At 40.0% G+C, this 51,307-nt stretch overlaps 2 protein-coding genes across 3 annotated transcripts; both read left to right on the top strand.

The window, feature by feature from the left end:
• Positions 1 to 1,771: 1,771 nt before the first annotated feature.
• LOC121141942 (cell surface glycoprotein CD200 receptor 2-like) lies at positions 1,772 to 17,541 on the top strand. Of its 2 annotated transcripts, none has more exons than XM_040750773.1 (5): positions 1,772 to 1,875; positions 8,461 to 8,526; positions 9,256 to 9,573; positions 9,682 to 9,930; positions 16,114 to 17,541. In XM_040750773.1, the coding sequence occupies exons 1-5, from the start codon at positions 1,812 to 1,814 to the stop codon at positions 16,224 to 16,226; spliced, it is 810 nt and encodes a 269-aa protein (XP_040606707.1). In that variant the 5' UTR covers positions 1,772 to 1,811; the 3' UTR covers positions 16,227 to 17,541. The 2 variants fall into 2 exon arrangements, with proteins under 2 accessions (XP_040606707.1, XP_040606706.1); XM_040750772.1 differs by lacking the exon at positions 16,114 to 17,541 and adding an exon at positions 15,545 to 15,663.
• Positions 17,542 to 25,652: 8,111 nt separating this feature from the next.
• LOC101830441 (cell surface glycoprotein CD200 receptor 2) lies at positions 25,653 to 39,172 on the top strand. The gene is made up of 5 exons (XM_040750323.1): positions 25,653 to 25,773; positions 31,114 to 31,428; positions 31,540 to 31,788; positions 38,220 to 38,334; positions 38,683 to 39,172. The coding sequence occupies exons 1-5, from the start codon at positions 25,710 to 25,712 to the stop codon at positions 38,687 to 38,689; spliced, it is 750 nt and encodes a 249-aa protein (XP_040606257.1). The 5' UTR covers positions 25,653 to 25,709; the 3' UTR covers positions 38,690 to 39,172.
• Positions 39,173 to 51,307: the final 12,135 nt, after the last annotated feature.

The raw sequence follows: 51,307 nt of genomic DNA, 5'->3' as shown, positions 1-51,307 counted from the left end.
TATTCAAACTCAACAACCCTGCAGCCCTACTCCCCACAGATACCCCTTGCTTTTCACACATGAGCCATTTCCTACTGATCCAGCTTGCAGTTCCTCTGTTGTTGGGCACAAGGTCTCTGTGACCCTATATAGCAGCCTTTTCTTTCTTGAAGCCGTAAGTGAGTGAGTAACTATGTAAGTAAGCAAGCAAGGAAGTAAGTAACTAAGTTGAGTAAGTGAGTAAGAGTCTTTTGGCTCTCCAGATGTCTTTGTGCTGTGGTTTGTCATCACAGGACTCTAAATTTCTAATGCAGGAAGCAAGGATCTGGCCCTTGCCTGTGTCTGGGGACCTGCTGGTATTCCTTGTTGTTTCTTAACTTGTAGAAGAACCACATCTCTGTTTTTGCTTTTGTCTTCACATGAATGTTTCTGTATATGCATGTATAAGCCCATTCTTCTTTTCATATAAATACCAGTTACACTGGACTAGGGCTCAACATTTCCCTAGTTAAATTTTAACTAATTACTGATGAAATGACTTTAAAAAGAAGACCACAGCTGACCTGACAAGGGTTAGCTCTTAAATCCCAGACTGATGGCTAGAAATCCAGCATGGGACTGATCAAGACCCCCTGAACATGGGTGTCAGTGAGGAGGCCTAGGTAATCTATTGGGCCTTGGGCAGTAGATCAGTATTTATCCCGGATATACAAATGGACTTTGGGTGCCCATCCTACAATGAGAGAGGCACTCTCACCCTGGGTTCTCAGGGGAGGATCTAGGCCTTGCCGTGGATGAAATGACAGACTATGGACACCCCCACAGAGGGCCTCACCCTCCCTGGGAAAATGAGGGGATGTTGGAAAGGTTGGTAGGAGGGTGTGGGTGGAGGGGAGGGAAAGGGAGAGGGACCTGGAATTGACATGTGAAGCAACCTTGTTTCTAATTTAAATTTAAGGTTAAAAAGAAAAATTTTTTAAAAAAAGAAAAAAAAACAGAAGACCACACCCTCAGGTATTGGTATATAATTTTAAGACAAAAAGGAGGGGCAGGCAGGCAGGCAAGTTAAGCCATAATGGGAAATATTTGTTTAAAGTCACACTTTCCTATGAATAATCACCTTTATTTTGTAGATACATATCCAAGAAAACAGGTGGCATTGCAACCAAAAAGTATGTGCAAATCAAGAATTCTCATAGAAGCTTTATACATTAGTCATCAGGGAAAACATCACAAAGAAACTGATGAATGAATTACGATGTATCCTTTGGTAAGTCCAAACCACTGTTCAGGGATGAACTCACTAAAGCATTTCGTTTATGTGGGGCTCAGTAATCGGTACAATAGGCAAATGGTGAGAGATGTTAGTGCCCTGTTTGTCCTTTGAGAATGAGAACAAAGCATGATGGGAACGTTGAGTAACCAAATGTTATCACCTTGGTTTGGAAATTTTGCAAATGCTTTTCCAAGTTCACATAGATGCACAGATTCATCAACTGTACACACAGTATTTGCTCATTTATATGATTTATTTTAAAAACTGCATTAAAATGGGAATTGTCATAAAAGAATCTTAATGTTTTAATATTGCAAGGGAATGAAAGAGTTAAGCTTTAGTTTCTTTATCATTCAGCAAACATCACCACACCTTTTCTCTGATGCATGCTTAGTCATCCAACAACACACAGAATGTAGATGAAGAAAGATAGGCAAAATGAGGAAGAAAAGTCACCCTTGAATCTGGTGAACTGAGCACAAACAAAGTTGACCTCGAGGGACAGATTCACTGAGTCCATCCAGGGCTTATGGTGATTTAACTAGAAACCACTCAGATGAATGCTCTGGGCAGGACTTGGGCTTTGGGGATGCTGATCTCCTTCAACAATTTTGTGTCTGGTAAGTGTGAGACTTTTAGGAAATGAAACCTTTCTTTTTTTTATTTTGAAGTAAATTATTTTTTTCATTTTTTATAATTTTATTTAATTTTTTACACATGTTACTTCCAAAGTTCCTTTAGGCTAACTGTGGCAATCCTCCTACCTCAACCCTCTGACTCCTGGGATTATACGCATCTACATTTCTCGCAGGCTAACAGGACAGCTTTAACACTCTACTTGTTATTCTAAAGCTGATTATTTTTAATAAGCAAGTTTTCTACAATATCCCACCAAAGAGATTATTCTATTAGCTGTTATAATGACTTTGAAGATGAGTTGGTGCCTGAAAAGAAATGTTATCCTAGATTTCTTGCTTTTCCTCTCTTTAATGTTGATACGTACCAGAGAGAGAGGGGACGGGGCAAATAACTCCAAGAAGAGAAGTGGGATTCAGAGTAAAATGTGGCACTGAAATTAGCTAGGAAGGGACACTCCATCATTATAAGGGAAAGAGAAAAAGTGGCCTGGAAGCAGGTCAATACATTGATTGGTGTTATAGATTACTGAGTCTTAAGCATTAAGTGAAGCTACTGGAGGTTACCAGTGGAAAGAGGGGGCAAGATAAGGAGTGGAGTCTGTGAAATAATCATCACAAAGATGGGACAGGCCAGCCGGCTGGCTGAGTGGTAAAATTCCAGTTGGACTTCTGCTTCACTAGGACCACAATTCCTAAGCAGGCTGATCAATGTGAAAGCTAATTGACTTTTCTTCCAATACAAAAATACCAGTGTATTTACCTCTATTTCAAAATGTATAAGATACAAGTCTGATATAAATTACCACATTAATAATCCATTTTTAACAATTAAGAAAGCATGTGAGGCCTTTATATGAAGTTAATTTAACCATATTCAAATTATTAAAAAATATACATGTATTTATTTAGTGTGTGTGTGTGTGTGTGTTACGTGTGTGTGTACCTTGACACACCTTTTATGTGGGGGTCACAGGACAACTGTATGAGTTGTTCTCTACGTGGATTCCAGGGTTTAAACTCAGGTCTTCAGGTGTGGCTGTACATACCTTGACCTTGTGAGCCGTCTTGCTGGCCTCTGACCTTCTTAAAGGTAGAGATCTGTATTGTGATCCAGCACATAATCAATTTTGATGAATGTATCTGGGTCATTTGAAATATACATATTATGTACATTGAAATTGTTTTATTAATTTCTTTTTAGTCACTTAATTTGATACTGTTATTGATATATTCTATGCCTACACTACTTTTTTCATAAATTTTTTATTATTTATTTTTAAATTTAAATTTAGATTAGAAACAAGGTTGCTTCACAAATCAGTTCCAGGTACCTCTCCCTTTCCCTCCCCTACTCCCGTGCCCTCCCTCCAACCCTCCCAATATTCCCTCATCTACCCAGGGAGGCTGATGCCCTCCATGGGGGTGTCCATAGTCTGTCATTTCATCCAGATCAGGGCCTAGATCCTCCCCCAAGAGTTCAAGGTGAGAGTGCATCTCACATTGTTGGATGGGAGTCCAAAGTCCATGTGTATACTCGGGATAAATACTGATCTACTGCCCAAGGCTCAATAGATTACCTAGGCCTCCTCACTGACACCCCCATTCAGGGGGTCTTGATCAGTCCCATGCTAGATTACCAGGCATCAGCCTGGGATTCAAGAGTTAACGCTTGTCATGTGAGCTGTTTCTGGGGGTTAAACCAGCCCAGTCTTAATCCCTTTGGTCATCAGCCCTCCCTCTCTGTTACTGGATTTCTTGAGTTCAGCTCAGTGCTTAGCGGTGGGAGTCTGCCTCTTCTTCCATCAGCCACTGAATGAAGGTTCTGTTTCCCAGACTCTCTGGCCATGGGATTGACCTACACTACTTTTTTAAAATTCTGATTAGTGGATCCACTTCTGAGGAAGAGTGTCAAAATCTCTCTCTATGATTGTGAAACTGTCCAAATGTCTCTTTAATTTAGTGAAGTTTTGCTTTATGTGGTTTGAAGCTTCATTATTAGGTTTGTACTTAATCATGACAATTAACATTGTACAAATTTTGAAATGACCATTAACACTTTTTGCTTTGAATAATTTTTCTATTATTAATATAGACTCGAGTGTCTCTCTTCCCTTCTCCTTCCTTCATCTCTCCTATGTTGTGTGAAATTAATATTTTGCCGTCAGAAGTTTGTGGTATAGTTATATGGTATTTTCCTTTATCACCAGTAATGCCTATAACTACCTATCAGAACGTGATTAAAAGAATGCCCCATGGTGAACAGTGCCTTGAAGAACTCTGAGGACGGCCCGAGGAAGATGGGCAGAGGGACTTTTACCTCAAGTGCATTCTGTTCCTTGGATTGTCTTGGTCATGATTTCATGCCTGTTGTGTTAAACATTTGCATTTAATTGATAAAACATGTTTATTCTTGTTGGATGTCAGATCATAACTATAGAATCCTATTTGGTGAACAGATTGCTGAGTTCTTTCCTCAGTGGGCCCTGACTCTGGATATGACCTTCTGCCTTGCTTTCTTGCTTTCCCAGATACAATCCATAGTATGTGCCAGGCAAATTGTATTTAAATTGGGCTGTCATGAGAAAATTTTTGAAAAGGGCTGGTTTGTCAATATTTATTATGTGCTTACAAGCAATTATTTACATGTTTTTATGAATTCCAACAACTTTTCTTTATTATTTTATATATTTTAAATTAGAAATAAGCTTGCTTCATATGTCAATCTTAGCTCCCTCTCTCTCCTCTCCTCCCCCGCTCCCCAACAATGCCCCCAAACTTCTGCTCAATTCTCACTCCACTCCCCAGGGAGGGTGAGGCCATACATGGTGGATCTCCAAAGTCTATTATATCATCAAGGGCAGAGCCTAGGCCCTTCCTCATGTATCCAGGCTGAGAGAGCATCCCTCTATGTGGAATAGGCTCCTAAAGTCCATTTGTATGCCAGTGATAAATACCCCACAGGTTCTCAAGGCCTCCTCACTGACACCCAAATTTAGGGGGTCTGGATCAGTCCCTAGCTTGCCTCTCAGTCATCAGCCTGGGGTCTATGAGCTCTTCCTTGTTCAGGTCAGCTGTTTTGATGGGTTTCATCAGCCCATTCTTGACCCCTTTGTTCATCACTCCTCCTCTACAACTGGTTTCCAGGAGTTCAGTTCAGTGTTTAGCTGTGGTGTCTGCTTCTGCTTCTTTCTTTATTCTGTATCTTTGGGGTCTTGATTATTATGTGTCAAGGGGATTTTTTGGGGGGGGTCCATTCTATTTGGTATTCTATAAGTTTCTTGTACCTTCATTGGCATGTCTGTCTTTTTTAGGTTGGACAAGTTTTCTTCTATTATTTTGTTGAATATGTTTTCTGGCCCTATAAGACCTTAAGTTTGGTCTTTTCATGGTGTCCCATATTTCCTGCATATTTTGTGTTAGGGATTTGTTGAACTTAAGATTTTCTTTGGTCAATGAATCTACTTATCCTAGTGTATCTTCAACACTTGAGATTCTCTCTTCCATCTCTTGCATTCTGTTGCTTATGCTTGCTTCTTTAGTACCTGACCATTTTCCCAGCTTTTCTATTTCCAGCATTCCTTCAGACTGTGTTTTTTTATTGTTTCTATTTCAGATTTAAGCCCTTTCACTGTTTGAATTGTTTCTTACATTTTTTTTGTCTTTTGCTCCATTTCTTGCATTTTGTATTGTTTTTTCCTTCCATCTCTTTAAGGGATTTTCTCATATCCTCTTTTAGGGCCTCTATCATTTCCAGGAAGTTGTTTTTCATGTCATTATTTTCTAGTCATTTGTGTTGGAGTGTTCCAGTCTTGTTGGTGTAGGGTCTCTAACTCTGATGGTGTCATATTGGTTTTTCTGTTGTTCCTTGTGTTTTTATATTATCTCCTTCCCATCTGTTCTTGCAATGGGTTCCAGAGGGTGCCTCTACCTCTACTGATGGGTGTGGGACCAGGGTTCCCTTCTGTTGTGTATTGGCATGTCCACTGTTCTGGTAGCTCTCCACTTCCTCTCGCGGGCGGAAAAATGGACTAGGATGCTGGGGTGCTTTGGATCCCACTGGGTTGGATGGGAGCCCCAGTGGTATACCCCAGGCATAGCAGTGTGGCCTGGAGACAAGCCCTGATAGTCTTAGTTACGTGGGTGGAGCAGGAGACTAGGATGCTAGGGTGAGTTTGCTCCTGCCTCTGGGATGGAAGCTGCTGTGGCAGTCCCTGAACACCAGCAACTGGTCTAGTCCAGGATCTGTGGGTGGAGCAGGAAACTATGGTATCTTAGCTCCCCGCCACCTCTGCCCCCATGGAAACTTCAGTGGCAGAGCACTCTGGAAATGATACCTGGTTTACCTGGACCCCTAGGTGGGGCAGGAATCTAGGGAGCTTGGCTCCTGCTGCTTAGATGGAAGACACAGAGGTAGACTTCAAGCACAGGCAGCCAGTCTAGTCCTCAATAGTAAGTATTTCTAAAGCATGTATCTTTTTTTTTTTTAAGTTTAAATTTAGATTAGAAACAAGGTTGCTTCACAAGTCAGTTCCAGGTCCCTCTCCCTTTCCCTCCCCCCTCCCGTACCCTTCCCCCAACCCCTCCAATACCCCCTCATTTCCCAGGGAGGGTGAGGCCCCCCATTGGGCATCCACATTCTGACATTTCATCCAGGGCAGGGCCCAGACCCTCCCCCCAAGAGTTCAGGGTGAGAGTGCATCTTTCATTGTTGGATGGGAGTCCAAAGTCCATTTGTATACCCAGGATAAATACTGATCTGCTGCCCAAGGCTCAATAGATTACCTAGGCCTCCTCACTGACACCCCCATTCAGGGGGTCTTGATCAGTCCCATGCTGGATTCCCAGGCATCAGCCTGTGATTCAAGAGTTAACCCTTGTCAGGTCAGCTGTTTCTGGGGTTAAACCAGCCCAGTCTTAATCCCTTTGGTCATCAGTCCTCCCTCTCTGTTACTGGCTTTCTTGAGTTCTGCTCAGTGCTTAGTGGTGGGAGTCTGCCTCTTCTTCCATCAGCCACTGAATGAAGTGTCTGTTTCCCAGACTCTCCGGCCATGGGATTGTAGGCTGGCACTCCCCAGATCCATGTCTAAAATCCATATATGAGAGAGTACATGACATGCTTCTCTTTTTGTGACTGTGTTACCTCACTCAGGATGGTTTCTTCTAGTGTCATCCATTTGCCTGCAAATCTCAGGATTCCATTGTTTTTGTCTGCTGAATAGTACTCCATTGTGTAAATGTACCACATTTTCTCTATCCACTCTTCGGTTGAGGGGCATCTAGTTGCTTCCAAGTGCGTGTATCTTCTTAATAGTAAGTCTTTCCAAGGCTTACATATTATCAGTTAAATGATCATATTTGGCATAGTTATCAATCTATCTTTTTAAAAGATTAGGTAGTAATTACCAAGCTGATAGTAATTACAATCAATATTAGGCCAATTCCAGCTAAGTCACTAATCCCTTCATTTAAATTTTCCATTTTCAAACCATCCATATTAGCATTATGCGTAATGTACCCTGCATTATGATATTCCTCATTCTTAATGTGGGAAATATTTTTTCTTTTCTATATTATTTAACTCTTCCTTAAAGGACTTCCCAGGTATCTCACCAAATCTGCTGACTACTCACTGTTTGTCCATGGCGTTGGGGGTCAACTCAAGCCCCTCTCACAATTTCCAAGCACAATCCTCCTTTAATGAGCCTGGGCAAATGACAGCTGGCTGATGTGAGTACTCATACAGAGAGGCCCACACAGCAGCTGCAGCAGAACTAGACTATGTAACTTCTCTCTTCATGTGGTCATGCAATTTGTTGGGGGCACCAAATGCAGTTTTGCCACACTGTCCATGTCTTAATATACTGTTATTTCATCCAACAATTGTAACTCAGCAAGTATTGACCTAATTTTGTAACAGCAGCCTAAGGTGGCAGGCAGCCTGGTGGGAATTCTATTCCTGCAGGCACTGGCTCTCTCACTGCTACTAAATTAGATATAACTAAATCTCTATCATTCTATTTATAAATAAGACTCAAGGTTCAAAAGTTGGGTTGAAAACCTGCTGGCTCAGAGAAACTGGTTCATAACCAGCTAAACCTCTCTCCTTGCTGGTGTCTCTAAAAAGCGTGAGCCCTTCCACTCTACCAAAGCAAACAAACAAAAAAACTGTGCATTCCAAACCTCTCCCTACTATTTGCTGTGTCTTTCTATGTCTCCAAGATGCCCTCTGATACTTCACTATTCCTGTCTGTCCAATAGATGCTAAGTCTCCGGAACCTAAATTAATTTTATTTAATCAATGCAAATGCACACTTGGTCTTCACAGTGTGACTGAATATCCCATTTAATTAAGTCAGCTCATGTGTTCTGCTTACCTAGCAAGTGGTTGGAAGAAGGAAAACAGTGCTACTCTACAAACAATTTGGCAGAATAAGGTTACTCATAAAGGAGAAATAATTTAATATATCATAAATCTATTTTAAAGATGTTGACATATGATGATATGACTTTTAATTACTATTTTATAATCACTTAAATATTTAAAACTCCTATTTAAATATTTTCTAGAGTCAAGATGTTCAGGTATGGATTGGAATCAAATGACACAGAAGAGCTCATTGCTTGAGCCAGAAGGTATTATATTTCTTTATCATGTGGCCTGTGCTGAGGGAATGAAGAGTTCACCTTGCTTAGAAATAGTAAACTAATGCCTTGGCTGCTACAGATTTAGAATAGAGGAAGAATCTGGCGATGTGATGGCTTTCATTTAAGAGACTGTCAACTGTTGCTTCTAAAGCTTTGCTGCCTTAGTGTAAGAAAGGCTATGGGATTAGCACCATCCCAGGTCTATGTTAAAGAACCCTTCATCATCTAATTAGATGACCGTTGTGTGGATGTGACATGTGAGGACCTGAGGACCCCAAAAGTAAGTAACATTGAAACAGTATAGTTGAGATAGTTAATACAATGTTTATCAGAAGCAAGCAAATTCTGCTCCTGTTAGGGTGATGGCATTATTGACTTTTTGTCACAGGTGACTGTAACAGATAATTTTGTTGAGTAATCACCACTCAGTAAACTTGTATCTGTCATGGAATCGTTAAGTCAGTGTATAGGCAGTGTGAGATTTTATGGTGCAAGATGTGTGTGTAGCCCATAGACTTTGAACTTTTACTTTAGAAGGTGAAAATGTATTTAATTCTAATAGAGTGAATACATAGAAAAAAGAAATATGAGAAAAATCTGATTTTTCTGCAAAACATGCATTAGCCAAGCAATGCTCTAGCATAACTTCATATATGCTGCTTATGTGGACAGACTTAAAACACAGGTTTCCTTTCCTCATTCTCTGTGTGTGTCCAGTTAGTGCTCCAGTGTCTGCACAGATGGGTACCAAGGCTCTGCTGTGCTGCACTCCTATTTCATGGACAAAAGTAGTATTAATAACATGGAAAATAGCCCTCAGAGGCCAACCTCCCTGCACAATATCCTACAAAGTAGAAACAAATGAGACCAGTAAAATCAACTGTACAGACAGGAGAATCACCTGGGCTTCCACACCTGACCAGAGTCCTGACCTTCAGATCAATACAGTGGCCCTCGGTCATGATGGATATTATTCATGTGAGGTAGTGTCATCTGAAGGGCATTTTCAAATGAGACACGACCTCCAAGTTCTAGGTAAGCAAGTTGTCACATTATGTGGTATTTCACCAGATTTTAAACAGATTCAAATGCCTTTGGAATTTGTGACAAGTGTGAATCTTTTTCCCCCTTGTATCTCCACAGTGCGCCCTGAAGTAACCCTGTTTCCAGGGGACAACAGAACTGCAGTTTGTGAGGCCATTGCAGGCAAGCCTGCTGCTCAGATCTTTTGGGCTCCAGCTGGGTATCATGTCACTAAGAATGAATCCCACAGCAATGGCTCTGTGACTGTCAGGAGCGCATACCATTGGGAACACAACACTGTGTCTGCGGTGGTCTGCTTTGTCTCCCATCCAACTGGCAACCAGACTCTGACCATAGAACTGAATCAAGGTCAGTACCACCCCCCGCAATGTTTTTAGGTTTTAGAGACAAGGTTTCTCTGTATTGCTTTGGAGGTTGTCCTGAAACTTGCTCTGTAGACCAGGTTGACCTCGAACTCACTGCCTGCCTCTGCCTCCTGAGTGCTGGGATTAAAGGCATGTGCCACCAATGCCTGATTTGTACTTTCCCCCCTTTTAAAAGGAGAAATAATTGATATTTAACTTATTCTTTCATGAAGGAGAAGTTTTCTAATTTCATCCCATTTGTAACAAATACTGTGGCCAAAATCCTCTTAGGGGAGGAAAGATGAAGTCAAGACAACTCAAGCAGGAACCATGGAGCTGCTTACTAGCTGTTCAGACCTATGCTAAGCTACATAACATGCCCAGGGAATGGTGTAATCTAGAGTGGATCTAGGCTGTGTGAACTAGACAGTTAAAGCTAACTAGGACAGTGACCCACTCCAGACATTACTAGCAAGTTTTCAGTTATCTATCACCTGCAGTTCTTATCAATTAGCTATAAATTCAGGATGTTTCCTTTATGTATCAGGCTCAGTGATTTGGCAGAATGGTTCACAGAACTGAGGATGCACTTTGCTTACTATTAGTGGTTTATTGTAAATACTGCAACAGGGGGACAGACAAATTGAAGAGACTCATATGGCTCTCTATGGAGGAAGGAGCATAGATATTCATGCTATCTCAAGGAATTCTGTTCTTCCAGTTTCACATACAGAATCCTTTCAAACTGTAGTGTTTAGGATTGCTATGACATTTTGTTACATAGTTATGATGGTTAATCATTGATCATTGGTGATTAACTCAATCTCTAGCCACTCTTCCTTCACAACAATTCAATGGTGGTGATGGTGGTCGTATCTGGCTCTAAGTTCTAATTTAGTTTTTTTCATGGCAGTCCCCACCGTGAAGCCCTCAAAGAGCTTCTAGGCCTCAATCATCTTCCTGGCATATCAAAGTTACTTTTTATTATGGTGACAATTTTTCTAGGAGCTGTTTTTCAGGGGATGGAGAACAGAGATCATCTATGTATTTCTTTTTTATTTTTAATTTTAAGGATTTTGTTTGTTTGTTTGAGATAGGATCTTAGTACCTAGTCCTGGCAGGTAACCACTATGCACACCAGGATGGCCTGGAATTCACAGAGACCCACCTGCCTCTGCCTCGACCTGCCTTTAATCCCACTGCTGGGAGTAAAGGTGTGAGCCAGTATACTGGTTTCTTATTTCTTAATACATCTCGAAAATCCACTTCTCTCATCCCAGTATAAGAAACTCCTCAAGAGTAAGAACTATGTTGTTCAGTTCTGCGTTTCTGAAATCTGACATGTCACCTGACATACACACCGGTAATTAGCTTCTGATCATCACAGATCTGATCTCCACCTTTCCTTTCTGTGTTCCCAAAAGGATTCAGGTTAATTCATTTTCAATTGCTCTCTTTCCTTGAAGTGTCCTCCCCTAACCTCTTTTATCTAGAAGGTCAGCAAGGTGCTATCCTAATCCCATCTCTTCCTGACCTGGAACTGGTGCTGAAGAACCATCCTGATTCTTCAGATGTTTAGAGCATATCATCCCTGCTTAACATTGTTGGCAATCTTGTAAGTCATTTAGAACAATCCGGACAACAACAACATCCACTGGAAGTATCATCAGACCCAATTTCAGGATGTACTGTGCAGGGAACTTGGCAAACCAGAATGGTACCAGCACAAAACCAGATACTTTGATTAATGGAACAGAATCAACACATGTGTGTATAGCCACCTGATTTTCCACAAAATCCCAGAAACTTTCACTGAATAGAGTGGCATTTTTAATAAATGGATATCTACATGTTGAAGAATGAAAGTTGATTCTTCTCTTTGCACGAAAATAAATCCAAATGGAGCAAGGATTTCATTGTTAGGGCTGTAACTCTGAAACTTGTAGAATAAAGAGCAGGAGGTACACTGAGTACAGTGCAGGGTATAGGTTCAGGTAAAGACATTTTACATAGGACTCTGGTTGCTTAGAAAATAAGATAAAAGACTCATCAAGTGGAGCTAAATGGGATTGAAGTTTCTGCACTGCAAAGGAAACTCTAAGGTGGCTGAAGAGGCAGCCTATGGAGTGGGAAAAATCTTTGCTAACTACTGAGTTGGTAGAAGATTTGTATTTAGAATATGTAAGTCATTTTAAAAACCCAAACACTAGGAAAACAAACAACCAAATTGAAAAATGAGGTATGGAACTGAGTAGAGAGGTCTCAGAAGAAGAAATGCAAATGGCCAAGAAATATTTAAAAACTATTTGCCATCCTTAGCCATCAGTGTAATGAAAATTAAAACTGCTTTGAGATTTTAATATTAATCCAACCATAATGACTAATATTAAAATAAAAGACAATGGATGTGGGAAGTGGGGAGCCTTTATGCATTGTTGGTGGGAGTACAATTGGTGCAGCCACTATGGAAATCAATGTTCTGTTTTCTCATAAAACTAGAAATAGATCACCATATGACCAAACACTTCCACTTCTGACAGAGTACCAAAGTACTCTGACTGCAGAGATATATGCCCATCCATGTTCATAGATGCTTTTGTCCTAATAGCTAGGACATGGACATAGTGTAGATGTCCATCAGCTGATGAATGAATAATGTACATGGGCAAATAATGGCATAAATATTATAGAGGCTGCTAACTGCTTCTGGTTGATTTCAGTTACAGGCAGAAACATGTACCTGGCATTTTAATTGTGGTCCAGAGCCTATGGATGGTTCACTCATAGGCTGTTATTCTATAAAATGGACATAGAATCACACTACCCTCTAAATTTGTATCATTCTATGCATAGATTACTCCAACTGTCATGACTCTGTAGAGAAGTTTATTTTTTAAGTGAAGAGTGGTTAAAGAAGAAACCCTCAACTGGTCAAGGAAGAAAAAGCAGAAAAAATTTGGTAACTTCAGAGTTCAGAAGAGATCAGAACAAACTTAGGTAGGGTCTGTAAACTCAGAAGCTCACAGCAATGTAGTTTGCTGCACAGTACCTGTACAAGATGAAGTCAGTCAAAATTCTAGCATGGAATGAAATGGAACTCCTGAATCCTGGCCCTGCCAAAGGAGGAACTGTGGATAGCTAAAGGTCCCTTGAGGAGAGATTCAGTTATCTTTAAGCGTGTTCCTCCTCATAGGCTCTAGCCCAGGAGTATTATCAGCAACATAAACAGAAACCCGTGGGTTAAAACACAAAGATGAAAAGTTGTTTGAGTAAGCAAGTTTGGTGTGGATCTGGTAGGAGTTAGGAGAAGGAGTTGTAGGAGAATATGATCAAAATATATGTGAGAAATTCTCAAAATAAAAAAACAATGCTTTTCAAAAGACTGAAATTTGCATGGGATGCACTTTAGACAGAGGACTCAGAGGATCTAGGCTAGATTTCACTGGAAAACTTCCTCCCTGAGGACTAACTTATAGTCTCTGGTAGTGCCACCTAGCTATGAAGCTTATGAACTATGACAATGACCAGCAAGGCTGGACCAACACCCATCTGAAAAGCAGGGTGTGGCAGTCTGTGTCCTACCACTATGGAGGTCACTGGGTAGTGTAGCCAGTTGAGAAGCTCCAGGTTCAGTGAGAGACTTTGTCTTGAAAACTACAGTGTCAAAGAGATTGAGGGGGACGCCCTATGTCGATCTCTGACTTCACTTGCATGCACACCCCTCAGGCACACACTTCATGGACCAGAAGTGACCAAGGTAGAGATGTGATCACTTTTACGTTTACTAAGTTTCATCATTGCTTCTGCTTCCTCTCTGGTCAAACACCTTACCCAAGCTCTGCTCTTCTCAGCCTCTTCCCTCCATCGTTGGTTTCTACACAGACACCAGAACATCTATTCATATATGTATATATATTTCTTTTTGTCCACCCACCTCTGATTATCTTTTCAAAGTTATTTTGGATGTAACAAAAAAGCTGGAAAAACTAAACAAGTTCCTGTACGTGCCTCACTCAGCTTTCCCGGACATTAATCCCTTTTTAAAGAATCTTATTTTTTAATTTAAATTTTACATATCTAACCCTGGATCCCCCTCCCTCCCCTCCTCCCACCTCCTCCTCCTCCCACCATTCTCTATCCACTCCTCAGGGTGAGTAAGTCATCCCTTTGTGAGTCAACAAAGTCCAGCACACCAAATTGACATTTGCCTCTTTCTGAGCAAAAGCAGAGGAAGAATGAATTGGGGGTAGGTAGAAAGGAGTTGGGGGGTAGGGAATGGGTGGAGAGAAGGGAGGGGAAAGTCAGAAGGTATGTAAAATAACAGTAAAAAATATTTAAAAATTTGTGTCTCCTCGCAATGACAGGAAAGTTTCACCTATGGAAACCCTCAATAGTGTTGCTGTCAAATCAAAACCTAAACAAGTAAACCACCACTAGATAAACAAAGATGATAGCGGTAAATATCATGGAGTCTCAATCCCTTGTGGTAATTTGAATGCAATTGGCCCCCACAATCTCATAAGGAGTAGCACTATTAGGAGGTGTGGCTATGTTGGAGTGGGTGCGGCTTGCTGGAGGAAGTGTGTCACTGTCATGGAGGACACTGAGGCTTCCCATGCTCAGGATATACCCAATGAGTCAGCTGATTTACTGTTATTTGCAAGATATAGGACTCTCAGCTCTAGTACCACATCTGCTTGCAAACAGCCATGCTCCCTACCATAATGATAATGGACTGAACCTCTGAAACGGTAAGCTAGCCACTCCAATTATTTTCTTTATGAACTGCCATGGTCATGTTGTCTTCACAGCAATGAAGACCCTAACTACAACACCTCTAGATTAAGAATTACAGTTGGGCCTGGAGGTGGTGGCTCACTCCTTTAATCCCAGCACTAAGGAGGCAGACTCAGGTGGATCTGTGTGAGTTCAAGACCAGCATGGTCTACAAAGCTACACAGAAAAATACTGTCTCAAAACAAACAAACAAACAAAAACCAAAAGACAAAAACAAAAGACAACCTACAGTTAACTAAGAGATGCTAAGAGGGGGAGAAGTAGTCTTCCCTCAGAGATGACCCCTAATTAGCTATCCAATACCTAGTCGTCAGTCCTGAAATCATGCACTTGCAAGCAACATGGGATGGACTCAGCAGGCTGCATTTGCATAATATGTATAAATAGACCACAATAACAATTTGGAAGAGGTTAGCAATTTGAGAGAGAATATTGTGAGGTGGGGCTAATGGAGGAGTTTGGAGGAAGAAAGGAACAGATGCAAATGATGCAATTATATGTTCATAAAAGTAAAGTAATATTTGCATGGGAACTTTTTTCTTATATAATGGGAAGTATTAACATTACTTAGCATGTATTTATTCACTTTAAAATATTTGTTAATGCTTACCAAGCACAAAGGCCAGACTTTATTTCTAAACCTGATCTGAAATAATGATAAATGAGTGGCATTTGAATTATAATTGACAACGTTTTCTGGTTATGGCATTCTCTAAAACTTTAGGAATACTGTGAGAAATTTTTAAAGTTGTTTGCTTTTAATTTCTTGATTAGAGTTACTCTGAACTGACCTGAATTTTTATCCTTGCCTGTAGTTAAAGGTGTCACCAGCCCTCTGCATTCCTTGCTGACCATTCTCTATGTGAAACTTTCCCTTTTGGTGATTGTTCTGCTTATCATAGGATTTGCTTTCTTCCAGAAGAGAAATTATGTCAGGTAGGAACAGAAAACTGAAATGCTAAGGCTCATTAGGAAGAAAACATTGCCATAAGTTTGAGTCCCAGTGGACTGGGAAAATATGTTAGATAGTCCTGTCATGGTTGTTCCCTCAGCTATCCTCAGAATCTGGATTTCTTAAAATAATTGAGCCCCCAGTTCTGACAAAAGTGTGTGCCTTGCTGCAGTTATGACTGAGGAAGGACCTAGCCTGGCCATCTCATTCAGGCTTCATTGGATGAAATGAAGTAGATGGCACTTTATGAATTCATTTACAAGTTTCTCTTTGTGGGTTTCTGTTCATTCCTGATTATTTGAATTTTATGCTGTTTATTTCTAGAAAATGAAAATCTGGATTCCCGAAGCCCATTAGTCTGATGACACAATACAAGAAAACAGCCATTTGCAATCTCCTCTCTTGTTGACATCCAGTATACCTGTTTCTGTTTTTTAGAAGCCGTGTGCCAGCTGGCAGCCATGCAGTATGAATGTACAGTCAAAAGTTTGGTGCTTACCACATACGTGTATGAATGGACATCTACTTTCTCCATTCCCCACTTTTCATGACAAAGAAGAAGAAGATGGCTTAGGAAAAGGTGAACAACAGTGCTGGCTGGATTTCCTTCAGCCACGTCCTCCATGAATGACTTCCATCAACTTCCTGTTCCTAGCACATTTTATGTGATCATAAATATTGCACTGTCAGGTATAAAGAAATCAACACCTTCAAGTCTGCCCTATCTGGTCTTGTTTCCTTACTTCCTTGCTACCAAGTAGCTGAACAGCTGTTTTTTTGAATAAATCATTGAATACATGGCTTGGAGGTATCTCTGCATTTTAGTAGAAGTTAAATGTTGAGAGCAGAGAAGGTATTGCCAGTATCATGGAGATAACATTCAATATCCCCTTACTGTTTAGAGTCCTAGTGTCTCAATTTCCTTTGCTGTCTGAATTGTAACTTACAGGGATTGGGATGGATCCCTGAGGGTAACAATGAGACACTGGTGGATCCTAGTAACTGTAAAGAAAGACCTTGTCTTCACTTGTCACAGATATTAGTCCTATAATAAAAATATATTTGTAGTTAAAAGAATTATTTCCTGGGTAGGTGGCAAGTGATTTGTGCTATTACTTTTAATTTTAGTAGAAATCAAAGGATAAAATGTATGTATGATGTTAAAGGATACCTGGACAGTAGCTTCGGGTGGTTCTGTAAAAGTTTTAGTCTTGTTCTTTTCACACTCTAATGAATTGATCAGGTCAGGACAGAGGATAAAGGGATGCTGATCTAAGCTGCTGTTTTATCCCACAACTCTGTCCTCAGGGTAGTTTCTATTTAGTGGTGACTATGGAAAGAGGAAGATAGTATATGGGATAATTTATGAGCCAGTCCTGGAGTAGTAAGCCCACCTGCTCAAATTCCATGACTACTACTCAGAACGAGGGTTGCTGCACACTTAAAAAATCTCTGCACACAATACAAAGCAGGAAGAGTGCTAATATCAATGTTAATGCCCACATTAAGAGTGGGAAATCACTATTTTTCCATGAGTGAATAAATTCATAACTGTCACTCAAACACGTGTAAGGTTTGAGTTCTCTTTATCTCCTCTTTCATTGTAAGCTCTTCATGTTTAAGTCAGGATGTGAATAGGGAAGAGATCTGTAACAGACTAGGAAACACAGGGGCAGATATTGCAAGTAGCTTGTGTCACTGTCTTTCCTCCGTGTTCAATTGTGGAAGACAATTCTCTGCATGGCTATATCTTCATCCCACCTCTCTCTCATGTTTTAGTAGATGCTAAAGGTCTTTCCATAAAAGTTCATGGCTCTGTTTATTCACATGAGATAGTTTTCTCTGGCCAATAAAAAGATACATAAATTTCAGTTTGTCATTTCTGAGTTTAGGTCTCAAAATGTCCTGAGTGTTTCCACTTTTCATTCTATGGGAGTATGGAAGGCCTAGCCTGGTGGAGGATTGTTGGGGAAGTCCTGTTATTTGCCTGTTATTTGTCAATAAAGTACTGTTGAGCCTATAGGAATCTAGATAGGTGGGGCTAGGAGTCCAGGAGGATTCTGGGAAGGGGGAACACAGGAGAGTTCGAGATGTAACCGCCATTGGGGTAGGAAGCCTGGAACCTCCCCGGTAAGAAACATACTTAGATTAACAATTATGGTGTAATTACTTAAGTCAGAGCTAGCCAGTTAGAAACAAGCAAGGCCAACAGCTTCATAATTAATATAGCCTCCTGTGTGTTTATTTGGGACTGATACGGCTCTAGAACCAGGCTGGCGCGGCAGAGCCCAGGCGACTGGCGGGGGATATACCAAAGCAGTTAGCAAAGAAAAAGCTTCTCTTAACAGAGGATGAGACTAGAACACAACCGATCCATGTCAGTCAAGCCTTTCATCTCTCGGTTGAGGCCAGGTCAAGGATCCAGTAGTCAGCTTTCCTTCAGTCTTTTAAGCAAGCTTAATCAACATCATTAGACATGAGCCAGTGCTGATCCCAGACAAATAAAGGGTCATTGCCATAGACTTCCTGTGGTTGCTTATCAGGTAGCACATTTCTTATCAGGTAGCACATTTGTGGCATTAAGTAACTCATATATTGCTCAAACCTAACTCCACGAAATGGAAAAGAAACCTCGCCCAATTCATTTTACCATGCCACATTTACCATGATACCCACACCATGCAAAGACACAACCAAGGAAGAGAAATACAGACTAATTTCTCTTATGAATATCGATGCAAAAATACTCAATAAAATACTGGCAAACCAAATCCATGAAAACATCAAAAAGACTAACACAATCAAGTAAACTTCATCCCAGGGATAGGTCAATACATGAAAATCAATAACTGTATTCCATAATGTAAAAAAACTGAAAGCAAAAAACTACATGACACTAGATACAGAAAAGGCCTTTGACAAAATCCAACACCCTTTCATTATAAATGTCCTCAATAGCCTGTTGGTGGTCGTATAAGACTTTAATCCCTGCACTTGGGATGCAGATCTCTGTGAGTTTGAGGTCAGCCTGATCTACAAAACAAGTTCCAGGACATCCAGAGTAGTTACTTAGAGAAACACTGTCTAAAAAACAAACAAAAAATGGAAGAGATAAAGGCAAGAAGGAAGGAAGGAAGGGAAAGAAAAGAAGTGCAGCCTATGGAATGGGAAAACATCTTCACCAAATCAACATCTGACAGATGTCTGGTTTCCAAAATATATAAAGTAAGTAGACAGCAACAAAGCAATAATGCAACAAAAAATGGGGTATAGATTGCCTGGTGTTGATGGTGCGTGCCTTTAATCCAAGCACTTGGGAAGCAGAGGCAGATGGATCTCTGTGAGTTTGAGGCCAGCCTAGTCTACAGATGAAATGCCAGGACAGGCTCCAAAGCTACACAGAGAACCCTGGTCATGGAAATCAACACCACCAACAACAAAACACAAAAATTGGGGTATAGCTCTAAACAGAATTCTCAATAGAGTAATCTTAAATGTTCAAGAAACGCTTGAGCATCCTTAGCCCTCAGTCACACAAAAAAGCAAACTGACTCTGAGATTTCATCTTACACCTGTCAGAATGGCTAAGATCAATAACACAAGTGACAGCTTATCCTGGAGAGGATGTGAAGCAAGGGGAACACTTCTCCATTGCTGCTGGGAGTGCAAAGTTGTACAGCCACAGTAGAAAACAATGTGCTGTATCCTCAGAAAATTAGGAATGGACCTACCTCAAGACCCAGTTATACCTCTCATAGGCATATCTCCAAAGGATGCTCTACTATACCACAAGGACATTTGCACAACTATGTTCATAGCAACTTTATTTGTAATACCCAGAAACTGGAAACAGTATGAATATCCATGAAATGAAGAATGGAGAAAGAAAATATGGTACATTTACACAATGGAGTATTACTCATCTGTTAAAAACAATGCCATCATGAAATTTGCCAGCAAATGAATGGAACTGGAAAAGATCATTCTGAATGAGGTAACCCAGACCCAGCAAGACAAGCATGATATGTATTAACTTACTGGTAGATATTAACTGTAAATTAAAGAATAACCATGTTATAATTATAGACCCCAAAAAGATAAGTAACAAGAAAGCCTCAAGGAGGGAGTGGGAGGCACATGTGAATCTCACTGTAAAGTGGAAATAGAATAGACATCACAGATGAATGGGGGAGAAGTCTGAATTGGGAGTAGGTATGGGAACAGGAGGGATCAGGAGGATGGAAGTAGAGAGTACTGGAGAAGACAGCTGGGATTGGGGGCACTGTTGAGATGAGCTAGAAACCTACTGTAATGCAAACTTCCTAGAGTCCATGAAGGTGGTTCTAGCTAAGACTCCTAGCAATGGAAGATATGGAGCCTGAATGGGTCATCTCCTGTAACCAGCCAAGACTTCCATTGGAGGGACTGGTACTCATACTCAGCTGTATACCCTTTGACTTACAATATGCCCTACCTACCATGTATTCTGGGACAAAGGAGGAGCAGAAAGTATGGGTATAGCCAACCAATGACTTGCTCAGCTTGAGACCCAAACTAGAAAGGGATCCTACCCCTCACACAGCCTGGAAGGCCAGAGCCCTGGGGCCAGGTAGCCAGAAACCTAGGATAGAACCAACTATGACTGGCAAAAAAGAAAAAAGTCAATGAAATGATTCCTAATGATATTCTACTATACCCACAGATTGTTGCCTAGCTCAATTGTAATCATAGAAGTTTCACCGAATAACTGATGAAAACCTTTGCAGACCCACAGCCAAATATTAGGCAGATCTCAGGGAATCCTGTGGAAGATAGGGAGGAAGGATTATGAGAGCCATAGGAACCAAAGACACCACAAGAAAAACTACAGAATCAACAAACCTGAGTTCATAGAGGCTGCCAACTGGAGAACTTGCATGGGACTGATTGACTGAAGCACTCTTCACATATATTACAATTGTGTAGCCTGATCTTCTTGTGACATTCCTAACAGAAGGAGCATGCTCTATCTCTGACTCTGTTACTGGCTTTTGGGACTCTTTCCTGTTACTGGGTTGCATCATCCAGCCTTAATAGGCGAGGAGGTGCCTAATCTCATTGCAACTTAATATGTCATGGCTGGCCAATATACTTGGGAGACCTGTACTCTCCTGAAGAGAAAGGAGAATTAGAAGTGTAGGAAAGAAGGATTTGGAGGAGAGGAGGTGGGGAAACTATTATTGAACTGGGAAAATTAATTCATTTAAGAATACATATCCTGGAGAGATTAGGGATACAAGGGGCATATCTTACCTTAGTAAAGGCAGTTTACAGCAAGCCTATAGTCATCCACCTAAACAGAGAAAAATTCAAAGCAATTCCACAAAAATGAAGAATTACACAGGATTCTCCACTCTCTCCATACGTATGCAATACAGTACTTGAATTCTAAGCTAAAGCAACAAGACTACTGAAGGAAATCAAGGGGATACAAACTGGAAAGGAAGAAGACAAACTTTTGCTATTTGCAGATGATATCATAGTATGTATTAGTGACCCCCAAAATTCTACTAGTGGACTCCTACAGCTGATAACACCCTCAGTGATGTGGCTAGATCCAATGTTAACTAAAAGAAGAGCTGAGTAGCACTCATATACACAAATGATAAATATCCTGAGAAAGAAATGAAGAAACAACACCATTCACAATAGTCAAAATTAATACAAAATATCTTGGGGCACTGTGCCCAAACAAGTGAAAGGCTTGTATGACAAAAATTCAATTCTTTAACAAAGAAATGGGAAAAGACACCAGAAGATGGAAAGATATCCCATGGTCATGTATCACTAAGTTTTAATTTTTTAACAAAGTATAAAAAGTCCATCCTACTAAAATAAATCTACAGATTCAATTAAATTCTTGACAGTTATTAAAAGGTCAATTCTCAGTGTCACATGGAAAAACAAAAAACCCAGAACAGCTAAAACAATCATGAACAATAACATAACTGCAGGAGATATCACCATTCCTGACTTCAAGTTGTACTATGAAGCTATAGTAATAAACATGGTGTGATATTAGGATTAAAACAGATGTAATAATCAATGGAATTGAATTGACAACCCAGACATAAAGCACATACCTACACATACCTGAGTTTTGATAAAGAAGCCAGAAAAACACACTGGAAGAAAGACAGCATTTTAAACAAATGGTTGGTCACACTAGATGTCTGCATGTAAAATGTGAGCAGATCCATATTGACCACCCTGCACAAAACTCAACTTCAAATGGATCAAAGATCCTAACATAAAACCAGATACACTAAACCTAACAGAAAGTGGGGAACAGCCTTGAACGTATTGACATGGGACATGATATAAACAGAACAGCAGTAGCACAGGCAATAAGAAAAAATTAATAAATGGGGCCTCAAGAAACTGAAAAATTTATGTAATGCAAAGGACACTATGGTCAAAGTGTTTTGCCAACTTCACATCTAATAGAGGATAATGGGTTAAAGACTTAACCAGAAAACTCCCAATATAGTATACTCAAATGTTCCAGAAATAGTTAAAGAAATAAATGTTCAACATCACTAGTTACTAGGGAAATGCAAATCACAACTACTTTGAGATTTCATCTTACACCTGTCAGAATGGCTAAGATAAATATTACTGATGCTGGCCAGGATATGGTAAGGGGAACACTCATCCACTGCAGGTGGGTGTGGGAACTTATATAACCACTATGAAATCAGTATGTTATTTCCCTCAGAAAGATGGGAATCGATCTCACTCAAGATCCAGCTATACTACTCTTGGGTATATACCCAAAGGATACTTCAGCCTATCTCGAGGACACTTGCTCATCTATGTTCATTGCTGCTGTATTCACAATAGCCAGAAATTGGAAACAACCAATGTGTTCCTTACAGTGAAGAATAGATTAGGAAAATGTAATACATTTACACAATGGAGTATTACTCAGCTGTTAAAAATAACATCATGAAATTTGCAGGCAAAAATGAATGGATCTAGAAAGAAATCATCCTGAATAAGCTAACCCAGATCCAGATATGTGGATATTGTCTGTTAATAAATGGTAACTAAGATATAAACTGTAGACCAAGAGAGGCTAGGAATATAGGAAAGGACTAGGGGAGTCAAGGATCTCCTTGGGAGGAGGAAATAGAATACATGTTATTGGTGGACTGGGGGCAGCAGGCAATGGGAACAGCAGGATCTGGCCAGGAGGGGCAAAGGACATGCAATTCAGGGAAAGATAACTAGAATGGAGGGACATTTGAGAGTGGAGTCTTCCTAAAATACATGAAGGCAATCCTAATGAAGTCTAAATAATGAGGAAGATGGAGTCTCAGATGACCATCTTTTGTCCCTAGACAAAGCTTCTGTTACTGGGAATGGGTTATATCTAATTGAGTTGTTGGCCAAAGGGGCCCAAGAAATTTCCCCAAACAATCCAGACTGTTGCAAAGACAATGGTTTGCTCTCCACTGACACCAAGGCCATATTGTTGAAGACAACACCTACAGAACTCATTGAACATGGAGAGTTTGAACTGGTGCCTGTACATAGCCTTCAACCCTACATTCTAGTATTTTTGGTATAGGAAGGTACTGTGCAGTGTAACAAAAGGGAAATGTAAGCACAAATCCAGACATAAAACTTTTGATCTGCAGGTTGTCCTGTATATAATATATGCTAGGGCAATGGTGGCACAAAGCTTGTAGCATAACCAATAAATGTCTGATATGACTTAAGTTCCACTCCACCAAATGGAACCCATTCCTGTCCAGGTGATGACGAACTAGTGACTAGATAGCTCAGAGACCCAGGGTAAAACCAAATACTACTGGTCTATGAAAAAAATTAATAAAAGGACCCTAATGATATTCTGCTCTACTCATAGATTAGTGCTTTATCCAGCCATCATTTGGGAAGCTTTCTCTAGCAGCAGATAGAAATAAATACAGAAGCCCACATCCAGACCTTACACTCAAACACACACACACACACACACACACACACACACACACACACACACACACACACACACACAGGGGTGGGGTTGGGGAAAAGCCTTAGAACACACAGCTTTAATTGGAATATCTCCATCAAATCTTCCCCCCTCTCCCAGTGATCTCTGATCCATGATGTTTAGAAAGTGGAAAGAGTGTAAGTGTCAGAGGGGATAGAGGACACCAGATAAACAGCTTTCTAAATGAGCTAAGCAAAGCTCATGTGACCTTACAGAGACTGAAGCAGCAAGCCTAAGACTACAGGGCTCTGCACCAGCTCTTCTGTGTGTATAGCATCACTTTCAGTTTAATATTTTTATGGGAGTCTTGAGATGTGAACAAGAAGGTCTCTGATTCTTGGGCCTTCTCAGACTTTTCCTTAGGTTGATTTCCTTGTTCAGGCTCAGTGTGATGGTTTTTGTGTTATCTTACTCTGTTTTATTTTGGTATGTCTCGTGGTTATACCTTAGAAGCCTGTTATTTTCTCATGAGAGGCAGAAAGGGAGTGGATGTGGATGGGAGTGGAGGTGGGGAGGAACTGGGAGGAGTAGAGGGAAGAGAACCTGAAATCAGGATATACTGTATGAGAAAAAGAATCTGTTTTTAATAAAAGGGGGAATACTATCCTACAGATAGCCATGCCCGGGTCTTGTGAGGTTATTCAAACTCAACAACCCTGCATCCCTACTCCCCACCAGTACCCCTTGTTTTTCACACATGAGACATCCCCTACTGATCTAGTTTGCAGAAGGACTCCTCCTCTTGTTGGGCAGAAGGACTCTGTGACCCTGCATAACAACTTTCTCTTTCTTGAAGCTGTAAGTAAGTGAGTAAGAGTCTTTTGGCTCTCCAAGTGTCTTTGTGCTATGGTTTGTCATCACAGGACTCTAAATTTTCTAATGCAGGAAGCAAGGATCTGGTCCTTGCCTGTTTCCTAGCTTCTGGGGGCCTGCTGATAATCCTTTTGTTTCTTAACTTGTAGAAGAAACACATCTCTGTCTTTGCCTTTGTCTTCACATGAATGTTTCTGTATGTATATGCATGTATATGCCCATTCTTCTTTTCATATAAATACCAGTTACACTGGACTAAGGCCAATCCTTTCCCAAACCTGCATAGTTTAATTTTAACTAATTACTGATGAAATGACTTTATTTAAAAATAAGACCACATTTTCATGTATAGGTACATAATTTTAAGATAAAAAGGAGTGGCAGGCAGGTATTTTAACTCATAACGAGAAGTATTTGTTTAAAATCACACTATCCTATGATTCATCGCCTTTATTTGCAGGTATATATCCAAGAAAATAGGTGCCATTGCAACCAAAAAGTATGTGCAAATCAAGAATTCTCATAGAACCTTTATATATTACTCATCAAAGAAAGCAATTCAAATTCACAGAGAAACTGATGAATGAATTATCATGTATCCTTTGGTAAGTCCAAATCATTGTTCAGGGATGAACTCACTAAAGCATTTCATCTATGTGGGGCTCAGTAATCGGTACAATAGGCAAATGGTGAGAGATGTTAGTGCCCTGTTTGTCCTTCGAGAAAGAGAGCAAAACATGACGGGAACTTTGAGTAACAAAATATTATCATCTTGGTTTGGAAATTTTGCAAATGCTTTTCCAAGTTCACATAGATATACAGATTCCTCAGCTGTACACACAGTGTTTGCTCATTTTCTAGTATATGATTTATTCTTTAAAAGCTGCATTAAAATGGGAATTGTCATAAAAGAATCTTAATGTTTTAATATGGCAAGGGAATGAAAGAGTTAAGCTTTGGCATTTTTCTTTATCACTCAGCAAACATCCCCCACACCTTTTCTCTGATGCATGTTTAGTCATCCAACAGCACACAGAATGTAGATGAAGAAAGATAGGCAAAATGAGGAAGGAAAGTCACCCTTGAATTTGGTGAACTGAGCACAAACAAAGTTGACCTCGAGGGACAGATTCACTGAGTCCATCCAGGGCTTATGGTGATTTAACTAGAAACCACTCAGATGAATGCTCTGGGCAGGACCTCGGCTTTGGGGATACTGATCTCCATCACCATTTTGGTGTCTGGTAAGTGTGAGATTTTTAGGAAATGAAACCTTTCTTTAGGCTAACTGTGACAATCCTCCTGTTTTAACCTTCTGACTCCTGGGATTACAGGCATCTTTCTTTGTTGCAGGCTAACAGGACAGCTTTAACACTCTACATGTTTCTCTAAAGCTGATTATTTTTAATATGCATGTTTTCTACAAATATCCTACCAAAGAGATTATTATATTAGTTATTATCATGATTTTGAAGATGACTTACTGCCTGAAAAGAAATGTTATCCTAGATTTCTTGCTTTTCCTCTCTTTAATGTTGACATGTACCAGAGGGCGCAGGGTGTGTGAAATCTCCAAGAAGAGAAGTGGGATCCAGAGTAAAGTAAAGGCACTGAAATTAGCTAGGAAGGGACAGTCCATCATTATAAGGGAAAGAGAAAAAGTGGCCTGGAAGCAGGTCAATATATTGATTGATGTCATAGATTACTGAGTCTTAAGCATTAAGTAAAACTACTGGAAGTTACCAGTGGAAAGAGGGGGCAAGATAAGGAGTGGAGTCTGTGAAATAATCATCACAAAGATGGGATAGGTGAGCCTGCTAGCTGAGTGGTAAAGCTCTAGTCTGAATTCTGCTTCACCAGAACCACAGTTCCTAAGCAGACTAATCAATATGAAGGTAAATTGACTTTTCTACCAATACAAAAATACCAGTGTATTTCCTTCTACTTCAAAATGTGTAAGATACAAGTTCGACATAAATTACCATATTAATAATCCTTTTAATCCAATTAAGAAAGCATGAGAGGTCTTTATATAAAATTGTATATATATAATTATATATAAAATTAATTTAATCTTTAAAAAATTTTTAAAGTATATATGTATTTAATGTATGTGCCTTGCTCTCATGCCCGTGTGTGTGTGTGTGTGTGTGTGTGTTGTGTGTGTGTGTTGTGTGTGTGTGTGTGAATGTGTTCATTACACAGTATTTGTGTGGGGGTCAAAGGACAACTTGTAGGAATTGTTCTTACCTTTCACTATATGGGTTCTAGAGTTCGTACTCAGATCCTCAGGCTTGGCTGTACACCTTTACCTGCTGAGACATCTTTGTATGGATTGGTACTGTGATCCAGCACATAATCAACTTTGATTAACATACTTAAAACACTTAAAAATATGTAGCATTAGATTGGAACTGTTTTATAAAAGCAACTTTGGTCAATATAATTGATACTCTTGTAATATATTCTATATCTATGCTCCTTTTAAAAGTTCTTGTTGAAGCCGGGTGTTGGTGGCACATGCCTTTAATCCTAGCACTCGGGCAGGCGGATCTCTGTGATTCAAGGCCAGCCTGGTCTACAGAGTGAGTTCCAGGACAGCCTCCAAAACCATACAGAAAAACCCTGTCTCAAAAAAACAAAACACAACAAAAAAGTTCTTGCTGTTCTTTTCATTTCTGAGGAAGATGTACCAAAGTCTCCATCTATGACTGTGAAATCATCTACATGTCTCTTTAGTTAAATTTTGCTTTATGTCATTTGAAGCTCTGTTATTAGGCATATACCTTATCATCACGATTAATATTATATAGTTTTAAAAGTTTCTAGTAAGATTCTTTTGCTTTTTAAGAATTTTTCTGTTATTAATATAGACTCTAGACTCTTTGTGCCCGTCTCCCCCCTCCATTTCCCTCCCCTCATATGTTTCTCTTTGTATAAGTTTAGGCAGTTGTGTCATTCAAGATTTTGACTGTTTCATATATGCTCTCAAATTTCTTGTCATAGAATTCTTTGTAGCAATCCCCACTACTCTTTTAATGTCCTTTGGAATTCAAGTAATGTCACTTCTGTTATTTGATGTTAGTAACACATGTCTTCTGATTTTTCCTCCTTAGTTTGGCTAGTTGATTTATTTTCATAACTAGTTTGGTTGGTTAATTATCAGGATATATATTGATCCCTTTAAAGAATCAGCTTTAGTTTTGTTGATTTTCTCCATTCTCTTCTGTTCAATAATTTTGACTCTAATTTTTCTTCTGCTTATTTTGGGTTTGGTTTGCTCTTCTTTCTGTAGTTTCTGGAAGTTGGAGTTTAAATGATATATTTTTAGATAATTTTTCTTATCTAATAATAATAGTTTGACTAAAACTTTCCTTATAAGCATTGGTTTATAGTATTCTATAAGTACTGATAATTTATATTCTTACTTATTTCAAAATATTAAAAAATTTTTCTTAAGATTTCTTCTTTCATACCGAACATAACAACTCTGTCACCAGCTCAGTATAATTTATGTCTCTACAGATGACTTCCTATAGTAGAAGAATACACATTTTTCCAAGCTCATATGGAGCTTTCATGAACATGAGTATATCCTGAGCCATGACACACGTTACAATTTTTAAATTTATTTTATGTGATGGGTATGCTGCATGTATATGTGCACCACTTACATGCCTGCAACCCTCAGAAGACAGAAGAAGACATTAGGTCCCCTGGAATTGGAGTCACAGATAGTTGTGAGCCACCATGTGGCTACTGGGAGTCAACCTAAGTCTTCTGAAAGAGCAGCCAGTGCTGTGAACCACTCTGATCCATCTCTCCAGCCCAACATATTAACACATTTAAAAGAATGGAATCATATTGTGACTACTCTTTGACTATAAATGAATTAAACTAGAAATCAATAATAGCAAATGGACCCACAATTATTTTGGAGATGATGTCATATCATTTTTTAAACAATAATATAGTGAAAGAAAAAAATCTTAGAGTAAGTTCAGCTCAGATAAGAATGCTCACACTGACTAATGCCATGCCTGGGACATGATTAGGATATGGGGAAAGGGAAAGGGTCCTTTGTAAAATACTGTTGGTTAGATGAGTTGTCTTCTAAATAAGAAATGATTAATTAATTCTTTGTAAATGTGATTTTAAGACAATTATATATTCTCATCCCCGGATGTCATAATATCTGATATTTTACAGTGATTTTTGTTGAGTAATTTTAGTCAAGGTTAATGGTTATCTGTTGTCTTGAATAAGACTTTGTTAAGAAAGAAGGCTTTTACTCTATATGAACATATAACATATATTTTCTTTTTAAATATTTTCTAGATTCAAGTTGTCCAAATAAGGGACAGTATCAGAAGTCACAGGGCTATCAGCAGCCGGAACAATGTGATGAAAAACAGCAGGAGCTACTTCCAGTAAAGAGTAATATTCTTGCTCATGTAGAGGTTATCACTGAGGAAATGGAGAGTGGGTCTTGGCTAGAAATGTAGCTGATACCCTGGCTGTCTTATTCCAGCCTTACTGTTAGTAGAAGCAACTAGTAGTCCAAGTGCTATTCTGTGACAGGTCCTGAGTAACTGGACGGCTAGTTGTTTCCCTAACAAGATGCATCCTTGTTTTCCTATAAGCCTTTGCAAACTTGTGATGGGAAGACCATGGGTGTCTTAGTCACTCTTCTACTGGTGTGAAGAGACGCCACGACCAAGCAAATAGTATAAAAGGAAGCATTTAATTGAGGGCTTGCTTACAGGTTCAGAAGTTTATCCAATATTAGGGTGGGGTGGGGCCATGGTGGCTCTCATGGAGAGAGCTGACAGATATATCCTGATCCACAGGTAGAAATCAGGGAGGGAGAGAGGGAAGAAGGGAGAGAGAGAGAGAGAGAGAGAGAGAGAGAGAGAGAGAGAGAGAGAGAGAGAGAGAGAGAGAGAGAGAGAGAGAGAGAGAACTAGAAAGAAATTGGGGCCTGGCATGGGATTTTGAATCCTCAAAGACCACCCCTGATGACACAGTTCCTCCTCCAAGGCCACCCCCTACTCCAACAAAGCCATACCTCCTAATCCTTCTAATATTTTCTAATAGTTTCACACCCTTCTGACTGAGATTTCAAATATGTGAACCTATGGAAGCCATTGCCATTCAAATTACCACAATGGATTTAAAGTCCCACTTTTTTCTTTATCTGGTTATATGGCCTTTATTTGGCCATAAGATATGAGGCTTGCCCAGAGGAGGGAAGCAACACAATAACAAAGAAAGGGAGAGATTTTAGCAAAGCCAAGACTCATTCATGCAAAAAGTTCCTCCATCATATAACTGTTTCTGATTATGTTAGATTGAGGTTGTCTTGACACCCACATTTTTCACTGCTCAGCTGGAACTGATGTTTTGATTTAATAAACACCCTCCAGCAAACTTATCAACCATGGTGCCTTTTGACAATGCAGATTGCATGAGTTCTAAGTAGGAAAAGATAGAAGATTATGGGGTTTAATTTAAACTTTTATAGATGAGCACAATGGTCAACTTGTGTATTTAATCTTGATAAAATACGGAAATGAAATCTATGAACAAAACTTATAGCTGAACTGTCTGTGAATTTTACACTTATCTAATAGGAAAGAAGAAACACATATCTAGGTATTAAGTTTGGCAGTTTTATGCATTTTCAGTAAAATTATGAGTTTTATATGTTCTTAAAACATTCATACATTTTAATTGGCAGTAAATATTTCTAAGCATCTTTTATTTCTATTGATTACTCTTTATTTTTCATGAGATATTCAGGTTGGGGAAGTTATATAATATTTTAAATTCAATTGATTTCACTTATTTGTAATCTGTGAATAAATATAAATATAAAATTTCTAACAAGTTTAATGTAAATGCCATGAACTACTTTTAGTGACAGTGTCTTTATATTTTGCACATTAATGCTTACCTCAATCCTTAGAGGGGTCTTGCTGATTATATTGGTACTTGTCAAATCTTAGGAAACAATCACATGACTGTGTATTCCATTTGTTTCCTGAGGAGCTCAAATTGTATGAGAAGACCAATATTGTCAACCACCAAAAATTAGATTTAGAACACTATTTTTGTAGTTTAATTTTTTTATTATGTTCTCATGTCTGACTTATTTGCTCTTAGTTCAAAGACTGAGAAGCAGTTGTCTCTGTTTAGATAGCAAGTTGTTGTGTTAACTTCATATACTTTACAATACACACTGATCCATCAGAAATGTGTATCAGAGAGCACAGTTGGGTAGTATTTGAATTTGTTTTAAAAACAATATTTACTTTGTGAATTGTAATTTATTAATTATAAAGTTTTAAGGATATGATTGTCAGAACAAAAGACATTAATTCAACTTTATGTAATTTATTGTAGGTAAATATAACACACCAAGTTCTTTATTAAGTGCTCTATCTGTCTGTCTGTCTGTCTCTCTCTCTCTCTCTCTCCCCCTCCCTCTCTCTCTCCCTCTCCCTCTCTCTCTCTCTCTCTCTCTCTCTCTCTCTCTCTCTCTCTCTCTCTCTCTCTGTATGTGTGTGTGTGTGTGTGTCCAGTTAACACTACAGTGTCTGTACAGATGGGTACAAAGGTTCTGCTGTGCTGCAAGCCTACTCCATTGACAAAAGCAATATTAATAATATGGGTAATAAAACCCAGAGGCCCGCCTCCCTGCACAATATTTTACAGAGTAGAAACAAAGATCAGTGAAATGAAGTGTAGAGACATGAGAATCACCTGGGCCTCCACATTTGACCAGAGTCCTGACCTTCAGATCAATACAGTGGCCCTCAGTCATGATGGGCATTATTCATGTGATATAGCATCATCTGAAGGACATTTTCATAAGAGACTTAACCTCCAAGTTCTAGGTAAACAAATTGTCATATATTGCAGTGTTTCAGGTCACCAGATTTTAAACAGATTCAAATGCCTATGGAATTTGTGACAAGGCTTAATCTTTTTCCCTTCTATTTCCACAGTCCCCCCTGAAGTAACCCTGTTTCCAGGGGAAAACAGAACTGCAGTTTGTGAGGCCATTGCAGGCAAACCTGCTGCTCAGATCTTTTGGGCTCCAGCTGGGTATCATGTCACTAAGAATGAATTACACAGCAATGGCTCTGTGACTGTCAGGAGCACATACTACTGGGAGAACAATAATGTTCCTGTTGTGTTCTGTTTTGTCTCCCATCCAACTGGCAGCAAGATTCTGTCCATAGAAAAGAATCAAAGTGAGTATATTGTTATTTTCTTTAAAAAGAAATAATTGATATTTAGCTCATTATTCCATGAAGGATAAATATTTGACATTGTTTGTGACTAATGTGGCCTAAAGTCATTTAAGGGAAGAAAGAGGGAAGTCAGGACAACTCAAGCAAAATCTTGAAGCAGAAACCATGGACAAATGCTGTTTTCTAGCTACTCAGAATCATAGTAAGCTCTGTCTATCTGTATATCTCTCTTCTCTCTCTCAATGTATGTATGTATGTATGTATGATCTCTCTCTCTATATATAAAGATATATAATTTATATCTACCTATCTTCTCTCTCAACTATCTGTAAGTCTGTCTGTCTGTCTGTCTGTCTGTCTGTCTGTCTGTCTGTCTATCTATCTAACCAGCCCAGGGAATGGGCAGTTAAAGCTAACTAGGACAACAGATCTACTTCAGACTCTAGCTATAAATTCAGGATGTTTCCATAATCTATGTATCAGGGTCAGTGATTTGGGAGAATGGTTCACAGAATTGAGGATGCACTTTGTTTACTATTACTGGCTTATTTTAAAGACTACAACGGGGACAGACAAGTTGAAGAGGTTCATAGGGCCCTCTATGGAGGAAAGAGCTCTGAGCTTCATGGTATTTCAAGGACTTCTGTTCTTCCAGTTTCTCGATGTTATCCCCATATAGAAGCTTTTCACGCTGTAGTGTTTAGGATTTCTATTAAGATTTTGTTACATAGTAATGATGGCTAATAATTGGTAATGGTGATTAGCTCAATGCCCAGCCCTTCTTCCTTCACAACATGTTCAGTGGTGGTGATGGTGGTAGTATCTTTCTCCAAGTCATAACCATCTAATCACAATTTAGTCTTTCTGGTGATAGTTCCCACCATGAAGCTCTCTAAGAGCTTCTAAAAATTTATCATCTTCCTGGCATACCAAAGATGTTTTATTATGGTGACAATTCTTCTAGGAGCTATGTTTCAGGATATGAAGAACACAGGACACCTATGTATTTCCTCTTTTATTTTTATTTATTTTTGTTTTTGTTTTTTGAGATAGGATCTCATTACATAGACCTGGCTGTCTGTAACTCACTATGCAGTCCACAGTGGGATTAAAGGTATGGGCACTCCTGAGTGAAGCCTTCCCACCATCCTGGTTCCAGAGCCGCATCAGTCCCAAATAACACACAGGAGGCTATATTAATTATGAAGCTGTTGGCCGTTTGCTTGTTTCTTACTGGCTAACCCATAATTGTTAATCTAAATATTTCTCTTACCGGAGAAAGGGTCCGAGCATTTCATTCCTCTGGAGGCTACATTGTGACTCCCTGTGTTTCTCCTTCCCAGAATCCTCCTTGACTCCTTGCTTCCCTATTGGCCAACAGTGCTTTATTAACATATACATAGGACTTCCGCATCAGGACACCATACTGGCTTTGTATTTCTCATTGTATCTCAAGTAGCCTCTTCTCTGCCCCCAGTATAAGAAACTCCTCAAGTGTAAGAACTATGTTGTTCAGTTCTGCATTTCCAAAGTCTGACGTGTCACCTGACATACACACCTATAATTAGGTTCTGATCATCATAGATCTGATCTCCACATTTCCCTTTCTGTGTTCCCAACAGGATTCAGTTTAATTCATTTCTAGATGGTTTTTCTTTTCTTTTCTTTCTTTCTTTCTTTTTTTTTGTTCTGCTGGTTTTTGTTTTGTTTTGTTTTTCAAGACATGGTTTCTCTGTATACCTAGCCCTGGCTGTCCTAAAACTTGCTCTGTAGACCAGGCTGACTTCTAGCACAGAAATCTTCCTACCTCTGCCTCCTGATTGCTGAGATCAAAGGCCTGTGGCTTTTCAAGTTGCTCCTTTCCAAAAGTCTTCCTCCTATGACCTCTTTCATCTAGTAGACCAACAAGGCAATTTCCCAATCTCACTTCTCCTGGGCCCAGAGCTGGTGCTGAGGAAACATTCTGATTCTTCAGATGTTTTTTATAGGATGTCATCCTTGCTTAGCATTATTTGATGTCTTCTAAGTCATCTAGAACAATACAGACAACAAACCACCTCAGTGTGTTAAGAAAAAAAAGGGAGGGCACAAAGTTGGTGGGGTAACAAAGTAGGGTGTGGATCTGGTAGGAGTTAGAAGGAGAAATTGCAGGCAAATATAATCAAAACATGTTGTACAAAATTCTCAAAACTTTTTTTAATAAAAAAGAACAATACCTCTAAAAAGACTAAAATTTGCACACATGCACTTTAGAGAGAGGACTCAGAGGATCTAAGCTGGATTTGACCTGAAAACCTCCTCCCTGAGGACTAACTTTGATAGTCACCAAAGGTGCTTTTCAGGATAACTCAAAGGGAAATAACTGGTAGTACCACTGAGCTATGAAGCTTATGAACTACAACAATGAACAAAGGTGAAATAGTGGTGATCATATCTTGGCAGCAACCAATAGTTGTCTAGTTACATTTGAGTCCCACTCAATAGAAGGAAAATCATGCCTTGTACTAGAAAACTAGCCAGCTACTCACAATTATTGAGGCCATTGATCTTAGAGATAACCCTACTACAACCCTTCACTAATCAGCATAATGCCTATCTAAACTCTAAGTACCCTTATGGCCACCAACGAGTGTGACTCTTAACCCTTATCAAAGAAACTTCTCTTTGTAATAGACAGAAACTATTTTTTTTCTTTCTTTTTTTTTAATTATCATTTTTTATTTTAATTTTAAATAGCTTGTTTTACATGTCAATCCCAGTTCCCTGTCCCTCCCCTCTTCCCGCACTCCCCTTCCCCCCCTCCCTCCCACCCTATTGCCAAATCCTTCCACATAGGGGATATCTAGAGTCTGTCATTTTACTCTTGGTAGGGTCAAGGCACTCCCCTAAGAGTCCAGGCTGAGAGAGCATCTCTCTTTGTGCTATAGGCACATGAAGACAGTTTGTATACCAGGGATAGACACTGATCCACAGCTCAGGGCCCCATAGGTTGCCCAGGCCTTCTCACTGACACTCACATTTGGGGGGTCCAGATCAGTCCCATGCTGGCCTCCCCACTGTCGGTCTGGGGTACAAGAGCACTCCCCTGTTCAGATCAGCTGTCTCTGCTGGTTTTGCCAGCCCATTCTTTGCCAATTTGCTCATCACTCCTCTCTCTCTGTCACTGGGTTCCTTGGGTTCAGTTCAGTGATTAGTTGTGTGTTTGCCTCTGCTTCCATCAGTCACAGGATGAAGGCTCCCGGATGATTATAGACATCAAGTTCATTATCAGGAATGGGCATTCGAGGTGGTCCCTCCACTATTGCTTAGCTTGCCAATTGATGTTATACCTTTAGATCACTCGAGGTCGCTCTGGTGCCTGATCTGTCTTCGATCCTATGATTCCCTCTTCCCCCTATTCTACCCCCACCCCCTCAACTTCCTGTTCCCCCATGACCAACTCCCTTCCTCTTTACCCCCTCTATTCTTCCCAGGTCCCACTCCCCCCGACCCCTCGCCGTGTTACCCATCCATTCAGAGGATCTTGTCTCCATCCTCTTCTCTTGGGTACTATGCATATATGCATATCTTTTAGGTTCTTTCCTGTTTCCCAGACTCTCTATCTGTGGAAGTGCAGACTGGCACTATCCTGATCCATATCTAAAATCCATATATGAGTGAGTACATACCATGTTTGTCTTTTTGCGACTGGGTTACTTCACTCAGGATGGTTTCTTCCAGTGCTATCCATTTCCCTGCGAATTTCAAGATTCCATTGTTTTTTTCTGCTGAGTAATACTCCATTGTGTAAATGTACCACATTTTCTCTATCCACTCTTTAGTTGAGGGGCATCTAGGTTGCTTCCAGGTTCTGGCTATTACAAACAATGCTGCTATGAACATAGTGGAGCAGATGCCCTTGTTGTATGAACCTGCCTCATTTGGATAAATGCCTAAGAGTGGAATTGCTGGGTCTAGTGGTAGATTAATTCCCATTTTCCTGAGGAATCTCCATACTGATTTCCAAAGAGGCTGTATGAGTCCGCATTCCCACCAGCAGTGAAGGAGTGTTCCTCTCTCTCCACATCCTCTCCAGCATAAATTGTCTTCGGTGTTTTTGATTCTAGCCATTCTGACAGGAGTAAGATGGTATCTCAGAGTTGTTTTGATTTGCATTTCCCTGATGGCTAAGGATGTTGAGCACTTTCTTAAGTGTCTCTTGGCCATTTTAGCCTCCTCTACTGAGAATTCTCTATTTAGCTCTGTACCCCACCTTTCAAGTGGATTCTTTGGTGTTTTGGAGACTTGTTTCTTGAGTTCTTTGTAAATTTTGGAGATTAGCCCTCTGTCAGATGTAGGGTTAGTGAATATCTTTTCCCATTCTGTGGCCTGCCTTTTTGTCTTTTTGACTGTGTCCTTTGCCTTACAGAAGCTTTTTAGTTTCAGAAAGTCCCATTTGTTAATTGTCGATCTCAGTGCCTGTGCCACTGGTGTTATGTTTAGGAAGTGATCTCCTGTACCAACTCGTTGAAAAGTACCTCCCACTTTCTCTTCTAAAAGTTTCAGTGTGGCTGGATGTATGTTGAGATCTTTGATCCATTTGGACTTAAGTTTTGTACAAGGCAATAAACATGGATCTATCTGCAATCTTCTGCATACCAGTACCCAGTTATGCCAGCACCATTTGTTGAAGATGCTTTCTTTTTTCCACTGTACAGTTTTAGCTTCTTTGTCAAAAATCAGGTGTTCATAGGTGTGTGGGTTAAAATTAGGGCTTTCGATTCGGTTCCATTGGTCTACCTGCCTATTTTTGTGCCAATACCAAGCTGTTTTCAGGACTATAGCTCTATAATAGAGCTTGAAGTCAGGTATGGTGATGCCTCCTGAAGTTCCTTTATTGTATAGGGATGTTTTGGCTATCCTGGGCCTTTTGTTTTTCCATATAAAGTTGATTAATGTTCTTTCCAGGTCCTTGAAGAATTGTGATGGAATTTTGATAGGGATTGCATTGAATCTATAGACTGCTTTTGGCAAGATTGCCATTTTTATTATGTTGATCCTACCAATCCAAGAGCATGGGAGATCTTTCCATTTTCTGGTATCTTCCTTGATTTCTTTCTTCAAAGGCACAAAGTTCTTGATATATAGGTCTTTCACTTCCTTGGTTAACATTATCCCCAGATATTTGATGCTGTTTTTGGCTATTGTAAAAGGTGATGTTTCTCTGATTTCTTTCTCAGTCACTTCATCTGTATATAATAGGGCCACTGATTTAATCCAGCACCCCTTCATGATAAAGGTCCTAGAGAGATCAGGGATAACAGGAACGTACCTGAATATAATAAAAGCAATATACAGTAAACCAACAGCTAACATCAAACTAAATGGAGAGAAACTCAAAGCAATTCCTCTAAAATCAGGAACAAGACAAGGCTGTCCACTCTCTCCATATCTCTTCAATATTGTACTTGAAGTTCTAGCTACAGCAATAAGACAACAAAAGGAGATAAAGGGGATACAAATAGGAAAAGAAGAAGTCAAACTTTCACTATTTGCAGATGATATGATAGTTTATATAAGTGACCCAAAAAACTCCGCAAGGTTACTCCTAGAGCTGATAAACACCTTCAGCAATGTGGCAGGATAGACAGAAACTATTATAGAACATCACAAATGATCAAAATGCAGAGAACACTGATCATGGGATTCCCAGCCCCATGGATACTTCTGCAACAGAATTCCTACACCTAATGCTCAGGGAATGTTGTCGAGAGGAGGCAGAACATTGTAAGAGTCATACGTAAGGACCAGGAAATCTACTATAAAATTGTGTCTCCTAGAAATGACTGGGCAACTTCAGCCATGAAGCTTCAGTGCTGAGATGAGGAGAAGTACTCTTCCCTCAGAGATGACTCCTAATTGTTTATCCAATACCAAGTGGTCAGTCCTGAAATCAGGTACATGCAAGCAACACCAGATAGACTCAGCAGACTGCACTTCCATATTATGCATAAATATGCAACAACAACAAATTAGAAGAGGCTAGCAATTTGAGAGGGAGCATTGAGAGGTGGGGACAAATCGAGGAGAATGGAGGAAGAAAGAGAAATGAATGCAAATGATGCAATTATATGTTCATAAAATAAAATAAAATTTGTATGGGAACTTTTTCCTTATATAACTGGGAAGTATTAACAATATTTAGTGTGCATTTATTCACTTTAAAAAATTTTTAATGCCTACCAAGCACAAAAGCTGAATTTTATTTCTAAACTTGATCCTGAAATAATGTTATATTGTGGTATTTGAATTATAATTGATAAGGTTTTCTGATTTTGGTATTCTCTAAAACTTTAGAAATACTATAAGTGATTTTAAAGCTGTTTGTTTCTAATTTCTTGATTAGAGTTACTGCTGAATTGACCTGAATTTTTATCCTTGCTGTATTAAAGGTGTCACCAGCCCTCTGCATTCCTTGCTGACCATTCTCTATGTGAAACTTTCCCTTTTGGGGATTATTCTGCTCATCATAGGATTTGTTTTCTTCCAGAAGAGAAATTATTTCAGGTAGGAACAGAATACTGAAATGCTGAGACTCATTAGGAAGAAAACGTTGTCATAAGTTTGAGTTCCAGTGGATTGGGAAAGTTTGTTAGATAGTCTTGTCATGGTTGTTCCCTCTGTCTTCTTCAGTATCAGGCTTTTTAAAGCAGCAAAGCTCGGGCATAAATGCCCACAGGCAAGAGCATCTTCCTTGCTGCCATTCTGACTGAGGAAAGACTTAGCCTGGCCCTCTCATTCAGGCTTCATTGGAGGAAATGAAGAAGATGGAACTTTATGACTTTATTTACAAGTCTCTCTATGTGGGTTTCTGTTCATTCCTGCTTATTTGAATTTTATGTTGTTTCTTTCTAGAAAATGAAAATCTGGATTTCCAAAGCCCATTAGCCTGATGACACAATACAAGAAAACAGCCATTTGAAATCACCTCTCTCATTGGCATCCAGCATACCTGTTCCTGATGTTTTCATGTTTGTTAGAAGTCATGTGACACCTGGCAGTCATACAGTATGAATGTACAGGCAAAAGTTTGATGCTTACCACATACATGTATAAATGGCTATCTACTCTCTTCCCTTCCCCACTTCTCAGGTCAAAGAAGAAGAAGATGGCTTAGCAAAAGGTGAACAACAGTGTTGGCTGAATTTCCTTCACCCATGTCCTCCAGGAAAGGTTTCCATCAACTTTGTGTTCATAGCTTCATTTTATGTGATCACAAATTGATGGGGAAGTCCTGTGTATATGTCAATAAAGCACTGTTGGCCAATAGGGAACCAAGATAGGTGGGACTAGGAATCCAGGAGGACTCTGGGTAGGAGAAACACAGGAGTCAAGATGTAACACCATGGGGGTAGGAAGCCCGGAAACCTCTCCGGTAAGAGAAATACTTAGATTAACAATTATGGGGTAAATACTTAAGTCAGAGCTAGCCAGTAAGAAACAAGCAAGGCCAACAGCTTCATAATTAATATAGCCTCCTGTGTGTTATTTGTGACTCATGGGGCTCTAGAACCAGGCTGGTGGGAAGGCTTCTCTCAAGGAAAAGGCTTCCCTTTACAACAAATGTTACATTGTCAGGTGTTATACTAAACTACACCCTCAAGTCAGTCACTAGCCGGCCTTCTTTCCTTGCTGCCTTGCTACCAAGTAGCTGGACAGTTGCCTTTTGTATAAATCGTTGAATACATAGCTAGCAACCATTTTTAGTGGTACCTCTGTACTTTAGTAGAAGTTAAAAGTTGAGCCCAGAGAAAGTACTGCCAGTATCATGGAATTAGCACTAAAATCCACTTACTGTTTAGACCTCCAGTGTCTCAATTCCCTTTGTTGTCTGCACTATGACTTACAGGGATTGGGATGGATCAGTGAGAGTAAGACAAGTGTGAACCCTGATAAATATAAACAAAGAAATTGTCTTCACTTGACACAGATAGTAGTCCTATAATAAAAATATGTTTTTATTTAAAAGAATTATTTCTTGAGTAAAGTATAATGTGGTTTGTGCCATTACTTTTATTTTTTTTAGTAAAAGTCTAGGGAGAAAATGAATGTATGATGCTATAGAATGCCTGGACAGTACCCTCAGGTGGTTCTTTAAAGTTGGTGGGAGGGTGTGGGAGGAGGGGAGGGAAAGGAAGAGGGACCTGGAAGCAACCTTGTTTCTAATTTAAATTTAAAAATAATATATATATATATTATATATATGAAAAAAAGAACTAGAGCAAACACTATTCCAACTGCTGTAGAGTCCACCAGCAGCATAAATTTGAAGTTTCAAAAACTGGCTATATAAAGATATTTACATTTTAGTTGAATTTCAGTCAGGAGGTTCAATATTCTACTTTAAAAAGAAATATCAAAGACATAGCGTTCTGTATGCTTGAGTTTGCACACAAAAAAAGTTTTCTTAGATAATCTAGGGTTTGGTTATAGTTTCCTAAGTAAACATCTGGATTTAAAATGCAAGTAGTCTATGAGCTGTAGAAATGTATCATTGAATTGAGTGTATGTGTTTAATATATTTGTGGCTGCATTTATTTCTTTTATTTTATTTAACAATTTATTCATATAAAGAAAAGCAAGAAAGGCAAAAAAAATGTTAAGTCTTGTCCATTGTACACTCTAATGAATTGATCAGGTCAGGACAGAGGATATAGAAGTGCTGATCTAAGCTACTGTTTTAAACTACAACTCTGTTCTCAGGGTAGTTTATATTCAGTGGTGACTATGGAGAGCAGAAGACTGCATATGAGATAATTTATGAGTCCATTCTGGAGTAGTAAGCCTACCTGCTCAGATTCCATGACTACTACTCAGAGTGAGGGTTGCTGCGCACTTAGCAAATCTCAGCACACAATAAAGAGCAGGAAGGGTGCTAATCTCAAGACTAATGTCCACTTTAACCGTGGGAAATCACTATGTGTCAAGCAGCGAATAAATTCATAACTGTCACTCAAACACATGACATGTAAGGTTTGAGTTCTTTTTATCTCCTCTTTCATTACAAGGTCTTCATGTTTAAGTCAGGACATAAAGAGGGAATAGATTTAACACTGCAATTCTGTAACAGACTAGGAAATACAGGGCCAGAGATTGCAAGTAGCTTGGGTCACTGTCTCTCCTCTACTTGTGGAAGACAATTATCTTCATGACTAAATCTTCATCCTGCCTCTCTCTCATGTTTTTAGTAGTCTCAAAGTTCTTTCCTGTAGGGAGCCACTCCTGCATTCTCCATTACAAGATGGCGCCTGCATCCGGCAGGTACCGTTGGTAGACAAACAGAATATGCATGCACTGGGTAATTTTCCATCCCTGGGTCCCAGCCTCTCCCGTGGCGTTACATGGGCCGATGAGCAACAGCCAGTCAGGGGGTGACACGTCCCAGGCGAAGGTTGCCGGCCTATATAAGGAAGGGGTTTTATGTGTTTGGGGTCTCCGCTCTGTAAGCTTATGCTCTCCCTCTCAGATGCATTAAAGCTTTACTGTAGAAGGATCCTGAGTGTGCCGCGTCGTTCTTGCTGGCGAGACGGTAGCGCGGGACACTTTCCATAAAGAGTTCATGGCTCTGTTTATTCACTTGATGTAGTTTTCCCTGGCCAATAAAAAGATAAGGTCAGGTCAAGGATCCATGAGTCAGCTTTCCCTCAGACACTTGAGCAACTCATCAAGATCATCAGACATGAGCCAGTGCTGATCCCAGACAAACAGTCATTGTCATAGAGTTCCTGTGGCTGCTTATCAGGTAGCACATTTGGGGTGTTAAGTAACTTACATATTGCTCAATCATAACTATAATTTTGTAAGTAACTCACATATTGCTCCATAACATAACTCCAACATTGTAAGGACAGACATAGTTTCCCTTGCTTCTGAACCTGACCATTAGCTGTGGCAAATAAAATGTGTGATGTTTTCAGGACATCCCTGTAAAGAAAAGGAATGATTTTCTTTTGTTTTCCAGCTTATCTGTGGAACTGCAGTACTGGTGTGATGCCTGGGGGTCTAGGAGCTACTTGAGCCATAGATAATGCTGAGGCTGGAAGCTACTCATTGAAGTGGAAAAACAGAATAACGGAAGGCCTGATAACCATAGATTTATCCAGCCAGCCCCAGACTTCATTGTCTTAGTGTGATAGAGAAAATACTATGTTTTTCAAAGCAGTGCTATTTGGGGTTTTATTTTACACATAGCTGAGATTAATTCTAATTGAAATGAATATAAATACTTAGTTGGTCAATTGGGAAGTTTATTATGAGAACAATTGGTTGAGTTCTACACATATGCATGTTCTGGGTCATTTTTCTTCTTCCCTTAAAGTTAATGAAGCAACAGTTTCAGGAGAAAGGAACGGTGAGTCAGCGAGTCATCTCCAGGATAATTTTAGAACTGTTGCTTGCGTATGGTTAAGGAAGAGCTGTTGAGGGAAAGCGCTTGAGATCTGAGGATGTGAGAAGATGACATGTCTCTGTGTTGAGGGATTGGGAAGAATGAAAACTGTCATGGGCTCCCAGGAAGGATCTGAGTTGGGGAGGGGAAAGGAATTGAAATCAACCTGACTCATCGCTTGTCAGAATATCAAATGCTACTTCTTTGCTCAACTCCCAGCTTTTGATGTGGTGTCAGCTGAAAGGGTAAAAGGCCACATGACTGCCTTGTCCAATCCTCTCATCTTCCTATCTCTGCACAGATGTGAAAAAGTTTCCCATCAGATCATATTTTATATATCACGCAGATAATACATATGCACTTCTATATATGTATGTGTGTATAAATGCATTTATCTTTATCATCTGTCTATCATCTATCTATCTATCTATTCATCCATCTATCATTATCTATTTTCTACCTATGCCAGTTACAGAATGTGTACAAAGGGATAAAAAGGCTGCAGCAGACTTTAAGATGTTCCAAAGAGGCATAGCCAAGAGGCATAAACAGAAACTGATAGGGATGCTAGAAGAGTGTCCAGGGAGAAGGGTTAAATAACTACCTATCAAAAGCCTGCTGGAGATGCTGCTGTTAGCCCTGTAGAGTCAGGTTATAGGTGCAGAGTTCAGCTTCCTGAGAGTTAAGTCAAACTGTGTAAGCAAGGTGCAGGCCAGGGAGGCATTAGAGCCAAATGGTTTACACAGATGAATGGTGGATGGACTGACAGCAGTTAGTGTAGGTGACATCAGCAGCGAGGACCAACCCAAGCTGAAACCTGGGGCACAGTCAGGAATTTTCTGCCTGCTGATTCCTTGACTCACACACGGGGTGGTCTGGTGACAGGATGGTGAGGGTGTTGCCATTGCATGTTACCTGTCCTCGTTTTGCAGTCCAGGCGAGAATGTTTTAATTTTCCCTCAATCTAGGTGAGAATGTTTTAATTTTCCCTCAATCTGGTCCATGGGGCCTGGATTTCTTGATGAGACTTTAATATATGCATATAGTCCCCGCTGGCTTTGATAAATGAGTGGGGTGTTTTGGCTCGTTCTTTTGGGAATAGGTCAGCTATCAGCCTGTGCCTCCTGGGTGGTGCTGGGTAGGCGGTAGTGTTTACATCCTTACAGGCTGTGGCTTTTGGAAATAAGTTGACTATCAGTCTGTGCATCCCAGGCAGCACTGGGCAAGCAGTGGTGTTTACATCCTAACAAGCTTGCCCCGTTTCTGAGCATGTACCCAAATGGAGTCTGATGCTAGTGTATAATGGAGTCCCTTGGGTGTAAGGCCTGGCCTCATAAAATAGTCTCATACACTATGGCGTGACTCAGCAGGACAGTCTAATCACACCATAATCTTATGCAAAGATCAATGCGGCCTCAGACTGAGGGATATGGAGCACCACACAGCTGAGAACCACTAGATGGTGCTTCGACTTAATACTTTTTAACATTTTGAAGCAAACTAAAATCAGTTTTGCCCCAGGCAAAGTCATCCTGGTTTTCTGTATTTTTTCCAGACATTAACTCTTTAGCCTTTCTTGGGTGGTGTTTGGAATAGGTACAAGAAGAAGAGGTGCTAAACTTCTACTTAGGGAGAAAAACATCTTTTCAGTTCCTAAACATGTACTGCTATTTTCACTTAGTTTTATTAGAAACGTTTTGCTTACCAAATGAGTTGGGAGTGGACATTCACACTTGAGGGAAGGAGGGTTGAGTTGTCTTCATGGTTAAGCACAAGATTAGCACTCACTTATTCAGATGGAGACACTGCCTTGCTAGTGTCAATTACTTTGGGTAAAATTAGCCCTTCTTTTCCATTTCCTAGGTTCTACCCCATCATATCTAGAGGTGCATATGGTACTCTAATGCTAGAAGGAAGCTACAGATAAATTAGGTCTACTTCCCCATTTTCTAAAAGAGGAAATCGAGACTCTCAGATTCAGTGGTCATGCGGTGTTACTAAGAAGTCAGCTGCCCTGCTTTACTGCTCACCAAGAGAACACAGCTACTTTCCAAGGCCAAACCAGACAAGGGCACTCTCAGAGGAAGACGATTGGTCATCACTGGTTAGGGCCATATCTTACTCTTGAGACCGTAAAGCTCCCAACTGCCTCATCTCTCTTGTCTGATTGACTAAGATCATGTGATAGGTCTTTATCCAATCCCTGGTAAAGAAGAAGGGATTTTTACAGAGCTGGGCGTGGCTGGGTTTAAGATCTATCTTTTACTAGTCACAGGTTCTTGTGGGAGATGAGGGTGTGGAGACCCAGGGCACTGTGCAAAGGACAGAACTGGAGGATGTGTGTGAGGCCTTGCTGATGAGGGTGATGACAGTGAAACTGGATTAAAAGATGCATAAGAATTTGACAGTGAGAAAGTTCAGGGAAGAAAGGCATAGCAGCTAGAGAAGATGGCCTGGGCGGGTCAGGATGGATCTCATTAGGGTGACACAAACTGTATTATATTGTAAGATAATACAAACTGTGCTATTTCCTTGTGTTTCATGGATTCATTTGGGAACAGAAGGCAGTTTTTAAGAATGCCAGCAATGTTCTGCAAATCCAGCTAGTCTTGATGAATTTATAAAGTTCTCTGAACAAAATGTCTGGATCTTCTGACTGATTCATCCATCACTGATTTGAAGATCAAATAAGGCTCATACATGATGGAGACCGAAACGGGTCTGTGACAGGAGTAGGTCGGCTGGATGAAGCTGATGGGGAGGGTGGACCTTCCTCTCTGACTTGATGACACCTGTATTGCTCAAGCATTTTTCCCTGTTCTGTTTTCCCATCATGAAATAGGAATATAATTCTTACCATTAGGCCTGCTGAAGAGAGGGTTTTGAAGATCATTTTTATCTGATTATTATTAATGTCTCTGCAAAGGGTGCTACAGAAACACAAAGTCTTATCTTTCAGTCTGTCGGCTTCCAAGGGATCCTCGTGCCAGCACAAACACCCAGCAAAATGTTCCCTTGCTTTCTTCCTCACTGCTCCTGCCTTCTCCCCCTGCATGAGACTCTGAGAGCTCGCACATGGATAAACACACAGAGTACATCCTTCCACGATGGAGCCCCAGTGATATAGTCTTTATGAGAGAGAGAAGAAGCTAGCAGCCAGCATTGCAGAGGGAAGCTCTCGGGTGAATCGAGAGTATCTACAACTCTAATCAGAGGAATAGAGTAAACATCCACAGACTCATATTCATCAGCAGTAAAAAGAACACAATACATCCTAACAGGAGGAATCATGAAGCTTGACTAAATATTAGGGCTTTTAGGGAAAGCGAAAATGAATGGCATTCCAAATTGCTGGAATGCTTTGCCTGTCAGGAAGAACAAGATCCTGACTGGGGGGCAGTTATATATGAGAAACTGATCACATACTGTTGCCTAGTCATGTGATGAAAATGCCTGAATGCATCACACTTTTCAGTTTCTTCTCTGAAAACTGAGTACCAGAGCCCTCTGGAGGAGGGTGTCTGTGGTTAAGATAACATTTACATCATTCTGAAAGGTATCTTGTCTACCATGCAGCATCCTGATGTTCTGGGGCAGCTCTCAGAACCTGCTAGGAAGATGAATCTAATGTGTTGTCAAGCCTTTCAATGGACATGGGCATGTCTATAGACCCAAGTGAGGCTGTGTGGGACTGAGGCTTCAGGCAAGGTTATATATTTTGATCTTTTCCTGCAAGACCCCATGGTTTATTTCCAAAGCCCAAATTCCTTCGTTTCAAGTTTTAAAGCTTTTGACCTGAAGATGGTATCCACAGCATAACACCTTTAAAGAAACTCTCCCACAGACCTGCCCTTTCCATGGAATGGAAAATTGCAACATCATTTACAAGACAGTGAACACCAAGCAGCAGCCCAAGATATCAGCTCCAAAAAGCTACAGTAAATGTCTTGGGACTAGAAAGAATGATTAAACAGCTCCCGGGCCAGCAAGAAGCATCTGTCTCCTGTCATTTTCCCCACACAACATAAAATGTGCAGAGGAAGGCAGCCATGCCTGCAGGGGTCAAGGAGGTCAGTTGCTGCTAACATTTTCCACTGTTTTCTTACAGCCAAGGCCTCAAATACCATTATTGTTCAGCTGCCTCTCAGTGGATAGTACTGACTGATGAAAGACAAAGTGGCCCATCCCTTTCCATAAAAAAGAAAAAAATATGGCAAGGCTATAGGACCCATTTTTTTTGAGACAGGAACTATAAATGCCCAACACATGTGAAATCAAGCCTACACATTAAAAATCAAGGCAGTGGCATTTTAAATATATCATTTTCATAAATAAAATTATGCTATTAATCCTTTTGATGGAATCCATATTCGAGATAGGAAAGGGGACAAATAACATCTGATGGAAATACAGGCTGAGACAGCAGAGGGTGGCTTGCAAGCATGGACCGTCTGTCCCACATGCATCAGGGAAATGCTACAGCATGATTTACAACAGCAAGAGAAGGGGGGGCATGGGAGTTTGTTCTTACGATGTAGCCAAAAGGAGTAAGGTTACCTTTGCAGAAGCTGTGGGAAATGCCACTGTGTCTGTGTTCCTCTGCTCTGCTTTCTCTTTCTACACAGCCCTCTTGCTTCCACCATGTTGGAACAGATAGTCATAGCATGTTGGCTATTATTTCTCACCTTCTCTAAAACATACATCAACCTATGGGTCATGACCCCATTGGGGTCGAGTAGCTCTTTCACCGGGTCACCTAAGACCATTGGAAAACACAGATATTTACATCATGATTCATAACAATAGTAAAATTACAGTTATGAAGCAGCACCAAAAGTAATCTTGTGGTTTGGGGGCCACAACCTCATGATGAACTGTATTAAAGGGTCTCAGCATTGGAAGGTTGGGAAGCACTGGCAAATACTATCTGGTACAGTAGGGGTTCAGCCAATTGTGAGCAAAGGAATAAGGTGGAGGTGTATACAACAATATGGGAAGGTGCTCAAGGCATAACGATAGGAGAGAGTAAGGAGTAAGCAAGAGAATGACATGTGAAAACTGAAATTCGTGTAGAGCAAGCACCAAACAGTCTTATAATGCGTTCTAATTACTCCCATTTCTTAGGCCAAAGTGTCAGTAGAGAGACACAAGGAGACTAGAGGTAGGCTGCCACCTATGTGCTGTTAGGTTTGTTCTTTTATTTATATATTTATTTATTTTTATTTTTAAATTTAAATTAGAAACAAGGTTGCTTCACATGTCAGTCCAGGGCCCTCTCCCTTTCCTTCCCCTCTTCCCAAGCCCTCCCACCAAGCCCCCCAATGCCCCCTTATTTCCCCAGGGAGGGTGAGGCCCTCCATGGGGGTGTCCATAGTCTGTCATTTCATCCAAGGCAGGGCCTAGACCCTCCCCCAAGAGTCCAGGGTGACAGTGCATCTCACATTGTTGGATGGGAGTTCAAAGTCCATTTGTATACCCGGGATAAATACTGATCTACTACCCAAGGCTCAATAGATTACCTAGGCCTGCTCACTGACACCCACATTCAGGGGGTCTTGATCAGTCCCATGCTGGATTCACAGGCATCAGTCTAGGACTCAGGAGCTAACCCTTGTCAGGTCAGCTGTTTCTAGGGGTTAAACCAGCCCAGACTTAGCCCCTTTGCTCATCAGTCCTCCCTCTCTATCACTGGGTTCCTGAGTTAAGCTCAGTGTTTAGCTGTGGGAGTCTACCTCTGCTTCCATCAGCCATTGGATAAAGGTTCTGTTCCCCAGACACTCTGGCTGTGGGATTGTAGGCTGGCACTCCCCAAATCTATGTCTAACATCAGTATATGAGAGAGTATACCATGTTTGCCTTTTTGTGACTGGGTTACCTCACTCAGCATGGTTTCTTCTAGTGCCATCCATTTGCCTGCAAATGTCAATATTCCGTTGTTTTTTTCTGCTGAATAGTACTCCATTGTGTAAATGAACCACATTTTCTCTATCCACTCTTCAGTTGAGGAGCATCTAGGTCACTTCCAAGTTCTGGCTGTTACAAATAATGCTGCTATGAGCATAGTGGAACAGATGTCCTTGTTGTATGAATGTGCATCTTTTGGATATGTGCCTAAAAGTGGAATTGCTGCATTTTGTGGTAGGCTTATTGCCATTTTTCTGAGGAATCTCCATACTGATTTCCAAAGTGGCTGTACAAGTTGGCACTCCCACCACCAGTGGAGGAGTGTTCCCCTTTCTCCACATCCTCTCCAGGATAAACTGTCATTGTTGTTTTTGATTTTAGCCATTCTGACAGGAGTAAGATGGGATCTCAGAGTTGTTTTGATTTGCATTTCCCAGGTGGCTAGGGATGTTGAGCACTTTCTCAAGTGCCTCTCAGCCATTTTAGACTCCTCTATTGAAAACTCTCTATTTAGTTCTGCAGCCCACTTCTTAATTGGGTCCTTTGGTGTTTTGGAGACTTGCTTCTTGAGTTCTTTGTAAATTTTGGAGATCAGCCCTCTTTCAGATGTGGGGTTAGTGAATAACTTTTCCCATTCTGTGGGCTGCCTTTCTGTCTTGCTGACTGTGTCCTTTGCCTTACAGAAGCTTCTCAGTTTCAGGAGGTCCCATGTATTAATTGTTGATCTCACTGTCTGTGCTACTGGTGTTAAATTCAAGAAGCTGTCTCCTGTACCAATTCATTCAAGGGTACCACCCACTCTCTTCTAAGAGGTTCAATGTGGCTGGATTTATTTTGAGGTCTTTGATCCATTTAGACTTAAGTTTTGTGCATGGATTTTGTCAATTTGCATGTCCACACTCTGCCGTTTGGTAAGTTGGGACAAAGGTTTGTCTATCTTGTTGATTTTCTCAAAGAGCCAACTCTTAGTTGCATTGATTCTTTGTATTGTTTTCCTAGTTTCTACTTTATTGATTTCAGCCCTCAGTTTGATTATTTCCTGGTGTCTACTCCTCCTGGGGGAGTTTGCTTCTTTGCGTTCTAGAGCTTCAGCTCTGTAGTTCTCTAGTGTAACTATTCTCCAGTTTCTTCATGTGGGCACCTAGTGCTATGAACTTCCCTCGTAGCATGGCTTTCAAAGTGTCTCATAAGTTTGGGTATGTTGTGTCTTCATTCTCATTGAATTCTAGGAAGTCTTTAATTTCTTTTTTTATTTCTTCTTTGACCCAGGAATAGTGCAGTTGTACATTATCAATTTCCATGAGTTTGTAGGGTTTCTGCAATTTGTGTTGTTGTTGAATTCTAATTTTAAAGCATGGTGGTCTGATAAGATGCATAGAGTTATTCCAATTTTTTTGAAGCTGCTGAGGTTTGATATGTTGCCATGTATGTGGTCGATTTTTGAGAAGGTTCCATGTGGTGGTGAGAAGAATGTATATTCTTTTTTATGTGGATGAAATGTTCTATAGATGCCTGTTAATCCCTGTTGGGCCATTACTTCTTTTAGACCCTTTGCTTCTTTGTTGAGTTTCTGTCTGGTATTCCTGTCTAGTGGTGAGAATGGTGTGTTGAAATCTCCCACTATAAGTGTGTGGGACTTTATATGTGATTTAAGTTTTAGTAATGTTTCTTTTATGAATGTGGATGCCTTTGTATTTGGGGCATAGATGTTCAGGATAGACACTTCATCTTGGTGGATTTCACCTGTGATGAGTATGTAATGACCCCCTTCATCTCTTTTGATTGATTTTATTTTAAAGTCTAATTTGTTAGATATTTGGATTGCTATCCCTGCTTGTTTCTTGGGTCCATTTGATTGGAAAAGTTTTTCCCAACCTTTAACTCTCAGGTAATGTCTGTCTTTGAGGGTGAGGTGTGTTTCTTGTATGCAGCAGAAGGATGGGTTCTGTCTTCAAATCCATTCTGCTAGCCTGTGTCTTTTTATGAGTGAGTTAAGGCCATTAATGTTGAGGGATATTAATGACCATTGATCGCTCATTCTTCTTTGATTTCAAATGGTTGTTGTTGGTAGAATTATGTGTGGAATTTCATCCCTTTGTTCTTTTGGCTGTTGGTAGAGAGGGATTCTCTAATGCGTATGTTTTTCTGGTTGTAGTTAACTTCCTTGGGTTGGAGTTTTCCTTCTAAAACTTTCTGTAGGGCTGGGTTAGTGGATACTTATTGCTTGAATCTAGTTTTGTCATGGAATATCTTGTTTTCTCCATCTATAGTGATTGAAAGCTTTGCTGGGTATAGTAGTCTGGGCTGGCATCCATGGACTCTTAGTGTTGGTAGAATATCTGTCCAGGACCTTCTGGCTTTCAGAGTTTCCATGGAGAAGTCAGGTGAAATTCTGATAGGTTTGCCTTTATATGTTACTTGACCTTTTACCTTAGCTGCTCTTAATATTCTTTCTTTATTCTGTATGTTTGGGGTCTTGATTATTATGTGGCGAGGGAACTTTTTTTGTGGTCCACTGTATTTGATGTTCTGTAAGCTTCTTGTACCTCCATTGGCATGTCTTCCTTTAGGTTGGGAAAGTTTTCTCCCATGATTTTTTTTTGTTTTTTTACAAGACAGGGTTTCTCTGTAATATTTTGGATGCTGTCAGTCCAGCCTAGCCTCGAACTCATTCTTCCATGATTTTGTTGAATACATTTCCTGTCCCTTTGAGGTGGGTTTCGTCACCTTCTTCTATACCTTTTATTTTTAGGTTTGGCCTTTTCATGATGTCCCATATTTCCTGGATGTTTTGTGTTAGGGATTTGTTGCACTTAAGATTTTCTTTGGTCGATGATCAATTTCTCCTAGTGTATCTTCAACACCTGAAATTCTGTCTTCCATCTCTTATATTCTGTTGGTTATGCTTGTATCTGTAGTATCTGGACATTTGCCCAGCTTTCCTATTTCCAGCATTCCTTCAGATTGTGTTTTTTTATTGTCTCTATTTCAGTTTTCAACCTTTTTACTTTTGAATTGTTTTTTGAAATTTTTGCTTTGTCTTTTTGTCCATTTGTTGCATTTTTTGAATTTTTTGGTTTCTTTTTTCTTCCATCTCTTGCATTTTTTTGGTTTGTTTTTTCTTCCATTTCTTGCATTTTTTGGTTTGTTTTTTCTTCCATTTCTTGCATTTTTTGGTTTGCTCTTTCT

The sequence above is a fragment of the Mesocricetus auratus genome, unplaced genomic scaffold (genome assembly GCF_017639785.1).
Source record: "Mesocricetus auratus isolate SY011 unplaced genomic scaffold, BCM_Maur_2.0 Super-Scaffold_100008, whole genome shotgun sequence".
Lineage (NCBI taxonomy): Eukaryota > Metazoa > Chordata > Mammalia > Rodentia > Cricetidae > Mesocricetus > Mesocricetus auratus.
This window is presented reverse-complemented; position numbering and strand designations above follow the sequence as displayed.

Coding starts and splice junctions, on each gene's coding strand:
- LOC121141942 (XM_040750772.1), top strand. CDS start 1,812: ATGAATGCTCTGGGCAGGACTTGGGCTTTGGGGATGCTGATCTCCTTC. Junction 8,527..9,255: donor CTCATTGCTTGAGCCAGAAG/GTATTATATTTC, acceptor GTGTGTGTCCAG/TTAGTGCTCCAGTGTCTGCA. Junction 9,931..15,544: donor GACCATAGAACTGAATCAAG/GTCAGTACCACC, acceptor CTGTAGTTAAAG/GTGTCACCAGCCCTCTGCAT.
- LOC101830441 (XM_040750323.1), top strand. CDS start 25,710: ATGAATGCTCTGGGCAGGACCTCGGCTTTGGGGATACTGATCTCCATC. Junction 25,774..31,113: donor CATCACCATTTTGGTGTCTG/GTAAGTGTGAGA, acceptor GTGTGTGTCCAG/TTAACACTACAGTGTCTGTA. Junction 31,429..31,539: donor ACTTAACCTCCAAGTTCTAG/GTAAACAAATTG, acceptor CTATTTCCACAG/TCCCCCCTGAAGTAACCCTG.